The following is a 72,089-nucleotide window of genomic DNA, read 5'->3' on the forward strand; positions in this document are numbered from 1 at the left end:
ACCGACATTGAGGTTAGCCACTGTGTGCCCACCCGAAGCTGTGATAAAACAAATATCATTCAGCTGTGCTCATGAGCTAAGCATGATAATGTGCTTAGGAAAGCAAAAAAGGCTCGTCCTACGAACGACGACGTTGGTCCTGATACTTCACAGCCCAACTATGTGAATGAACATGTTTGCCCAACACTTAAGAAGCTTCTAGCCATGACTAAAAAAAAAGTACAAAAAGGGGTGGAAGTCAGTCTGGACTAGCAACGACGTTTGCAAGGCAGGCCCACAGCACGCCGACTGTACAGATACTAGCTGAGAATGACATCGACAAAATCTCAAGCCAGTCAGACGTCACAGCTGCATCCAGGAACCTCGAATAGATAATGTATTAGCATGCCTATCAACAGCAAAAGAGAAAGTAAAATGGACTAGCACGAACTTATACTGCCATCTAAACTCGATTTATAGCAGCCTTTTTGCGACTCAGTCATTCACATCAATGCACATTTGGCTGGCTCTAAGGAGGAGAACATTTCTCAGCTCTTGCACCAGTTTCCTTGTGTTTGATATAGTAATACTAATGTCTGAAACTTGGTATCCACACTAGTGTAAAATGTTAGAAATTGACGGGTATAACAATTTTTTCTTAAATTGTTCCAGTAGGTGAGGTGGCCGTATTGCTATATTGTTGCAGTGAAATTCAGATTTCAACATTATTTAATGACTATGAAATTCTGATGCTGCAAAATAAAAGTGAAATAATATCCGTTGTTTACCACCCACCGCATAGAAATCTTGTGCACTTTGAGTTTTATGAAAATTTTCTTAACTTTGTTTCACAAAATGACCTCAAGTTGATCAATGGCAGTGATTTCAACATTAATATTTTAGAAGATAGTATTCCTGTGCATGATTTCAAAGTGCAGCTACTTTATTTTGGTTTCTCAAATGTGATTGTTTCACCAATTCGCATTACATGTTCTTCATCTTCGACACACTATATTCTAATAACCAGCATTGACACGATCATCTGCAGTGCTGGCACAATTGTGTCTGACGTCGGCGATCATTGTCCAGTTTTTATGATACATCATCGCAGTAATTCAGTAGAAACCGCTGAACCAAATAAGCCTTTAGCTATACAACACATCACAGAGAACTGTTCAAACAAGCAATCATATTCCAAGACTGGTCTTCAGTTAAGTGCAAAGGTAATGCAAATGAAGTATACTGCGACCTTATTAAGCTCTTTTCCGTTATCTATGCTAAACAATTTCCATTAAAGAATATTTAGCACTAAAAAGGCGAGGAAGCCATGGATAACAAAAGGTAATCTAAAAATGATTAAATTGAAAATCGACTTTATCACTCTTTTTTATGTACACGAATAGAAGCGACACTTAGAGAGTTTCAAAAGTTTCGTAATACCTTAAATGCTAAGCTGAGATGTGCAAAATTTGCGTAATATAAACGGATAATTGCAAATATAACTCAGCAGTGCCTTGAAGCTGCATGGAAAGTAATAAGCGGTGTCCTAGGGCATCAAGAATTAACTCTGTTTCAAATACTTTAACGATCGACGGCTGAGAACGCAAAAAACTTACTGATTACTTAAATCATTATTTTGTTAACGTTGCTGTCCCTGCCCCCCCCCCCCCCCCCCAGGAGACAATCACTCTGAAGAAACAGTACACCTGAGTAGCATTGAGGATAGTATATTCCTTCAGCCAACCGATGACTGAAGTTTTTAATATAGTGATGGCCTTAACCAGCCCCAAAGCTTGACACAAATGACCTTCAAATTAAGCCAATAAACTATGTCTTAGGTATTACTAAACCTATACTTTTTCGTATATTCAACTTAGTGATAGAATCTGGAATCTTTTCGAATGCAATGAAGACTGCTAAGGTGTTCATAATTTTTAAAGGAGGAAACTGCAAGCTCCCACAAATTACTGACAGGTATCCGTCCTGCCAGTTTGCAGCAAAGCAGTAGAAAAAATTATATTTGTTAGAGTAACTAAGTTTTTTGAAATACATAATGTTATAACTAATGCACAATTTGGGTTTGTGAAAGGAAAGTCCACGGAAACGGCTCTGTTAACATTAAAGGAACAAATTCTGCAAAATATAGACAAACTCATGTTCACAGTAGCTCTTTTTGTGGACTTAGTAAAGCATTTGACTGCCTCAACCACCAAATTCTAATTAAAAAGCTTCAATCATATGCGATTCGTGGGAGATGTTCAGACTTTAACTGTGACATTTCTGAAAAAGCTGTACAGCTTTCCTTTGTAGCCATATGGCTGCGCTTGGGTGGATGTCTGAGTAATTACGCCCTTACTATAAATCTACTCCATCTTGGGGGATTCCCCTAAACATTGGACCAACACTTTTCCCACATCGAGTTATTGATCAATTCGCTCACGTCCTACCGTAAGCTTGTCGTCCCGGTTAGCTCAGTTGGTAGAGCGACTGCTCTGGTGAAACGGTGGTCCCGGGTTCAAACCCCAGAGAAGAACGAATTTTTCTTTAACTGCGAAGTTTCTGAGAAAGCTGTACAATTTCCTTTGCAGCCGTATGGCTGCGCTTGGGTGGATGTGAATGAGTAATTACTCCTTTATTACAAATCTATTCCACCTTGGGGGATTCCCCTAAACATTTGACCAACACTTTTCCCACATCGAGTTATTGATCAATTCGCTCTCGTCCTACCGTAAGCTTGTCGTCCCGGTTAGCTCAGTTGGTAGAGCGACTGCTCTGGTGAAACGGTGGTCCCGGGTTCAAACCCCAGAGAAGAACGAATTTTTCTTTAACTGCAAAGTTTCTGAGAAAGCTGTACAATTTCCTTTGCAGCCGTATGGCTGCGCTTGGGTGGATATGAATGAGTAATTACTCCTTTATTACAAATCTATTCCACCTTGGGGGATTCCCCTAAACATTTGACCAACACTTTTCCCACATCGAGTTATTGATCAATTCGCTCTCGTCCTACCGTAAGCTTGTCGTCCCGGTTAGCTCAGTTGGTAGAGTGACTTCTCTGGTGAACCGGTGGTCCCGGGTTCAAAACCCAGAAAAGAACGAATTTTTCTTTAACTGCGAAGTTTCTGAGAAAGCTGTACAATTTCCTTTGCAGCCGTATGGCTGCGCTTGGGTGGATGTGAATGAGTAATTACTCCTTTATTACAAATCTATTCCAACTTGGGGGATTCCCCTAAACATTTGACCAACACTTTTCCCACATCGAGTTATTGATCAATTCGCTCTCGTCCTACCGTAAGCTTGTCGTCCCGGTTAGCTCAGTTGGTAGAGCGACTGCTCTGGTGAAACGGTGGTCCCGGGTTCAAAACCCAGAGAAGAACGAATTTTTCTTTAACTGCGAAGTTTCTGAGAAAGCTGTACAATTTCCTTTGCAGCCGTATGGCTGCGCTTGGGTGGATGTGAATGAGTAATTACTCCTTTATTACAAATCTATTCCACCTTGGGGGACTCCCCTAAACATTTTACCTACTAGAACCCTACCTTGAAAATAGAACTCAGTTCGTACACCTAAACAATTCATCACTTCTCCTAGTTAAACACTGTGTCCCGCAGGGTAGCGCACTAGGTTCGCTCTTATTTAATGTATTCATCAATGATATTGAAAGTGTAGATAGTACAGTGCAATTTATGGTATATGCTGATAGCACTTTGTTAATTTCTGGTTTAAACATTAATGTTTAGTAATGCAAAGTAACGAGGTTCTGAAAAAGTTGTCAATATGGTCTAAAGTAAATTGAATCAAAATTAATGTTGCCAGAACAAAATCAATTATATTTTACGCTAAGAATAAGGGGGTTCCAACTAACCTCGCAGTTCAGTTTGATTCCTGGGAAACAGAAATCGTTCACGAGCATAAGATCCTTGGTGTATATTTTTCCTTGAATTTAAGCTGGGACACTCATATTAATTACCTATGCAAGAAACTATCTTCGATAAGCGGAGTTTTTTCGTGCTATCGCAGCATTCTTCCCTGGGAGACAAAACTTAAGATCTATCAAGCATTGTTTAGCTCCCATTTTTTTATTGTACCTTAGTTTGGTGTACAACCACAAAAGTAAATTTGAAGACTTCTCACGATTGAGAAACAAATGATTTGCGATATTGGAAATATGGAACCCATGACCACTAGAAGAAATGCTTTTAGGATGTTGGAAACAGTTTCCGTAAAACAAATTTATGAATTCCGTTTGCTGAAAATATTCTATTTTTCCTCTCCTGCAGTTACTAACCATATAGCCTCATTGGCTGGTTTACAGCACCGAACCACTAACACAGCCACTAGAAATCTGGATGTGAGGGAAATTCCTCGTTTCCCTACATCTTACAAGTGCAGTTCTTTGGCTCACAATCGTCCACATGGCTTAACAATTTCATACACATAGCAGACTTGCACCGGAGAGAGATCAGGTCTGTTTTTGAAACTGTAGGAAGCTGCATGTTGTCTTATGTGTGTTCACTGTTAATAATCTAATTACTTGATTTTTATTCAGTGATTTACGTTTATAATGCTCAATGTTAATCAGCTCTTTTTGGAGCTCAGATAAGCATTATGTTGTCACATGTGTTTACTGTTTTAGGATGTAATTACTAGATTTTTGATCCAGTTGTTTTCTTTTGTACTGTCTACAGTTTATTTCATGTTTTGAATTGTTTTTCAACTCATCATTTGATGAAGATTTGTTTTATATCTATTGGTGCCGTAGCTATGCCTTCTATTCGACTGTTACTGTCTTGTAGTGGTGTTTTGGGCCTCAGTCAAGCTGCTTGAGCAGCTTTTAGCCCAGGAGATCATCCAGCTTCTTTTCTGGAAAAAATAAAATTGACTGATTGATTGATAAGCGCAGCTGATAGCTAGCATCGCTTCAGGCTGGAGGCGATAAAGTCCCTTCATGAGCTTTTGATCTAGAGACTCAAGGCGGCGAAGCTCCGAAAACGAAACTACGCGGCAGCACCCTCTATCAGCCTACCGATGGGGGCCTGCCAATCGTCAAAACTCCTCCAGTTGCGCACATGTCACAAGGGCGCCAATAAGCAATGTAACATGCAGTTCAAACGTGGGGGCGAATATTTAGGCGATCGGTTAGTCGAACACGTCCTAGCGCGACATGGCACCACTTTGGGAGCCCGTCTAAACTGACCGATACCAGCCCCTGGGTGTCCGAATAAACGAGCTCCCGATGCCAGTTTTACAAGGATGCTTGGCAGCAGTCTGGTTATCCAAATCAACGGGGTTGAGGAGTAGGAACAAACATCTATTTAGTTTCGTCGGATTAACATGTTTTACTGTACAATGTTCCAGCTGCTGCTACGAATTTCACGGATGATATACATATCCCTCTCTCATGGCGGTGCAAGGTTACCACCGACAACGGTGATTTTCCTTTTTTACTGAAATTCAAATGTTTATCGCAAATAAAATTTACTTTCCGTAAGATTTCAGGCAAGATTCAGAAAATTGTAAGATGGGTCAAAATTCGTATATTTTACGGAAAAATCGGAAAAGTTGGCAGGAGTGGGCTTAGGCACAGGTGACCTGTGCAACTGAACCAAACGGTCAGTTTGTAGTCACTTGAAACCCTTATTGCTTTCTTCATGAACATGCCACAAGCAGTGACCAGTTTGAAGACAATTTATTGACATTCGTGGGCACGACCAAACAGGCTTAAAACTCGACTGCGGCAGCCGTGTTTCGGTGGAGGTAAAACGCTAAAGGCACCCGGGTGCTGTGTGATGTTAGAACATGTTAAAGATACCCAGGTGGTCGAAGTTGTTCCGAAGTCCTCCACTACGGCACCTCTTTTTCTTTACCTGGTTGGAGTTGGAGTCAACTGGGAACCAACTGGAATCAACTGGGAATTGTTCCTTGAACCAGTTGGACCATTTAGAATTTTCACCTGGCCGTTGAAGGCATTCTTTCACATGGAGTCGTCAATTCGAGTGAACACATCTTCAATGTGCATTTTAAGCTCATCAAGTCCTCAGTATCCCTGTGCACAAGAAGAAATTGCAGGGTGTCAGGTCAAGCAAGAGTGGAGGCCAGGGCATATTTGGAAATCCGCCACCCATCCATCGTTGCAGAAAATTTCAATCCGGCCTGTCGCGAACCTTTGCCGAATAATGTGCCGATGCACCGTCATGTTGGAAAATGCAGATTTCTTCTCTGCACGTGGTTCGCATTGAGTTCAGGTAGGAATTCATTTTCCAACATATGCAAGTAAGTGTCTGTAGCGACTGTAGCTTCAAAGAAAAGTGGTCCAGTGACCCTCTCCGGATTCCCCACCACACTGCCACACTTGGGGATTGCAAGGGTGTTTCACCTAGGTTTCTCTCAAGACCATATGTGCGTGTTTTGCCTGTTCACCGCGCCGTGTAGGTGGAACACGTCCTCACCAGTGAGGCCAGAGTGAGCAGGAATTCGCTAATGTCCCGCTCCGCAGAACTGCAGCTGCCGTATGAGGTGGTGGTCGGTCAGTGTGTGCAGTGCCCGAACTTAATACGGCCAGATTCCTTTTCTCCTCAGGGTGCGGCTCACGGTAGAGGTTGCTGTTCCGAACATTAGCCCAGCGTGCCTAGACGAGAGCCTTGGGTTCGACTTGAATGCGCCCTCAATGCTATCTCAAGTTCGTAGGCACTTTCCGCCTCAACTGTGAATCTAGTTTCTAAATCTGTCAGCCCATTGTCCACTAATGGAGCGAACATAACTGTTCTGTAGTAGCTCTCTGCATTAAGCGCAGGCGTGTTGCATCTGTACATCTGTCCTTTAGTAAGACGTGGGGATGGAAGCTCCATTCCAGATCATTCGCCAAAATCATGGCATTTTTGTAGAGCTGCAAAAATGTTTCGGCACAGTTCATTCTTTGCTTGCCAAGTACAGTCATGGTGTCTGTCCACGCATTCTTAGCAGTCTGGTCGTCAATGCACCCTTTTTGGATTAAGCAACAAAGTGGAAGTGCATGTGTCAGCATATCTGCAAATGATTGCCACAAGTAATTCGCGATCATTGATAGCTACACGGAGTGTTTTGGCTTTCTCAGAGCTGTGCATTTCTGTCCAGTTGGCAATGTTATCCAGAGCTTCCATGAGGGCGGCGGTTGCCTTAGCTGGCAGTTTCAGCTCCTAACAAAAAGATATAGAAGTGAGGGGGTGCTTTGCTCACGCCGCTGACATTGCTGGTCGCGCAGCAGCCTATTCCATGGGCCGAATAAGCCCCATTGAATTTGGGGGGGGGGGGGGGGGAGAAGTTCGTTTGTGGCTTTGGGTGGGTCAATGTCCCCCCCCCCCCCCCAAATCTGCCACTGCAGTGAAAGCGTGCAAAGCATCCGACCATCCGAGATGAACACCTATGACAGCAAGCGAAACAGCCCAGCTAACTCAACTCCCGCTGCTCCTGGACTGGAGGCATGGAGAAGGGTTTTTGCATGCTGAGCAAAATGCTAAAGTCTGCAAGTTCTCGAAATGAATCCTCAGACTTTGTGCCAACGAGAGCTGACTGATGTACTTAGGAAGTGAGAGGCAATAAATGCCTCTGTACTTCATTTTTCAGTTACATTTAAAATTATTTTATTTGCATTTTTGTTTTTAACTGTATTTGTTTTAAAACAAAACAGTGAGGTCTGATTGTTGTTTGCTTAGCAAATTTTTTTAGTTTCTGAGCATTCTAAGTGATAGTTTTGGTATTTCACATTTATTTAATTTGAATGAAGGCTTGGTATTCTGCCACTCTTCGGCACTAATCAACTCTAATTCAATCCATGAAAGAAAATGTGCTGTACTTGCACAACTTTAAAAGGTGCCAGTATGTATGTGCATCAATGACAACTGTTCCATTAGCAGCTGTTACCACAGAATCTCTCACATAGCTGAGGACAGCTAGTTTCAAGATTCAAGATGTAGAAAGACAAACTACAGTTGTCTTAGGCACAACCGTAATAACAAAAAAACTCCAAGGCTCCAAGACATATAAAGCTAAGGCTTGAAGCCATATAAATGCACTCTTTATCACATAAAAAATATCACTACTGCTCTGACACAGATTTATTTTGAAGGCATAAGTGCACATCAGGCAGAACTTGATCCTTTGGCCAATTATGTTCTTTACAGAAGCCAGATGCAAAGAGTAGCAACACCTAATTGATGCACACAGTGTAGTACAAAACCTTCATTAGAAGCACTCACAGATGCTGTCAATAACAGAAAACCCACAATGTGCCTAGAACAACGAAACCTGCAGTGTGGCTAGCGTGCCAGATACTAACAGCTGTCTTGTTGACTCCACATCCAATAGCTTCACGCACTTCTTGTATACCACAAGGCCAAGCAAAAAGTACAGAAAAAGCTTAACTACAAAGTTAAACCTCATTTTACAAGATGACCACTAATCAGTGTTACACAGCTTCACTGGTACAGATTCTTTAACCTGAGCACGATTAGTATATGGCACATCTAAGCGACTAATGTTTATTGCATGGCAAAGCAGAATGCCCTAAAATGCGACACTGAATAACAGGAGAGCATGTAGGCAGAATTCAACAGCAGCATCAAATGCAGCTTTGCCTCTTGGGATCAAACACAAAGTCCAATAGTGGGTGTGAAATGAAGTAAGCAACAGCCACAAGTAACATCAGAAGCAATGCTTGTGGTAATCCTCTAAGCATTGTTAAAAGGAACTGCCGAGCACTGCCAAGTAGATATGCTTACTGAGGTTAACACTTTCATTCTGAGCTGACATTCCACAGTTGCTGAAAAGTGCAGTGCTTTGCTGCCATAACACGGCCACCTGAAACTGAAGCCAGTCTGAGTTCAAAAAGTGTAGTTGGTAACAGACTTAATGAACTACACTACATCTGGCATACAAGGTGTGTTCTAAAGGTAATGACACTGGCAACAGTGTGCGGACCGATAACGCTGCTGTAGCCCCTTCACATGGCAAGTTAGGCTGGATCGTGCCCAGGAGTCGGCACTAGTTTGTACAGTGGAACCTCGATTATACGACGTTCAGGGGACCGCGCGAAACCGTCGTATAATCCGGGTGTCGTATAATCGAAAATCAAAGAATGCGGCCAGTGGCGCTTGGCCTTGCGCCGAAAACTGTTGACCGGCTTCAAGCCCGCGGCAAGTACGCCAATCAGATTAAAAAAAGGCAAAACCCAGCATTTATTTGAAACAGATTTGCAAAAAAATCTTTATTACCGTTTAAAAAAAAATCGGTAATTTTTTTTTTTTTGCACCTTTGCCCAACCTCGGCGCATCAACTTTCTTTCAAGGGCTGCCACGTCCGGCAGTAGGTCGCCAACATCGTCGCGCGCGCAAGCAAAGCGCCGGATGTTGTCGACGCTCTGCAACACGTCCGCATAACTAGGAATGGGAGCGCAAACCTCTGCATCGTTGTCCACTTCCTCTTCGTCGGAAGTTTTATCGTGGGGCACAAGCATCCATTACTTCCATTACAAAAAGCGCCGTGGACGCCGCTGTCCTCGCTTGGGCGAGCGCGGCCTCGCCAGCTTATCTGTTTTTTCATCAGCGTCGGCTCCTGCGGACGCATCTGGGACGCATCTGTTGCTGCGACCGACGCGCGTCTTATCTTTTCTCTTTATCTTTCCTCTGATCTTTTAACTCTCCTCTCGGCAGCGGTGGTGGCTTGGCTCACGCCAGTAGGCGGGCCCGTGCGCTTTCCTTTTCATCCTTCTCTCAGTCGCAACAACAACACGCAGGCCGCGCCTCCTTGGGACTCCGACTGCACAGGCTCGACGAAAAAGAGAGCAAGTGCACTTGGCGGCCTCGGCAACGCTCTCTTCCGCGCAAAAACGGGGGTGCTTAGATTCGCATGCAGTCTTTTTTTTTTTTTTTCAGAAATTTTTTTCCGAAAATAGGGGGGTGCTTAGAATCGCGAAAATACGGCACATCCCGGCCTGCGTTTGCTGACGACCTTTTTTGACGGACGGTACGAGCCAGCCGTCGTACGAAGCGGGGTCCTTCTAAAATTGCGTCGTATAACCGAGGTTTTTAATGCATTGTCTCTATGGGGGTTTTGCCGGGACCGCACAAATTCGTCGTAAAATGCGGGTCGTCGCATGACCGGGGGACGTATAATCGAGGTTCCACTGTACTTGCTGCAGCTGCTACATGTGTTGAGAGTGCCTGATGTGAAGTCGTGTCTGTCAAGTGAGTTATGAATATGGACCAGCAAAAGTATGAGCAACACTGCTGCATCGAATTTTGCGTGAAGCTTGGCGAAACTGCTTCTATGGCCTATGATAAGTTGAAAAAGGCTTATGGCAAACACTCCATATCGAGGGCACAAGTGTTCAGATGGTACAAGTGTTTTTTAGCATGCCGAGAGGAAGTGGCATGATGAGGCTCGTGCAGGACGACCTTCAGCCTCAAGAATCAATGATAATGTGGAAAGAGTGTTTAAGGCCTTATTATCGACTGACTGTGAGAATGATGAGTCATCAGTTCAATAAATTGAATGTTTTTACTATCTATCAAATCTTAACACAAGATTTGGACAGGAGAAAAGCTGGATATGCAAAGATGGTTCCAAAGAATGTCACGACTGAGCAGAAGAACAATAGAAAAGATGTGTGCCTTGATCGTCTGGAGTGCCTCGAAAGGGAGCCAGTTGACAAAAAAAGGTGATAAAAGGGATAAAAGGTGACAAATCGTGGATTTTTGTGTCCAACCCTGAGACAAAACACCAAAGTTAGGACTGGCATACTAAAAACTCGCCCCATCCACGGAAAGCGAGAATGAGCAAAGCGAAAATTAAATCAATGCTCATTTTTGTTTTTGATAGTTGGGGGATAGTCCACAAAGAATTTGGGCTTTTAAGAAAAGCTCTCAAACTTTTTATTGTGAAGTCTATAAAAGAGTCGAGAAACAGGTGGCACGTGTGAGACCAGGCACTGCATGAACATCGATGCTTCACCACGACATGCACCCTCACACATGGCAATGTCCATATCAGTGATTTTTTGTCAATAAATAGTATTTCTGTGGTTCCTCAGCCTCCTATTGACTGGATCTCAGTCCCTGTGACTTTTTATTCCCCTGGCTCAAAACCCACTTGATAGGGTGTCACTTTGGTACTTTGGATAGTATCCGGAAGAGCGTAATAGATGAGCTGAAACGTATTCCAGCAGGAGCCTTCCAGAACTGCTACGAAGACTGGAAATGTCTTCATCCCTGAGTAAATCCAGTAGGGAACTATTTTGAAGGGGACAACCTTGATATGTAAAAAGAATAAAACTCATGGTTACAAAAAAAATCACTCATTACTTTCCTAGCACACCTCGTAAATTTGCATGTTTCATTGGCACTGCAGGCCAGATATCACCTTGCCAGCTACAAACCTGTGCCCTACCAGGAGACATAAAGGAAAAAATTTCAGCAGGGCAGCAACGAGAGGCATCTCCAATAGTATGTCTGTGCTTGGCCACACATGCAGAACAGGTGGCCATTGTTACGATAGCTAGAACATGCTTGCCATGTTGTCTTCTCCTTGCCAGTTCAGGTGAGACTAATGGTAACAGGTGAAGACAAACCAAGACTAAAATGGTACAAGGTTAGCATATGGGAGGCAACGTGTACTGTAACAAGCATCAATGTAGGTGCATGACAGCTCTGCAATTATAGAACGATCAGCGATGCTTTCAGGCATTCCATAGGTTGCAGCCTGCAACAAAAACGAACCATCAGTGGTATATAAACGCATGTGGCCAAAAATTAAAAAAAATGCACATGGACTTACTTAAAAAAAATGTTAGGTCCAGCATCCAGCAGAGAACATCATGAGAAGTTATCCCTCCAGCAGGTCTGAGGCTCAGCAAGCTATGAGAAGAAAAAAAGAAAAATGATTGGTGTAATGTGAAGAGTCCGGAAGCAGGCAGAGTCGGTAAGAGAACAAAAGCGGGTTGATGACATCGTAGTCGAAATCAAGAGGAAGAAATGGGCTTGGGCAGGGCAACGTAATGCGAAGGCAAGATAACCACTGGTCCTTAAGGCGACGGAGTGGATTCCAAGAGAAGGCAAGCGTGGCAAGGGGCAGCAGAAAGTTAGGTGGGAGGATGAGAATAAAAAGTCTGCGGGAATACACTGGCCACAGCTGGTAAAGGACAGGGTTAATTAAAGAATGGGAGAAGCCTTTGCCCTGCAGTGGGCATAGTCAGGCTGGTGATGAAGATGGTAACCATTAATTAGAAAACACAGTGAGGTAGGCAAAACGCAGTGACTACAGTGAGGCGGCCGTCACTTTAAAATCTAGGCTACAGTGAGGGGGCCCGTCACTTTAAAATCTAGGCTAAAGTGAGCGGGAAATAACAAATTGTTGTAAACATGACGTTTAAGTTAGCTTGCAGTTACACGTAATTATATATTTTTATAGGTTAGGTTAGGTTAGGTCACTACAGTCGTTGGGTTAGGTCTCGCGTCACTACAGTCGTTGGGTCCCGTCACTGTAGTGCAGATTTTAAAGTGAAGGGCCCCCTCACTGTAGCGTAGATTTTAAAGTGACGGGCCCCCTCACTGTAGTCACTGCCTAGGCAAAAATACATCTCTAGAAGCAACTGAAAGGCCTAATATGATGCCACTGGTGATGAGCACAGCTGTTCATCAAGTGGCTATGTGTGTCCTTTAAGCATTTTCTGATGCAGGTGGGCGAACTTCTCAATGCAGCACGAAAACAGGAACAAGCCTTCTTATTTAGTTTCGATTTGATTTGATTCGATTCATGGGGTTTAACATCCCAAAGCGACTCAGGCTATGAGGGACGCTGTAGTGAAGGGCTCCGGAAATTTGGACCACCTGGGGTTCTTTAACATGCACTGACATCGCACAGCACACGGGCCTCTATAATTTCGCCTCCATCAAAATTCGACCACCATGGCCGGAATCTTTTGGGTCAGCAGCAGAGTGCCATAACCACTGAGTCACCACGGCGGCTCTTATTCAGTTTCAATGTACTGAACGAGCAGAGTGCATCTTATGTAAATTCAATTCTTGTGTGCCTCACCATTAAAATGCGCAGCCAGATAAATTAAGAGCCCTATTATAATCAAGCCCACTTAAAATGAACAATGAACCTGGCGGTCATGTGGATTGCATTCATTGTATCCGAAGTTCGTAGTAGACCGGCTTCTTCTAAATTTATAGCCACAAATATGAAGCCCAACGAAACTGGTCTTGATCTCTTACAACTGTTCATTATGCGTGTGGGAACACTGCGCTTTTCAAGCCCTCAAGAGCGATCATACTTTATGTTCCTCGCCAAGGCCGCAACAGTTAGGCTGCATTAAGAACAGGGTACAACTAATCTGCGGAAGGCAGTGATGGGGTAGACGCCGCCTTTTGCTCACACCTATACGGCTGTCCTTGAATGGCCAACTCTTTACTACAGCCTAGTCAATGTGGGTGCTAGGTGTCAATCTGGAAAGCTCTGGTTCTGCAGCACCCTGGGTTCGATATGCCCGACAGAATGCCGCCAGTTCACTGCACCTGTTCCGTCGAATTGCCCAGAAAACAGGTGGTGCATGTTTTAATATGGCTCGAACGTTCGTCCACTCTGTGTTGTAACCTCGGCTCGTTTATCAAGCTCAGTTCCAATGCCTTACCCTAAGAGATTGGGACCGACTGGAAACAGTCGACAGAGAGGCCATACGAGTTATCACTGGCCTTCCTCGCTTGCCCCTATTCACACACTACAAGTGGAAACTCAGCTGAACACGATTGACGAGCTCGTCGCATAGTGCCGTAATGCGCGCAGCCTGATGTTATCAGCAATCCCTGCGGCATCTGCCCTTGCAAATTATTTTGACCCTACTTATACGCTTCTTTACACAACGCCTTTGGAACCTTCTCCTTGGCAGCATCCCCAGGTCCCTGACAACCGACCCCTACGTGTCACGCACACCCATCGTTCATTGAAACAGAGCCTCCTCTACAAGCAGACTCCACAAGTGCCCTTCAAGCTTACGTGGACGCAAGCTCAAAAGATGACATATTGCACACTAGTCTCCTCTGTGCAGCTCTACTTAATGCACGCCACACATGTTCCTACATCACAGAGGCGCCGCTTCCCACTGTGATAGCGGGGCTCGTTGCCATTCGTGACGCCTTGTCTCCTCCTCTATACCAACTCACCACAAGCAGTAGAGGCTCTACGGCGCATAGCCTGTCCCCTGGGCATTGTTGTTGATGTGTGCACTATCGCACAATCGTATCCATGCCCAGTTCGAGCTGTGTGGACTCGACGCAATACACACCGTCTTAGGGAAGCGGACGGTGCATCCCACCCACTGCAAGTGCCTTAATTACCCACTTCCGCTACTGAAACTATCCGCAGAAGATGCTGTCCTGCCTAACAAGGAATTTCTCCGCTGCTCCACATGTGCTTTAATACGACCACATGGATCCAACCTTTCCGGTGAGTTAACTCGCCGTGAGGAGGTGGCGCTGAGGAAAATCCGGGTGGATGCTGCACTGACGCCTGCCATCAGAGTATGCCGGACATCGCAGACCCCACTTCTGAACTGCCCCTTCTGCCCCACTTCTGCTACAGACACAATTTTACATCATTTTTTGTTCACTTGCCCCGCACTTCGGGAGGCACGCAAGCGACACCTCGGCATTCAAGGTTTCCACCCCAGCCGACCACCAGACACTCGAATATGGACTCATGGGCCACAGTACCGGGCCTAGCTGGCATTTGTAGCCATCACCGGTTTGCATATGTATATCAAGCTCACTTATGCCACAGGGCATATTTACGCTATTAAAAAAAAGAAAAATATAACCACTCATGGCAAAAGCATTTATGGCAGCTAGTGGCAGATTGGCATTCTCATCATCATCATCACATTCTCTGAGTTTGGGCAGCACTCGCACTTCGCGCACAATAGCTTCGTCAGTGTATGACTATGCGATGCCTGTGTCATGAACTGCACGAACGAAGCCATCTCAGGCTAAATAATGTCTGGTAATCTGTGCATTAAAAAAAATTCCTACAAATCAATGTGCTTCTAATCACACAGATGTTAAACAATGTTCTCGGTCATTAATTGTCCCATAAAGCACGCTTTACCTAAGTAATTCCTGATGTACTCTGCAGTCAGTCTCTTACTCATTTTCACAGCAACGAACAAAGACGTCCAAATTGGAACATCGCCATCTGGTGCATGAATTGCTATCAGCATGAGCTAGATGATGCACCAAAAATAGGATGTCTGGACCACATGAAAGACACCCATGTCCGATGGCTGGATCTTGCACTTGGCATTCGTTGTCACCATAGCTAAAGAAGGCAACATAGGGCACATTGGAACCTAATCACACAAGAGTTGGAGCTGTATCCTTTTCGCTATGTCATGGTCGAGCTCAACAAGCCAATCAGCGAGAAAATCGCGCCATTAAACATTATGCTTGGTTGCACGCTCGTCGCATGAAAACAAAATGTCAGGCGTAATCGAGGGCTTTGTGCTCAGTCTTTAGTGTATGAAAACGTAGCTCCCAAAGCATTGCAGTGCACGAGGCTTGTCAATGATAAAGAGCCATTGCCGGTCGCTGCCATTCCTCCTCGCACACACTAGGATGTTAATCCAAAAGCTTACCGTGGTTTCCACCAGTGTAGGTGTCACCTTCCGAGGCATGCGCTTTCGATGGCAGCATTTGGGAAAACTTTAGTTTTCTGTGCAATATCGCCTATTTTTACTGCGTTTTTGGGTCCCCCTATACTTTTTGGAGGAGCGTGTCATGGATGCCTGGGGATTTTCTTTGATCTGTGTGCTTACCAGAAGCTTAAGTTTTCCTACTGTGGTGCCTCGCTTATGGCACCCCCTCATTCGTTCAGAGTTACACCGCCACGGTCACTCACTGTATCCGAGACACAGTGCCACAGCTCTAATGCATATAATGACAGTAGCACCACCCTTGTCTGCAATAAGCAAACGTTTGTTATAACTGCGGCCGTTATAAGTGGGCTCGACTGTACGTCAGATCTGATCCATGTTCATGCCACAAAATCCTTGTAGAGAAAGGATACGAAGCATCATCCTGCAATCATACCACGATTTTCAGCTAGCACTTTGAAAAATTTCTAAAAATAGGGAGGTCAAATAGAAAGGAAATATGTTCAGGAACAAACTGTCAGCTGCAGTGGACATCAGTCCACCAAATTCACACCAAACTCCAAATTCTCACTAAACTTTCAACTAGGTAATTCACTTAAACCTTAACCTTATTATCACAGCCTGGAGGTTACCACCAATGGAGATTTGTAGCCACACACAAAATGATGGGTATTTTTTAAACAAAAAAGTCGTTCTCCAATGCCCTTCAGCACAACACAATCTGGGCTCGTATCCCAGCTTGCATGTCTTTTACTAACGTCCCTTTCAGCCAATCAGGAGTCACCAAAAGGGATGTTTGTGAAAGGGCAGCAAGTTGGTATATGGGCCCTTGTGCCATTTTCCACACAAAGCCGAAATGAAGTGCATGAGATACACAGGAAGTTCACTCCAAAGGCAACATCTGCTGATGATAGGTTTCAATGCCTGCAGCCTACAATTTGAACCACCAGTGCTACTGCTCCATGGTGTACCCTTTCTCTGGCTTCGGTGCTTGGTGCAAAAAAAGGATAGCCGTCACCAACGATGTGGCCATCATTTTTGAAAGTGACACAATAAAGAAAGTCTGTGTGTAGCAGTACAAAAGTACAGGCAGTTAGAATTTGCTGCTGTAGACCTTGCAACATGTCACAGGAGGGCATTGCATTGTGCTGCAAATAAGTAAATACTGCTGCTGCTCACCTTTCCACTGCTGGGCAAGCAGGGGGCCTGCATGATGTCTCTTGTGCATGCATGCACATCGGAGACAAACTGGTCTGCCACATTCTCAGCCACATGCAGCAGTGTGGAGCACAGGTGGAAGCCCGAGGGGTGCTGCAGTGGGTTCAGGTTGCAACCACAGAGCGACAGCTTGTCCATGAGCTGGAAGATCTCACACTCACTCGGACCGACGGCCACCACAGCCATGTCTGGGGAGCCCAGCACTTTGATGCCAGGCAGTGTGCGCAGCCTGCACGATCAAACCAAGCAGCTTGGCATGAACAACCATGCACAAGTCGAGGGCCAGAGAAAGCAGCATTACAGAGAGCACTGCAAAAGAAAGCTCTGACCCTTGTTAGCTGTACGGGAGAAGCGCGACAACAGCGGGAAATAGACAAGACAAGCGCTGCAGGAAAAGCGCTGCTATCTCCCGCCTAAAGTTCAGCTTTACCCTTGTTCTCCTTTCCCTTTTGTAAAACTTACTCCCTAATGATCTTGCGCATGGTAGCTATGATCTTGTGGGTGGCCTCAACACAGCCTTCCCAGCCGTAGCACAGCAAAGAAACCCACGTGCAGCCAGCCTCCGACCCTACTCCACTGCCTGGAGGCAGAAAAGGAAATTATTTACCCTAGCATGGCAGTTGGATCACGCACAGCTGCCACAAATGGTCTTAAGATGGAACCACAAGAAAGTTAGCACAAACGACACCAAAAGGAAAAGCCAATTAAGTTCAACTCAAGTTCAAAACATGGCTAAAAATGTGAACACTTGCAGCATCTTCAAGGCGGAACAAGTAGTTCTTCATGCAACAAATGCTGGAAGCAAAAAGTGCAATAAATAATCAAAAAATATCCACCACTACCTCTAACGTCCCAGCCAGGAGCAAAGAGTATGAAGGACTGTCGTAAGTATCAACCTACGCACGTAATTTTGCAGCTTATAGTAATGCTCATGACCATGTGGCTGTATTTATAAGTCATTATTATAGCACCTGCACTATCTTGGTGCTGTCTCGAAAAGGAAAAACAAAGCACTCCCAAATTCTTTTCTTACCCCAAGCGGCAAAACAGTGAAATTGAGGGCTGCAACTCTCCACCGTGGTTCAAGCATTCAGCTCTTGGTAAATCAACTTGCACCTCACCATACTGCCTGCCTTGAAAATGTAGGTGCTACGCAGCACAGAAAAAATGCATAGACATTGCCAAGCTACACAGCTCACAAGCTGCACTCTTTTCTGGAAATTCACAGAGCCATATTTACTTCAATCTAGGTTGGCCTCGATTTTAAGCTGACGCCCAAAAGTTGAAGGCCAAATTAAAAAAAAACTTTTCTCGAGTGTAAGCCACCCGAAAAAACAATTGAGAACAACAAAATTAGGGTGAGTGATTAAAAGGAATGAAAAATAATAGCGCCCAGCTCACACCGCTTAGAGAATTGAGAACAAAGAATAGGTTGGGGCAACCGAAAAGGAAATAAATATAATAAGCCCCTGCCTGCACCACATACGTACAACAGGCTTAACCCAATTCGAAAATAAAAGAATAGGCCCAGAGGCAAATTGTAACTTCACCAACCATAGGTGGAAAAGTAAAAAGAAAAGGGAAAAGCTACTATAGCGACCCACAGCCGAGGGAGCGGGCCCGGAGAGACGCCCCTGATCTCCCCTGGGAAGTAGCGGAAGGGATGGACAAATGGATGGGATGAATGGTTGTAGGGAATGGGTTGGGACAAAGGCTGGGAATGAGGACAGCGAGATTTTTGTTCAGATCCTTCAATTATCTCGACTCCATTGCTGGCCTGCCTGGCCAGGGCAGGGAGAGCATCGAGATTGCCCAATGGTGCGGCCCCACTCACGGGATGCCCAACCGCCCACCAAACGCAGCGGGCTCCGACCGTCGGAGACAGGGGAACCTAACACAGGGTCAGCAGCTACCTGGGGCCCCTCCACGACCCTAGGGGGCTTTTCCGACCAGCCGGCTACTTACCGTCGAGTGCTTTTCGCGGTTTTTCAGACACCGGAAGTATGTGTGATGTGATCCAGCCAGTAGAGGCTTAGGTCGTCAGCCTAACGGCCCCCCGGCCCGAACATGCTTCCGCTCATTCGTCGTTATCGCTGACCTTATCACGTACCCACGCCACCACACGAAAAGGAAAGGAGGTCAAAACTGCAGCAAATGCTCGTGTATGCTGTTATCGGCGTAGGCTACGGATAGTAATGACTACACTGCAGTCTTCTGTTGGCGTTACATGGGGACATCACCTGCGTATTACTTTTTTTCCTTTTTATGCGTTGTCACTGTATTTTATTAATACAACGACAACATGCTCCGATCCAAGCCAACCTAAGAGTTGCACATCATTTAAAAAAACAATTTGCTTAGATTCGAATGGATACAGAAGTAATGACAAAACTCTGAAAAAGGCTAATCAAATAGGTGCAACAACAAGAGGGAAAGAGTAGGCCACTAGAACTTCCCTGGTCTGATCAAACCCATCGAGTAAGCAGTATATGAAAGGCAATTTTGTGCAGTGGCTGCTATTCTGTCTAAATGAAAAAAAGTACAGCATCCATTGCAACTGCATTACACACCAGCCAACTCCTTAAAACCTTCAGACTGATCAGGCTCAATACCAAGAGATTGAGTTTTCCACAGGTAATGTTCTTTCAATGTTTAAATACGGTGGAGAAAAGCTTAACCATTGGCTGCGCAGACTGAGCAAAGCATTAGAAAATTACCTACCTCACAGTACTTCCCAAATCACTTATTTATTTCTTGTGCCCACGATCAGCAAGAGCTTGATTGTGATACGCACAAGTCTTTCGTTCAAGGAAACCCTGACCACATCTAAATGACACAAAAAGGTCAACACTGTTGCCACAACCAGGGTTAGCTAAAGTATAAAGTAACGACCGTGTACATACTAGAGGGTTAGTATGACACACTGTTATTACCGAAAAAGGACTGTGATGCTAAAGTCGTTTTGTTGGTGCATTAAAGCAAATTGCTTCTGATATGTCAAGAGCCATGTCAGACCAAGCAGCCATTTATAAAGGGAAGTCCGAACCAACTGTTCCTTCCTCTAAGAATAATCTTCTGAACTTTATGAATGAACACAACCAAAAAATAATGCAAATAATACCCTTGCCACATGGCACATTTAATGTCATTCCCGTCAAGTGACATTCGTTCAAAACGACATTAGTTTGCTGCCACATGAGAAAATAAAACATCATTTGATGAAACCGACATTAGGTGTTGAATGAGTTTACAGAACACATTCGGTACCTAATGTCTTCGTGCAGGCACATGCGAATGTCTTATGTGTCTTCTTGTGTCTTTCGTCTGGCTCTTGTGCTGAATTGATCCCATCATGATATGGAGACAGATCCTCAGAAAAAATTACGAGGGCACTGAAGTCTGCTTGAGTGAAGAAATGCAAAAGCGTTGCGTTTGCCAGTGCTGCTGCATGTGTCTACTACACCACTTCAGCAATTTCTGGTTATGACATACTACGACACTTTGTCGCAAGCTAGCCTCCAGCTTGACTAAAACATGTAAGCTATATGCAAAGAAGAAATGCTATGACACCACCCAGAATGCTGTACGACGAACGGTTGCTCAAAATATTGGTGACTGTATTCAGGAATACTGTCACCACATTTAGGTCAACCAGTGGTGCCATCGCTGCGATTTCATCTGCACCTGCGATATCTGTTGCTCAAACCAGCGTCGTCGCTTCGGCGGATGCGATTTTGCACTGCACATCTCTTTTCATCATTCCTCCTCCCTCCTGTCTGCACATGGCAGCGACTGTGACTCAGCTCGGGTGTGACGACATCACTTTGCTCACCACTCTCAAAACATTGCAAGTCATCTTGTCACATGACCATAGTGCGACGTCACTATCTCGACACGTGACTTCCAATTTTGCAAGTCATTTTGCCACGTGACATTGGTGTGATGTCGCCACTCAGCGTGACATCACCACATGACACGTGGCTTCCAATTTTTCAAGTCGTCTTGTACGTGACTTTGGTGTGACATCACCACTCGGCGTGATGTCATCCCTTGACACGTGGCTTCCAGTTTTGAAAGTTATCTTGTCATGTGACTTCGTGTGACATCACCACTCTGACATGTGAGTTCCAATTTTTACAAGTCATCTTGTCACATGACTGGCTTTTCCCATTTTTTTTCCTAAATATCATTGTCTACTTACGACACGACATCATTATTCTTCATCACGACAGATCACACCACTCATTAATTTATTACTCAATTACATCACGCTCATGCACAATCATTCATCTTATGTGACGTCGTCGTGCGGACACAATTTGCGGACAGGCTTTGCAGACATTACCTTGACACTGAGCTAAATAATGCTCTCGCATTAATAATTTGGAAGTCTAAAGGATGTAAAAAGAACCCAGAGGCATCAGCGTGGACAGGGATGTTGTACTTTAACCCCAGCTGCAGCAAGGAGGAAAGAAAAGTCAGCATCCCTAAGCGCATTACATGTCAGTCACTTGCTCACGAGCCCAGGTTCCAGCTACCTGAGTGAGTCCAGATTGACATGGCTGCTTGCACATGAGGCACAACTGGACACACCTGTGCACAATCTGTGTCTTAGCCTTTCAATGCCCAATGCTCCCAACTGATGCAGTTGCACCCTATACGTTTCAACAAACATGCCTGGCTCTTTATAGCTTTTCTGCAGCTTCCTGTGAAAACAAAAAAGCTGTGCTGCAAGCAGGTTAAGCCCAACCTGGCTAACTGAATCATTCATTCTGATTTATGACCAGTTAAAACAAACGGAATCATGCTGCTACCAGTAAAGAATTGACTAAAAATCTAGCTGTGCGAGTCATCTATCTTCACCTGGGTACATCGTCAAAGTCATTCTTTGTTGATCTGGTTAACAAAACAATTAGCCCTGCAGATGGGTCTCTCGAGAGACTAAGCTGCGCTGGCATGGCTGCGTTAAATTTTTGCTCTGTCAAGAAAAAAATGCAAGCAAGAATAATATGCTACTGCTGTAAAATACTATAAATTTATGCTTAGTGACACTGACATAGCATACAGTAATACATGGGACAAAAAATTTTACCTTATTCAAGCATGTCATATACACACAAACTTAAACATTACATGCTCAAAGTGTTGTTGTGGTGAGTTGGGTTTAGTGGCGCATAAGCATCTAAGGGTATCATGCACCAAGCTCAGGGTGTAGGGAAATTAATTTCTGTAGAAATTTACTACAAAACGAGCAAAATCGGTGGTGTAAAGAGCCTAAAATATTACTTGCTACAACACTGTAATGCTGGAATAAAAATTTTGGAGATGTTAGTATTAAAACCTTTAAAGAAGGTCAAGTAACCTAAGTGGCAATCCTTGGCTGGGCAAGGATCCTGAGGCTCCCAACCAATCAAGTAAAAACCTCAGCATTCTTCTCGAGAATGAGAAGATGGCTGAGGTGTATAAAAAGTGAAGCAAAGCTCTGGGTCAGAATTTATAGTCTGTCGAGAAAACCTGCGTCTCTTAAAAAGCTAAAAACACACAATATGTCAACAATTGCATTGTCACTTAAAACCAGTGCAGGGTGAAAAGGAATGCGTTCATTGTAAAATTGGGTGAAGTACTTTTTTCTTATTTTTTCAATTTTCACACATGAGAATAAAATGTGATTAATTGTAAGGTCGTCTCCGCATTTTTTGCACACTGGTTTTTCTTGTTTTGCAAGCAGGAAGCTGTGTGTAATGTGTGTGTGTCCAATGCACAGACGGCATAAAATTACTTTGATAAAACGTTCCTGGTGCCCGCAGGTCTTCCATTCACCAAGGAAAGGTTTTACTAAATGTAGCTTGTTGTTATCTTCATTGTCCCATGAGGCCTGCCATTTTCCTCTAAGTTTATTTTTACAAGTTTCATGCAGTCTTTATAAGGTATATCTACTTGTTTTATTTGTACATTACGAGCACGTGCGGCACATGCGTCAGCGCTCTCATTCCCTGATTCCCACGTGACTAGGGACCCAGCAAAACTTTATTATAAGTCTTTGTGTGTCTGCTTTAATCATGTTATGTATTATGTCTCCTATTATGGGCTGAACTGCATTTCTGGAGTTTAGTGCTGTAATTACGCTGAGCGAGTCGGTGTAGATGACACTATTTTGTATATTTTTCGTGACTATTTCTTTAACTGCGACAGCAATGGCGTAACTTTCTGCTGTGAAAACTGATGCGCACTCAGGTAGCCTAACTATTTTTTCTTCTTTCCCCTGTATTACTGCACTCCCAACATAGTGTGCGGTTCTAGAGCCATCTGTGTAAAAATCTATGTAATTCTCGTACTTTTCTTTCAATGCCAAAAACTCCTGCAATATATATTCTTGTGGACTTTGCTTTTGTGGATGTGCGTCAACGTAAGGTCACATACTGAGGGAAAGCTGTACCAAAGTGGCAGTGGGCAGGGTCTCAGGGCAATATTGGGCAGTCTGTTCAGTATACCTAATTCTTCTCATTTTTCTTCAAAACGGAGGAGTAGCGGTCTGATTGCTTGGGGTTTGTTGTTAAACAGTTGTCTGGATTGGCATTTTGTAACTATGGGGTAGCATAGATGATTTGGTTGTGAACGGGTTTTTAGTACATATGCGGACGTCAGCATGGCTCGTCTATTTGTAAGGGAGGGTTCATTTACTTCGACAGAGAGACTGTTTATGGGGGATGTCCTGTAAGCACCAGTTGAGAGGCGTAAACCAAGGCTATGCACAGGGTTCAGTCGTTTTAAGTATGATGGTCTCGCAGACCCATATACGATGCACCCGTAATCTAGGCGGGATCGTACTAGAGCACAACAAATGTGCGAAAGGCATGCCCTGTCGGACCCCAATCGTTTACGTGAAAGCACCTTTAGGACATTTAAGGATCGGGAAGCTTTCTTTTTCAGGTTGTTAATGTGTGGAAAGAATGTGAGCTTTTATCAAAAATTATACCTAGGAATTTGTGCTGTTCATTTACCGGTAATTTTGTTTCCCTTAGGTGGAGGGTGGGATTGTGCTGTAGGCCTCGTTTGAGAGAGAACATGACGGCCAGTTTTTTGAGGAGAGAACTGGAATCCGTTCCTGTCTGCCAATGCTGCTAGTTTATTTATTGTCAATTGTACTTGTCTCTCGCATGTTGATATGTTGGTTGATGTGCAGGCGATCTGGAGATCGTCAACATAAAATGAGTACATAACTGATTTTGGGATTATTTGGGCTAACGAATTCATTTTTACGACAAAGAGTGTAGTGCTTAAAATGCACCCCTGTGGTACTCCATTCTCCTGAACAAACTTCTTTGAGATGGTTAAGCCAAGGCGTACGTGAAAGGAACGATTGGATAGGAAGTCCTTTATGCAGTTCAACATCCTTCCTCGGATGCCAAGCTCTGCTAAATCGCGGAGGATACCGAAATTCCAAGTGGTGTCAAATGCCTTTTCGAGGTCGAAGAAGACAGCGAGACAGTGTTGTTTGTGTATGAAAGCCTCTCGAACAGTATCTTCGAGGCGAACTAAGTGGTCTGTTGAGGAGCATGCCTTTTTAAAACCACACTGATGGATATCAAGGAGTTCCCGAGATTCAAGCACGAAGGTTAACCGGATATTTAATACACTTTCAAAAGACTTGGCGAGGCAGCTGGTAAGAGCTATTGGTCGATAACTGCCAGGGGATGTTGGCTGCTTACCAGGTTTCAGGAATGGCACTATAATTGCTTTTTTCCAAGCTTCCGGAATTTTTCCTAGTGTCCAAATTTTGTTGAAAAATTTCAAAAGTGCTTCTATAGAAGGTGGTGAAAAATGTGGTAGCATTTCGTAGTGTATTTCATCGGGGCCTGGGGCAGTCTGTTTGCCGGCAGATAAAACTGTTTATTTCCTGGATTGTGATTAATCTATTGAAAGGCTCAGTTGTGCAACCAGTTGTTGGAAGTCTATTTTTCTCAGCTGTGTTTTTGTATCTTAAAAATGATTCTGTGTAGTGCGTGGAACTGGAAACACGTGAGAGATATTCACCCAGGATGTCTGCTTGCTCTTCTATACTTGTTTGTGTATCAGGGGTTGTAAGAAAAGGAATTGTAAAAGGGGAGAAGTCGCCATTTAATTTACGAACTTGCTCCCACATTTTTTTGCTTGTGATTGAACTGCTTATGGATGATATGTAATTTTTCCAAGAAGCTTTATCGGCATTGCGATGGACACGCCGTGCATTAGCTCTCGCCTTTTTGAAGTTTATAAGGCTCTCGTGTGTGGGGTATCTTCTAAAAATTCCCAGGCTTTATTTTGCACCTTCTTCGCTTCTCTACATTCCTTGCCATACCACACCTTGTGGTTGTGTCGAACCACCCCAGAGGACTGAGGGACAGCCAGGCGTGCCGCAGAAATTATGCAGGATGTAATCAATTTATTTAGTTCATCTACATTAAGGTGATCCGCAAATAATTTTTCTAGAGAGGACTTTTCCTGAAACAGCTCCCAATCCGCTATGTGAAGTTTCCAGTGACGTGGTTTGCTTGGTATGATTGATGGTGATGACGACAAGCTGATTACTACTGGCAGATGATCACTTCCGTAGGGGTTGTCAAGGACATCCCATTTCAAATCCATAAAAACAGACGGTGAACTAAAAGACAAGTCTATACAGCTCATTTTTCCCGAGCTTGGAGAACAGTATGTGTTTTTGCCTGTATTGAGCAGGTTGAGATTATTTGATAGAATAAAATCTTCTAAAATACGACCCCTAGTATCTGCTTGTGTGCTTCCCCAAAAACCAGAGTGAGCATTAAAATCACCGACTACCAGATATGGCTCTGGTAGCTGTTCTAAAAGTGTTTCTAAGTCCTGCAGTGTTACTGATAGATGTGGCTGTAGATATACCGAGCATGTGGTGATTGTTTTAAAATGGAGGATGGTGACTGCAACAGCTTCATATTTGGTTTCAATCTTGACTTCATGGGTTGCAACACCACTCTACACAATAATGGCAACAACTCCTGAGAGTATTTGCTTGCTCTCGGTCGCATCGAAATACTTGATACTTCTTTAGGATAATCTGGTGTTTGGGACCTAAGTTTGTCTCCTGTAGGCATAAAGCCACAGGGGAAAGTGTGTTTAGAAGTTCTTTTATGTCAAAATGATTATTTAGTATTCCACAGCAGTTCCAATGTAAAAGGAACACCATGTTTGATTATTTTTGGGAGTATAGTAAAGAAGTTACGATAGAGGATTTGGGGGTGCCATTACTGGGCTCTTGTCTTTTTTTTTCGCTAAAGCAAGCTGCGCCGCCGCTGAAGCGGGGGGCGAGTGTTGCGTTGTGTCCATCGCCTCGCTAGAGGCTCTGGAGGCCCGCGGAGAACCCACGGGTGCGCGGTTTGCAGGCCTCTCCCGACTGGGGGAAGCCTTGCGGGCAGCCGACTGAGGGGCCGGCGGGCCCTTTTTGAAAGGTGGCAGGGCAGCCTTGGCTGCGCCTGCCGGGGACGGGGAAGGCCCTGCCTCAGGCTTTGCCTGGACGTTGGCCGGAGACCGGTGTGGTGTACCGCCCCTGCGCACCACATCAGCAAAATTTGTTCCTGCAGTGAAGAAGAATGTGTTGATGTTGTGTGACAGTCGAGTACGAGCTTCTTTGAATGAAATATTTTCTTTTGTTTTGAGGGTAATTATTTCTTTTTCAGTTTTCCATCTTGGGCAGGACCTTGAGTAGGCAGGATGATCTCCTTCACAGTTTGCACAGCACAGAGCTGCGGCTTCACAGTTTTCAGAAACATGTTCATGTGATGTGCATTTTGCGCAGGTTTGTCGACCACGGCAACTCAGCGACCCATGGCCATATCGCTGGCAGTTGAAACATCTTGTCGGGTTTGGGACATAGTGTGGGACTTTGATCTTCAGGTAACCTACTTCAATGTACTCGGGGAGTGTGCTCAAGTTGACAGTGAGGACGAGATGTTTGGTTGGTATTTCTTTGTTGTCTTTCCTGATTTTGATACGAAAGACATTTGTGACATTTGGTCTTTGAGACCCTCGAGCATTTCATCTTCGGTGAGGTCGCGAAAGTCAAATTCGGATATCACTCCACGGACAGTGGTTAAGGATCGGTGTGCAGTTATTGTAACAGGGATGTCTCCTATTGAAACTATGCTGGACAGTTTGGAGTGCTGATTGCTGTCTTTAATTTCTAGAAGCAGGTCACCGCTGGGCATTTTTGTCAACTTGTAGCCCGTGCTCAAAGCATCGGTCAGACTTTTGGACACCATGAGTGGCGACAATATTCTGGCAGTTTTTTGTTTCGCTGTGGGTGACGTGGTATTTGGGGAAAGTTTGTTTCGTTTTTCGGAAGCACTGGGCTGTGAGGGTCTTTGGTCCACACTCTTTTTGGAGTGTGATCATTACTTGAAGTAAGGGAAGCCATAAAATGTGTGTGTTTCGGCCACGATGCCAGCCACCCACCATGGAGTCCAATGAGGGGACGGGACAGGAATTTGCTATGAAGTCCTGCCCACACCAGCTGTACACCTCAACTATAACCAAATACGACGCAACTCAGGGTAGTTGGCCACACAAGGTTAACCCTAGCCACCAGGAAAAGCGGAAAAACTAAGAAGTGAACAGAAGACAGGAGAGTTGTAAGAAAGAGATAGGAAAGTGAAAGATAGAGGGGAGGATAGGAAAAGGCCACTGTCGATTTCCCCCGGTCGGGTCAGGCCGGAGGTGCCGTCTACAGGAAGCTGGGGCCAAAGTGGTGTGTTGCCTCTGCCAAGGGGCCTTAAAGGTCCAAACGCTCGGCATTGGCTCAACCACCAGGATCCCCTTTTCCCCGGACACGGCGATGCCATGCACGGCTAAGCGCGGATGCTCGGGTCCGTGGTGACGCGCTGCTCACCATCATCCCCCTGCGGGGATGTCCCTGCGGATGGTCGGGAAACCCCGTGGTGTCGCCACTCACACATGCTCAAAGCATCAGTTTCACAGCTCTAACAGTGAAAATAAAGTAATCACTACATGTACAAACTCACTTGTACACCTAAATATCAACTCTTAGATTCCCCTAGCACTTTTCTGACATTACAGCAGGGGGTGACAGAATACCAAAGGCAAAAGAAAATGCAGGTGTAGAATATAGAATGCATGATTAATATACATAAAGAAAAATGAGTGCCTTTTCAGGTAAGCAGCAAAAGATATCTGAACAAACTGAGACCGAAACTGCAGCAGACGAATCAAGGTATCGAGCAGAAAGCAGAGCTCATGAACCCAGCATAAAGCATCTCCTCATTAAATACCATGCAACACATGACATACGTTGAAAAGAGTTTGGCACTAGTACCTTCTCAATATGTAACAATAAAACTGCACAAAATGACAGAAAATGAAATAAGTCAATGCCTCTGCTCATAGTTCTTAAGCATGGAGAACGGTTGACATACTGCAGCCGAATTTCATAAAAACATGTAGTCATATCTCATTAATATTGGCACTTTGGTTTGTGAGCGAAACTGTCCATATAGAGAGTCATCTGTAATAACAAATCATGAAAAAGAACAAAAAGTATTCAAAAAACAAAACTTGATGACTGTGGACTGCTTCTGTACATAGTGGTGGGCAACAAGGTGTAAATCGGGAAATCGTGGTGATGGTGCCTCTTGGTGTGACGAAGTATATCCTACTGCGACTATTCGCATCTCAAGAACTCTGGATTCACTCTGCTGATGGCGAATTTTTTTTTTAGCAGCCATTAAAGAAAAGTGGCAAATGGTAAGGTGCATCAGCCAAGCACCCTGCCACCCACCCACCCACTGACGGACACGCACACACACACACACTGACTACCTCTTTTTGGAAGAGCCATTCCGACTGCAATGACATGGCCATTTTGAGGTGTTCAGCAACATGGTCGGCTTTTTTTTAATGAAATTACTAATTTTTCTGAGCAGTACTTACATTCAACTTGCATAAAGTACAAGTTACATTATAAAGGATACATTAAAGGATGCATAAAGGATACATTATGCCCAATTTGTCATTTTTATGATTTGAACCATGCAATCCCTAAGGCAGTTCTGTCTTTGCAGAACGGTCTTCCACAAGGTATGGTGCTGTTACCAAAAGCACAGGAACAAGACTACTTCTCAGCGAAGCACTGACTGCCCTGCAAAACTGCGTATCAAAATAAAAAAATTGAATCGGAATACGATGAAGAATGACTGGTTCCTCTGCAGGGAAGTCCCGCTGCCTATTGTGATTAGGTTGATTTCAAGAAACAATCATAGTACAGAGTCAGCTGATTCAGTGATAATGCTTCGCACAAGCCCCGAAACAAAGGCCACATGTCATTCTTATTTTGAAGCTGGCATGACGCCCCTCAGGCCATATACCACCACGAGAGCCTCCTCGCTGCGCAGTCAGATGGGCCACAACTTCTTGCAAGGGGGATGAACCCAACTGAAAGGGCCGGGTGCAACTTCCATGCACACTGGCAGACCGCCAAGTATGGACCATGCGGGAGTCCACTGGCCAAACGGCAGGAAAAGATGCCACAACATGCAGCCCAAGGCATGGAGTAGCGGCAGTAGCTCTCTGCCGGCATGCTGCGATCGCTTTACTGCCGACAGAATTGTGGAAACTAACTCTACCTTAATATGCACTGAGATTATGATATTTAGAGTGTACTGGTGGCAGGATTACACTTCTTATATTAGGCAGTGGCAAGCTCCAAAGCACCATGCGCTGCGGCTCCAATGAAATGCACACTACGTCTAGCAATGCCCAGCAAGTGGTGTGCTACTAGCACACTGGTGGATGGCACTTTGCTGCAAGAAGCCTGCCGCTAGAGTAAGTGCAACGTATTCTTCTCTTTAGGTTACAGAAAAGCTCATCTCTTGCCATTTTTTATACAAAGCACCATCAATATATCAAACATTTCGTAAGGCCCCTCAAGTACGATATATCCGGGTTCGACAGTTGTTGTAGTTGTAGTCACAATAGTGGTAGCAGTAGTAGTAGTAGCAGCAGTAGTAGCAGCAGTAGTAGTAGTAGTAGTAGTAGTAGTAGTAGTAGTAGTAGTAGTAGTAGTAGTAGTAGTAGTAGTAGTAGTAGTTTGGTTTAGTTCATGGGGTTTAACACCCCAAAGCAACTTAGGCTATAAGGGGTGCCGTAGTAAAGAGGTCCAAATAATTTCAACCATCTGGGGTTCCTTTACCTGCACTGACATTGCATAGTACATGGGTGTTTAACATTTTGCCTCCATTGAAATGCGACTGCCGTGGCCGAGATGGTACCTGCGTCTCTCGGGTCTGCAGCCAAGCACCATTACCACTGAGTTACCCAGGCAGCTAAGTAGTAGTAGTAGTACTAGTAGAAATCTGCAAGCTAAGTCAAGACAAAGAAGAAGGAAGAAATAAGAGGAGGAGAAGAAATCGAAAGACATCATGGTTCTCGCCAAATGTTTCAAATAATCTGCAGCCTAGTTTGGCCAGGATTTTTCACATACATGTGTGCCATGAGTCATGAGCACTGTGGTAGCAGCCATGCCTCCAAGGCAAAGCTCTGATCTAACATCATTTCTCCTACAACCAAGAGAGATGCCTTTCGCAATGATAGTTGACAACATTGTCTCGCAACTGATCACATTCTCCTGCCATCAATACTGAGTATCTCAAAAGTGTGACTCCTGACTGTGATGCACATCTGGCTAAACTTTCAATCATGCCTAGCATATGCCAGAGTGATAAAAAATAGTTGCCACAGAAAGGAAACAGCAAATATGTTCACTTCAAAATGCCGAATGTTCATTGGTTGTAACAGAACAAGTGCCATGTGAATTCTCACACCAAAAATCATAGTATCTATGTTGCTGCATTTGTGCCTCCTGAGCGACCATTCTGCATGTTCTGACTGTGCAGGAACAGATGTCTGCACCAGCAGTAATGCAGATGAGTGCTAGGCGACACTCGTGGCCATACCCATTGTGCATCATGCTCAGAGCCTGGAGTCAGCTCAAGAACTCATCTTTGTTGACTCGACAGCTTCGTGCGACACTGCAAGAAGCACAGTTACAGTGCTGCTGGCAGCCCCAAAAACTGGTGCAGTGCCAATGGCTGTGCTCATACACAGTTCACAGAACAAGGAGGGCTACGTTTAGAAACAGAGAGGTAAGAGTTTCTGAACTAATTCAGGAACAGGAAACTAGCAACAGTATTTAACGGTTATGTTGCTTATTTTCAAGGAAAATCAAATCACGTAACCAGTATCTGACATACTGTTGTTGGTACTGAGGTGCTTGCGCACTATTGTTGGACGTGACGTGCTTGCTTCCAGATGTTTAGAAGCCATGCTCTTACATGAACTTACTTTGTTTTCAACAACTTTAGTTTCTTAACATCAGTTTTCCCTCTGAAGCTGGTATTCGAAAGGACAAGTCTCACAATATCAAAGCGCATACACACCATGCCCACCTTACTTGTGCATAGCTAAACTTCACATAGGGGCAACATTATTACTTGACACATGGTTAAGCTTTTACTACGCATGAGCACAAAAGCATGGTAATGTTCTAAATGTTAAACTTAATAGCTTGCATTTGCTGCATTACCTGATGAAAATAACTGGCCAAACGCCCTTAACAAAGCAAGTACACAGGCACTTCACTTGCCTGCAGCACCCGCGGATGTCAACTCTTGTTGCAGGCCCCTGCTGTATTCATGTCCAATTCTTCTCAGCCTAAGAAGGATGCCCTGTGTGACACCTGGCCCTCGGCACAACAGCTGTAGCGACATGTTCACATCCTGCAGGTGGAGTAGAGGTGGATCACGTCTTCACTTAACAAGGTGGGCAAAAATGACCGACGACACTTCATGGCAGCCTTCCAAAGGGTACCGCTAACTTGTTGTTCAATGAGAACCACATCAAAAATGGACCAAATGCTCTGTGTGAAAATCTGAATGACAGAAGGACTACTTCTAAGCTGTCATACAGTTTGGGTACTACTGATGACACTGACAGGAAAACCTATAGAAGATTAAGGTCTTCTGTCTGTGTTAGCATGGTTCTCAAACAATATGAATGCTTGCCAACTTTTCCAGGTTTCCATTTTTTCTGCACTACATCTGAGCCTAATGAGCTGAAGAATAAATTTTGGGGGAGAAATTTATGCAATCTTTAATGACGCTTAAATACTAAATGAAGAGTGATGTGGACACTGGGTTACATCCAGTCTGAGCCAGAATGCACTGTTTACACTGAAGGAAAAAACTATTAGATCTCAGCGTACCAGCTTAGCGCATTAATCAGCAAAAGCTGATTGGCGTTTGCACCTGAAAGGTCTGGAGAGGCAGGCCCAAATTTACGTTTCACAGGAACCTGCCTGGTTGGGTGTCTTACAGGCTTGTTTTTACAGACTATTACAGACTTACAGACTATTTGCACGAAGAAAATGGTCTAGTTCCCAGTGTTGTCTTAATTGCAGTCTAAACACTCCGTTCGTTTTCGGGAAAGGAAAGGCATATAACTGGCTCCTAGGGTGAGCCGACACTTCAAAGGACTATAGATACCAAAATTCTGCTTGCGTGTTTTCTTTATTCAAACAATGTGTTAAGATATTTTTATACCTAGAGCACCCTGCTGTATTTGCCTATGACCACTGAATAATATATAATTGAATCTTTTCTTGATTCTGTTTCAGTTTCATCAACCGAATGATGGCTTTGACATGTAGATGAAGTCAAGGTCATGCGAGGCACGATAAATGGCCATACAACAGCTGATATGTCGTTTGTTTTATTCTAGCTCTTGAAGCAGGTTTGTTTCATTGCCATGGTGAGTCAAAACTATGTATCAGCATTTATAAGGCAGTTTTCTGTACCTCATGTGACCTACAGTTCAAGTACACGTCACATCCATCATTCGGTTGATAAAAATGAAACTGGAACAGGTTGAGAAAAGAAATTCAATTATAAATTATTCAGCGGCTGTAGGCAAACACCACGCAGTAATCTGTGTATTCGAATGTCTACACATCGTTTGAAGGTAGAAAACATGCAATAAATTTAGGTGTCTATCATTCTTTATACACGCTTTGAGACACATGGGCAGTGGTGTCCACGTAATGCTTTACACCCTACACGGCTGCATGTTGTAGGCATTGAATTGCTTCTACTAAGTGGCTTTACAAAGGTATTACACTTTTTGCTGTAAAAGACTGGCTAAACTAGGCTACAGCTGGGTGAAAGCACTCGGCAGAAGCCGCTGCTGTCCCTCCATGTTCTCCCCTCCTCCTCTTCTCTCCACTGGCTTTGCTACTGTTTTTCTTCGCTTCTTGGCTAGGCTTACCTCTTGGGTTGTGGATTTGTATGACACATACAACGGCCTTCAATTACATGATCACTTGGGGCGGGCTTCCATAAATTACGCGACGTAAAAAAATGAAATGGTCATTAACTAGCAACTGGATACTGTGTTCCTTGAAATCACCTAGCTGTAAGGACATGCTAGTGACATCATGATCATGGCGTTAATGACATGTCATTCATACCTTCCAATGTTTACCATTTGCTGCGAACATAAGCTGACCGTTCAACAACAGAGGATTAGTAAATCTAGCCATTATCTTTTTCCCACAAGGTCTTTATTTTTACCCAACAATTTCAATCTTTACATCAAACCGGTGTTTTCCAATCCTCTTACTACAGGTAGTGTTCCTTACTCTTCAAGCACCCTTATCAAAACGAAGGACCAAGATATCCAATGCGGCGACACAGCATTACTAAAAAACATTAAAGTTAGAAAGTTAAAGGGCCAGACATCTCTAATTATACCTTGAAACATTAGGCCTAAGGCCCCTACTTTCCTGTGATTGCAGGAAAATTCGTGGATTTCAATATTTCTCAAAGAAAATTATATGTTCCCACCCATATTATCTTTTTTTTTTTATAATATTGTGCTTAGGCTGGCAGCAGGAACATAGAATGACGTAAATGTGATTATTTTAATCGTCAGAATTCTCGGAATCGTCAGAATGTCGGGAGGAACAAAGCTATGTTGGTGCCATGGCACGCTTGCTTCCTCATCTGCTCAAGCAAGATAGCACATCAAGCGCTGAGGTTGCGGCAGCAGCATGCCCACACGTTTTGATGGGATGTGTCATCATACTAGTGCTCGTCGAAAGCAATGCTACCATATGTACAGACATATAAAGAGAGTATTCATATTTCATTGATAACTTGGTTCAGAAAGCACCTCACGGTATATTTGGAAGCAAAATACATGAATATAGAGCAATTTTTATCGTTGGTTTCCAGACACCCACCCTGAGCTCACCCACTAGGCTAGTGAGACAAGTTCTCAACCATCTTGGGACAACGATGTGAAGCGCACGGCCGCTGCAAGGCCTCATGCATAATACACGAGAGGCTTCCAGTGGAATATTGCAAATTCTTTGTTCTCACTTCGCTGCATTTAAAATTCTCTACTGCAGATAATTAGGAGCATTAATTATGCTCTTTAAATTGTCTCTGTCTATACTCAATGGCAGGTTTTCTTGGGAATGAAGGGAAGGCTATATGGACGAAGCATATGCAACTGTGTCATTCACAAAATAGTTTGGCAGCAGAACAGTGAGTCTGGCCACCTGACGTGTTGCTCTGCCCACGGTAACTTCATTCTTTCCCTGGTGTGGCCGGTGCCATCTACTGAAGATGCTTGTACCTAGCCATGCCTAGCAGATTTCTTGTGCTCAAGAAAACTGTTTTGAAGCGAAAAGCTTCACTAGGCTTGTCAACAACGCGCTTCGCGTGAGCCACCCCTGGGCACCGCCGCGGTGCACCCTTCCTCCTCCTCGCCACCCCCTCCATTCTCCTCCTTGCCACTGGTTTACCCTTCGCCGCTGCTAGCGGTTCTTATCGCGGTCTTATCGCGTTATCGCAAGGCGTTGCGATAACGCCTGAGTGGCGGCGGCGGACATAAGAGGCCGCGCGCCGCGGCGCGCGCTCTGTCGTTACTTCTCCTCCTCGCCATCGGTTAACCGCTTGGGATGGTTGGGACGGCGGTCTCCGTCCCAAGAGAAGGTTCTTTCACAAGGCGTTGCGAAAACGCACGTGTGAGCGGCGGCGGCGGCCGTAGAAGAGGCGCAGACATTCGCCATGGAAGGTAGAAAAGAAGACCCAGAAGTGGTAGCAAGGGAGTTGGCTTAAAATCTACACCGCTACCGTGGTGCTCCCAGTGCATTGTGCACGAACTGCGACAGCCATGACGTCAAACAAAGCATAACTGCAGCTTTTCGCTTGTATATCCAGGCTTAACCAGAGCTAAGCCACTGCCAATTTTTTTCCTTGACTTTCAATGTTGAAAGTTGACAGTTCTGTTGGAAGTACGCTTTAAATAACGAATACACTCGAACCTACTTATAATGAGCCTGACGATCAATCTGGTGGTGTTCGTTGCATTGGACATTCGTAGTAGATAAACTTCCCATATTACAGCCAAGAAAGCCAAGTTCAACAAAAGTGGCATTTAGTTTTCTAAAAAGTGAGTATTATGCATCTACTTCTTTAGAGCTGACCCTACCGCAGTGCTTTCCAAGCTCTGCAGAGCCGTCATGTTCTCCTCGCTGAGACATTTGCTGCTGAAAATACGCTTTATGAATGTGTTATAGCGTATAACTAATTGCAGATGAAGCGCTTATGGTAGCTGGTGGCAGTTCGGCCTCCTTAATCAAAATCCTGTTGGTTGAGGAGTGCTCATAGTTCGTGTACAATAGCTTCACTAGAGCTCGTCTCTGCGACGTTGGCATCTGCACCACCCAAGTCATCCCATGAGACATCCGACGAGTTGTACCTCAAAGAAACAAATTCACGTGCTTCTGATCCCCAGAGCTTTGACAGCATCATATGTTGTTCCTGGACCTATAGGTAGAGTGTATGTGGGCAGACAGTATCAGCTGCATTGCTTGTTGTCTGCACACAGTTGCTGTTGCTGTCTGCACACAGCAGAAAAGGTTGACAGTTGACTGGGCAGGAGTCACATACCACGTGACCTGCTATTCCAGCGACTTTTCAAATTGCTCCCGATGATTGATCCCCGACAGTGTGCACAGTAGCTTCGCTTTTGATGCTGCCCCCGTCTCGTGCCCATTGCGCTTCTCCTATTTTAGACGCTTTTCCAAACTGGCACAGATGAAACGATTTACTTGTAGACCATCGGAGCAAGCTTGGCTGGCGGTTATGTACAGTTTCAATGCCACCTTTTTTTATGCTTTTTTGGGCTGCCATGTTTTCTTCGTGACGGTGTCATGGGGGGATGACAAGCGCAAGTTTTTCGACTCCAGGGGCAAGTTTATGGCACCTCCACGTTCACTATAACCAACTGGTGCTGCCACAGTTGTTCGTTCAACCTGGAATGCGGTGCCATTGCACTAATACATATTCTGACGGTAGCACCACCCTTGTTCATAACAACCGAGCATTTGTTATACCTGCAGCCGTTATAAGTGGGCTCGACTGTATGGAAAATACTACACTTTAATCCTTTAAAACGCACAGGCTGTGTGCATGTATCACATTTGTATGAATAGCAAAATTGCAATCTGAATGGCTCTAGAAACTGAAGGACTTCTCTTTCAAGCCATTTTGAATGCTGGCTTTGTACAAAACAAGGGTGTACATTTGTAACAATCACTTTGTAATAAGACATCAAATTTGGTACCCATCTGTACCTTAATACTTTTCATGTAGAAGAGAACTTGCACTAGACTTGAAAATTGGTTAAAGGAAAGTGTCAACAACATTTCAATACATAAGAGTGGAGATAAAACTAAAACATGACTCTAGAACTAAACCTCTAAAAAGGGTTTCTTCTGTTTTTTGCAAACCTCTGAGACATGTGCTATATACTCAACAAGCCATCTACTCAACAATAGACAATTATAACATTATCAATCAGGTGATAGAGAAGTGTGCAGAATATAACCAACCCCTACATATAGCCTTCATTTGACTCAGTCGACACCTCAGCTGTCATGCAGGCATTTTGGAATCAAGGTGTAGATCAGCCTTATGTGAAAGTACTAAAAATTAACTATACAGCTGGCATAGCAACCATAGTCCTCAATAGAGAGAGTTACCAATCAGGAAAGGTGACAGACAAGGAGACATCATCTCCTATGCTATTCACCGCCTGTTTACAGGAGGTATTCAGAGGCCTAGATTAGGAACAGTTTGAGATAAGGATTAATGAAGAATACCTTCATAATTTGCGATTTCCTGACGATATTGTCTTATGTCACTCAGAGGCTGAACTGCAAAGCATTATCGATCACTTAGACAGCAAGGCAGAACAGTGGCTCTAAAACTTAATATGCAGAGAGCTAAGTGACATTTGACAGACGCAGAAGGGTACAGCAGTTTACGATTGTTAGCGAGACGCTGGGAGTGGTAAAAAAATACATCTACTTAAGGCAGATAGTCACCGCCGATTTGGATCACGACAATGAAATAACTAGAAGAATAAGAACGGAGTGGAGCGCATTTGGCAGGTACTGTCAGATCGTGAATGGCAGTTCACCAATATTCCTCAACAGAAAAGTACATCGGGTGTTTCAGCGAACGCTTCCAAAAATGCCTGAAAACGGGAGTTTGATGCCGTGAACAAGACTATGTCATATCAGTTTTTGAAACGAAGAAAAACTCAATTGCTAGAGCTCTGCAGTGCGAAGAAATCCGATGCTTTTTCCTGCACACGACCGAAACCGAGCGCACGAGGAGCACTGGAAGCATGGCGTAAGCGAAGCGCCCACTGGCAACGTGTCATAATGAATGCAGGGCCCAATTCGAAACGTGTGTGCTATCTTTCCTCGCTAAAGAACCTCAGCCAGCACTATCGACTGCTTCATCAATTGGATGGTTTGGTTTATGGGGTTTAACGTCCCAAAGCGACTGAGGCTATGAGAGACGCCGTAGTGAAGGGCTCCGGAAATTTCGACCACCTGGGGTTCTTTAACGTGCACCGACATCGCACAGTACACGGGCCTCTAGAATTTCTCCTCCAAAGAAATTCCAGCCGCCGCGGCCGGGATCGAACCCGCGTCTTTCGGGTCAGCAGCCGAGCACCATAGCCACTGAGCCACCGCGGCGGCCGCTTTATCAATTGGAGTAAGGAAAATTATAGTCATAGTGAGTTACGGGAACATCGATTTTGAGAGCCCCGATAAGCACACCTGGCGCTCTGCCTGTCTGGTTAACTCCAGAAAGTTTTTTTAATCTTTTTTATTTTTGTCACTGGCTTTGTGAAAGGGATAAAGGTACTCTTCTCTGACTGCAGATTACTGTTTAACATTAAATAGTGGCGGTATATCACCATGCATTGTATTATTTCAGTGAAGTGTCGATTTCTTTTATGTGGTATTCGCTTGACTATTACAATAAATGAGAATGACTTCATAGATGAAAAGATTCTAACAGAAAACGCTGCAGTTTTAGCACTAAGATGCTCCTGTTAGCACTAAGGTGCTTCGTACCGGCTGGCTCATTACGGCTGCTGTGTGCTGGATCAGACACGTCCCGTGCTGTAAGAAATGCTACTACTTAATTAGGAAACCTTGTCCACAGATGTTTAGCACTTTCTAGTTGTATAACAAACAAGAACGAATGAAATTTGTACCTTTTATGGGTTTAGTTAGTTGCAGCCCCACTTGTACACTCCAGGAAAGAATATAAGGATGAAAAGAAGCCATTTTGACATCACGTGCTCAAAATGCTTGCCGTCCACTGTGATGCACAGTAGAATGCGGCCTTTGATGAAATTCACAGCAGAAATGAGCATCTCTCAGGGAATCTTTCGAACTGATATCTTTGCACGCTCATTCAGGTCTTCAAGGTTCGCTGGCTCCGTATTGAAAACTTCATTCTTAACCTATCCCTAGAGGAATGTATCCAGAGGTGACAAATCAGACAATCTTGGAGACCATACTGTTGTTCCCCACTGCCCAACCCATTGGTTGGGAATGGTGCTCTCCAGGAATTGCACCGCAGAACGACAAAAATGTGCCGGGGCTCCATCATGCTGAAACCACATTTTTTCCAACCCGGCCAGAGGTAGCTTTGAGACAAATTCAGAGACGGCGCCTTTTAGGATGCAGTCTGTGTACTTCTCGCAGTGAGGCTTCCATCGATGAAGTATAAGGATCGACAATACGAAATTCATAAATGCCACACCAAACATTTGCTGACCATCTTAGTTGGTACTTGTGCTAGCATAGCCAATGTGGGTTCTTGTCACACAAATAACGTGCACTGCACACGGTGACATTGGAGTCCCTGCAAACAATTCAGGGGGCACTGTTGACCTAAAGTGAGGTGAGGCAAAAGCTTTAAGCACAGTGCTGCTGCTTGTGTCATTGATGTATGGTTAAGATGTTAAGCTTGACCTTTAAGGGTGGAACGCGACAGCGTCTTGCAACGCTGCCAGAGAGTCCACAGAACGCCATCGCCCATTCGACTCTACGCCTTGCTCGACGGTAAATTGGTTTTTGAGGAAAGGAACCGTATCTGTCTCGCATATCTCGATGGACACCTGAACCTCACCGTAAGGGAAGAGAGGAAGACGGGGGTGAACGAAGACACCGTATTCACTAGATGCGCCGTTGATTCCAAACCATCGAGCTGGCATGGCGGAGCAGTTAGCATGCTCGTCTCGCACTCCAGAGACTCTCGTTCGATTCCCCAACTCGACAAATTTCCTACTCGGTTTTATTTATATTTCTGGTCTGAGTAGAAAGGTTAATTAGACCAATTGGTTAATTAACTAAATTCAGTCTCACTTACTTGGAGCATCACTATACCATCCCTTTAATTGGTTGCATGGTTACTAGCCAAAGTACAATTGGTCCAGTTTGAAATTCGCGCACTGTGACGTCATCACCATTTCGACCAATAGAAAAGCCCGACATTGCTGTTGACAACTACTGCTTACAACGATGAGGCATTAAAGGCTTCCACCTTAAAATTGGGTCTCGTCTGCCCAAAGCACTTCGTGCAGGCATTCCGAGCCTTAATCACATTTAATTAGGCACCAGTTGCAAAAATCGAAACATTTCTGAAAGACCTTCGGTGTCAGTTCCTGGTAAAGACACACGGTAAGGGTGGTAGCTGTGTCTTGATAGTGACCTCCAAACTGATGGTGGGCTGACTGTACAAGTCAGCGATGTCCCTAACACCCGCTTCTAGCCTGACAGAAACATACGCGAGGACATCAATGTCAAAATCGTCGGTTGCGCTCCCTGGTCTCTTTCTTTTCTGAACATGAACTGATCCAGTAGACTTAAATCGATTAAATACCGATACGAACGTGGGATGAGTCGGCACATGACGACCAGGATGTTGGGCAGCATACAGTCTGGATGCCAGCTCTGCGTCCCGTTTGCACGCTCACATAAGCGATCACAATGTCCCCCTTCTCGGTAGTAGGGTATTGAGGTTGTGCTGGCACGGCCTTTCCCACAATTCACACAATGCGGCATGACGTTTTAATAATAGGCGGCATTCCCACACACTCAAATGATCTGAAACACTGGCACTGCAATGGCCTTGTCAAAAGCGCGCCTCGAAGACAAGCACCTGAAATGCAAACGACTACACCTTATTGGAAAACTGAAGCTAACACACGCTACCATAACTGCAAGAACAACTGCCCGATACCACACAGCCACTGCCGAGCAAGCTCTCCTTGCCACGCTGACAAAGCTTTTCTTTTTCGGATGTGGTTCCTGATGGGAAGCAATTATAAGAAAACAGACGATCAACCTCAGTAAATGAATTCATGATGATGCACAAAAATGAGCCCACGAGAAGTGACGCACTCACACACACAAAATCTCGCCAGCAGATGTGCCCATCATGGCTCTCAAAATCGACGTTCCTGTAGCTGACGATGACTATAATTTTCCTTACTCCGAGCGACGAAGCAGTCGATAACGCCGGCCACGGTCTAAGCTGAGCGCCGAGGTTCTCTAGCGAGGAAGGTTAGCACTGTTGTGACTATACCCCCCTTTGTGTTCCCGCCACAGCCGTCTTCACTTAAGCCATTCACAGAGGCAGTGTGGGGTTCTGCTAAAGTGTTGTTCCTCCAAGCATGCACTCCCATGTGACCTCCTGAAAAGAAAGGTGGCACAGGACACGAAGGACAGATACACCGAGTCTAGACGACTTCTTTATTCCAAGTACCACTGCGGCGTCACTGCCACCACCTGTTTTAACCTTAAGCAGCACCCAACGAAGCAGTAATGACCCTGCAACCATGTATGTACCACCACCAGGGAGACATCACTCAACAACACGCACGAAGATGGGCGGCTGTCGATCATCTGCACTTCGCTCTTTTGTTGATGGCGCGGGTGGCGCTGCTGCAGGTGTTCACCTTCGGGCGTTTCCTTGAGCCAAGACATGGGATCCCCTGGACGCCTTCCTGAATGGTCATCAGCTGACAGCTGCGTTTGGTTAACTGTGCGCCCAATTGTGGGTGAGGAGGTGACCTGAGGAAAGGGCACTTTCGGGAAATTTTATCCAAGTGACTCAGCCGACGAAGACGATGGAGAGGGGAGCGCCGTTAATGAGCCCCCGATTTCGACAAGATGGCAAATCCAGCCAATGAGCGTCGTTGGCTTCACTCAAAGACGGTGCTAAGATGAAGTCCCTACGATTGGACGATAAAGGCGGCGAGACAAAAGGAGAGACTATTTAAAGCGCTCGACACGTTCATCAAGCAGCGATTCCTTGAGACTCTCCTCAGCTTTTACTTTGTCTCTGTTTGTAACTAATGTTGTAAATATGTGTATACAGTTTTTTCCTTTGCTTCTCCTACTCCCCATCTTTGGCCCACGCTCCTTCCGCCATCGGAAAACAGCGGTAGTGTTCCTGGACCCAATGCCTGGTGAAACACACTACTAGCATGGCAAAACATATCAGCACACGCATTTCAAAATGGGCACTGCATTCATTACGACATGTCACCAGCGGACGCTTCGCTTGCACCACACTTCCGGCGCTCCTCGTGCACTCAGTTTCGGTTGCATGCGGGAAAAAGCTTATGATTTCTTCACGCTGCAGGGCTCTAGAAATTGAGTTTTTCTTTGTTTCAAAAACATCGTCTTGTTCACGGCATCAAACTCCCAATGGAGACTAACCACCCAGCTACGATAAATAAAAAGTTAATTCGTGGCTTTTTGTAAATTACCTGGATAATTAGAAAGGTTTTGCAGCATATTGCGCCAACGAGCCAGAGAGTGTGATCCTACACCTATTTTTTTTCCTCTATCGAACCCAATATTTTCAGGAATTTTTTAAAGTGTTTGCTAAAACACCTGGTATAAAAGCTGTATCTTACCGGTGCACACCTATGGGGCAGAAACTTGGGACACTAAAGATAAGGGTTCAACTTAAGTTAAAAACACAGCAAGCTATTGAAAGGAAAATGATAGGTGTAATGTTAATAGACAGGAAGACAGCAGAGTGGGTCACAGAACAAGCACGGGCTAATAACATCCTAGTCAAAACCAAGAAGCAATGAGCTTGGACGGGACATGTAATGCGAAGTCAAAGTAGGTGATGGTGGTTAAGCATAACGGACTGGATTCCAAGAGAAGGCAAGCGTGGCCGGGGGCGGCACAAAGGTAGGTGGGTGAATGGTATTAAGTTTGCAAGATAAGGTGGCCATGGGAGAGGCACTTATCCTGCAGGTGGGCACAGTCAGATTTATGAAGATAATTGTGACGAAGTCATCGACAAAACAAAGGTTGTCTCCCTAAATGCAACATGGACTTAGGTTAGGCTTATTGTGTGAAACACAACTCGAGTTATCTCAACATTCTGTTTCCGATAGACTGCATTTCTCTGGCTTCTTGGATGGCTTCAGATTTAGTAGCTCAATGCTTAATACATTGCACAAACTCTGAATAGCAAATATTCCTACCAAAATCCTATTATGGACTGAAGCATATCTAGTGGGAAGGAGTGTGCAGTTTACAACAGTACAAGTTCAACAAGTGTGCGTGTGTGTAGGTTTGGGTGTCCATTTTAGGGGTCCAATGTATTTACAAACGATCTTGCTAGCGATGTTTCAAGTGCTACCAAACGGTAAGTTGACGTGTGCACCATTTACCATGAAATTTCTTCTTCAGAATGGCTACGGCATAATGGTTAGAATGAGGACAAAGAAAGAGACAGACAGACAGACGTGGACGAAGCTGCCAATTAAGAAGCTTCACCCACGTCTGTCTGTCTGTTCCTTTGTCCTCGATACACAAAACCTCTTGGAACCACCATGAAGTATGCATCAACTAGCTGAGTTAACCACCCTTTTAACGGGCACTTTCTTACAAACATATTTAGTTATCCTACACGACCCTTAAGACAGCACTCCTTTCACAGAAAAATGGAACACAACTTTAAATGACTCAAATACAATCTAGTCCCCTTCACAAACAAGAAACAATCATTCCAAATAGACTGTTTTTTGGTGGCACGGGAATATCTGCTGCCTCAATTTACAAGTATTTGGAAGTGCTTTTCTTGAGTTACTTATAATAGAATGCAGAAGACAATTATTTACCCAAGAAAGCCAGCTGCAATTTAAACTTGCCCTCATGTAACCTTAAAGAAGCGCTCATTATAGCTAGAGATTCTATGCATGTCTTTCTCTCGGTCTCTCTTTCCTTTTCCTGCCCTGGCTCACTCTTCTTTCTACTACTTTCTTCTTTTGCTCATAAAAGGCACAGTTTGTTTTAAGAGTTTTGTACATGACATCACCAGTTTATTATATTGCACTGTGCGTTTTTCTGTTGTGCGATTTTCCCACAGACAACAATGCACCAGTGTGGCTGCTGTAGGCATTGTGTGCATGTGTGTGTAAAGCCTTACAAAACCACAAAAAGTAGTTCAAAATACTCATTCAGAGATCAAATCCTAATGACTGATCTGGAACTGAATAATGGGCCGGTAGTAAAATGACTTCAGAAGGAACAGCAGAATTTAATTTAAGTGTAGCTGTTCTTTTTCAGAAAAACTGAAATATCCTGCGAAAAAATACCTCCTCGTGCATGAATGCGGCAAAAAAAGAGAAGAAACTATTCTGCATCATTACGTTAATTAAATGTGGTTAATACACTCCAATTGTTCACATTACTGTCATATGCCCTGTATTTAGAGTAAGGAAGACCTTGAAGAAGTGAAAGCAACACTTACCTGACTGCCTCACCAGGGCTATGTGCAGAGTTGACTCGCTCATGAAGACTGAGGAGGAATGGGCGGCACTGTACCGTGCAGGCATTGCTACGAGAGGCCAGAAACCAACAACTATAGTGAGGCATCAATTCGAATTCTAAAGGACATTGTCCTGCGCAGAACAAAGGCATACAATACAGTGGCCTTGGTGGAGCTCATAATGATGACATAGGAGAAGTATTTCGAGAAAAGAATTCTCTGGCATGTGCACCACAGAGAAGCGGCGCATTTAAATGGCATCGACTGCCCCCTATATAAGGTCTCCAACATGCCTACCAATACTATTGTGCAAAAAGGCAACGAAGTTTATGGTGTCCCGAACTAAGCTGGGACTGGGATGCATGAAGGTCATGCTGACATTGGCGTGTGCACCTGCTGGGCAGGGAGCCAAGGAGCCTTCTGCGAACAGCACGCGCTTGTGCAGAAGGCCTTTGGAGGGCCCTTTCCTAACAGCCCACAGTTAGCACGTGCTGTCAGCTGGCACTGGGTGCCGTTGTTTTATTTATGCCCGTGACGGGAAATCTGGAAGGTGAGGTACATTGCAGACACTTCTGTGTCATTTTCTCCCAGTTCGGAAGAGCCAGACACCCACCAAGGCCCCAGCTACTGTGATCAGGCAATGAATACATCCAAAGAGATAGCTCTCGAGTCATGTTTAATGCCAGAGGTACAGGAGAACCTTTCGTTCTAATTAATTCCATCAAATGCGAACAAAAAAAAATGATCTTGCAGGCAAAGCCGCACAACCATGTTGCAACATACCTTGTTTTGCATGCCTTCAGCATTCTTTGGGGTCTGACAACTACACTTCTGGCCACTTAGTGTTCCAGCAGTCATAACTGGTGACATTAAAATCAGATTTATTAAACTTTTTGCAGCACCTCGAAGAACAATACAGGGCTCTGGAGCAGCATCTAAAATGTATCCACAGACTTATTGAAGAAAACCCATCATACGCCACTTTACTTAATTCTGTTAAAGCACAGCTCAAAAGTTCTAACACAAGCAGTGCTGCACATGCACCTAAGCCAACAGTAAAGGCCTCAACAACACCAGACAGGCGGCGAGGCCAGAAAATAAAGATAAAACCGATGAGCCTGGCAAGGTGCTGTCCAGGTCTACCAAGGGTCTCAGGACACGCTCCCGCTGGGTGGTCATCACAATCAGGGGTACCAAGGAAGCTAAAACGCAAGCACGTACCGAGCTGCAATGTTCTTAACAAAGTGCTTAGCGCCAAGTGCCACTAGGATGGATGCACATCACCAGCTAGCCACCCCCTGTCAAGTAGCTTGTGGTAGGCAACCTCAGTGAACCAAGATGGGCTCCATAATTCTTCGTGGGTGTTGGCAGAATCCACAATTTCCTAGCTTGACCAGCACCAAATAGGGACGTCACAATTCGCCACTGTGTGCAAAAGAGAATAATTTTTCCTGTCTGAACATTTTACAGGTGCTTTAGTTGTAACAAAAAAAATTGTAAATTGTGGGGTTTAACATCCTGAAACAACATGTCAGCTACAAGGTTCGCCTTAGTGAAGGACTCCCGATTAATTTAGACTACCTAAAAAAGACTGAAGAGACATACACTTAACGCAATGTGACCGTGCTTCCTCAAGAACTTTTGCATAGGCTGTCAGAAGCAAAAGGCTGAGGGCTATCCCGAACTATTTCCTGCGTAGTGTCTCATGGTGTCAGAAGCTTCACAACTGAAGAAAAATATGTCTTGGACCAGGGATCAAACCTGCGACCACTGCCAGCCTGGGGCATTCGCTCTACCATTTAGGTAAAGAGAGCAAATTGATCAACAACTCAGAGCGAGACAAACACCATTCTTGCTTCGGGTTGTTGATTAATTCGGCCTCAGGATGGCATCTGCTAGCCATCCTGGTTAGCTTAAATGGTAGAGTGACTGCCCCAGGCAGGCAGCTGCAAAGCTTCTGAGAAAGCTGTCTATCTTTGCTCTGCAACCGTTTAACTGTGATCAGGTAGAAACAAATGAGTTATTACTGCCCAGCTGAAATGCACTTCGCCTTGGGTGTTTCCCTTAAATACTTTGCACTACTTGTGAATGTGCATTCCAAGAACATCTTCCATTCCCCAACATTCTCCTTGCCCCAAACCAGTTAGCATTCCGAAAGTCGAAACAAGAGGCTCCACGCTGGCAATGTTAACAGGAATTTTCTATTCAGTCTTTGAGAATATATGAATACATGCACCCTACTGTAACGATACTTTTGATAGAGCACTGTGCATGCTGACATGGGCCACAATTAATCACGATCTCACTTTACAGTTTTTCCAATCAGTGTCACCCAGGATGAACATTTATGTTTATTTTTTGGTTGTGGGAGGGTTTTTGGCGCAGTGCTGCCTTCCCCTTTTCAATTTGCTATTTTTGTTTTTGCCACGGCCGTGGAGTCTGGTTGCACAGTTTCAATTAACAGGTACACAGTCATCCACTTCTAGCTGAACATGGCGCCAGGAAGCCAGTGCTTTCCCCAGTGCCTCTCTAGGGCACGCAGGTGCACTGGAAACCATAGGCGTGGCTTTCGCCACATTGTCTGCTACAGCATGCCAGCACCGCAGGATTGAGCTCACCTTGCAGGGCAATTCACTTTCGCATTGAGCGCGCAAATCACCATGGGGATTCTGTTTTCGACACAGCAACTTAGAAGACCAGCACCTGTGCGTGGTTCAGAGCTGCATCCATGGTGGCAAAGGCTTTTCCTTGTCATTTATTGTTGCAATCAACACTCAATCGAAGGCCCCTGCGGGAAAAAACTTCGTTCTAGTGTGAGTTGAAATGATTTACTCGGAGGCTGCCCCCATTACTTAGCTGCAATAATCTATAATTTCAATTTGAATCACTTCTCGCCCACCAGCCAGAATAAGCCGTCGAGTCACGGATGCTTTCATCTGCTCAAAGTGCCGCTCAGCAATGTCAGCGCTAAATATATGGTGCGCTACTCTGGAAAAAAGATTAATACAAAGCCAGTATGAACACCTGCACTGCACCGTACGAATCGTCAAAAAGAAAGAGTGGACGAAAAATGTGGGCATGTTTACTCGACATGTAGCAAAAAAACTGACAAAATTGAAAGAATGAATAGATAAACAAGGAAATCACAAAAAAAAAAGCTATGAAATAGGGTTCCATTGGACTAGGGAATGCAATGGCAGGTGTGCAGGAAAAGTCAACGTAGAAAGAAAAATAAGGGAAATAATAAAGAGTGACGGAAATACTGACAAATTTACACAGTTCAAACTGACATTGGCACAGTTAGCACAAGCAATGCTTCCTAGGTCTCAGACTTGAGAACTAATAGCGTGCGGCATCACTGCCAGCTTCAATCACTGCTCTCATTCTGTCTGAAAGAGAACTATACAAAGAATTACACAGGTCAACATTGGCCCTCAGTTCTTCCTATCGCTCTTCAATTTCAGCCCACAGGTTGTCGGCTGACAGCCCATGAAGGCTGCGAGATGACAATGACACCTTCACTTTGCCCCACAAACGTTCTATTATGTTCAAGTCTGGTGACCGAGGTGGCCAGTCAAGAACTGCGACATCACGCCCTTCCAAGTAAGAGAAAACCTTCCTTGAAGTGTGAACTTGGGACCAGACATGCTGCAGGATAAAGTCCGCTTCTGGAAAAGGTCCCCCTACCAAGAATGGCAGAGCCACGCGATCGAGAATGGAGCAGTAGCTCTCCGCCATGAACCTGCCATCTATTATGACCAGCGGTCCAAGGTCGTCCTTCGTGACCGCTCCCCAAACCACCGCTGAACTTTGCCCGCTCACGGCAACTCTTTGGATGAACTGAGGCATATAGCAGTAAGAAATGGAAAGCATGTGGATTTTTTTCAGAAGGGTAGGTGCTTAGGCTTGTTGGTTTATGACTGAGGGAAAAAACAAAGCCCAAAAAAGAAAAAGGCGAAGAAAGACAGACACACATAGCACTAACTTCCAGCCGCCAAAAAAAACACTAAGCATTGGGTTTCCCAATACTCATTGCAACGACTCATTTCCTTCTTGACAACAGAGCCGGTGTGGCGTGCTGATGCAAAGGTATAATCAATATTCTCTGCACCGATCACAGCTTGCATAATTTGAGGGCAATATATTAAGCGCATGCTTTGTATTTTTGTAGAATAGGCGCATGCTAAAATTCTCCTTTGAATGTTATCCTCAATCACGAATGCTATAGACGGTTTATGTATGAAAGCTTGCACAAATTTGCAAAAATTTAAGTGCACCTCTCGTTCATAATGAGCGAGTAGCCTCGTGTACAGGGTGAGTTTTGATTACCCAGTGCTTTATAAATAATGCTATGATAGTCCCGTGCATCCTGTCTTCCCTGAGTGTGGGGTTCAGCAGACACATTATAATCAGATAGAGGCCATGATTTCGCTACTAATTAGCCAAATTTCGTCATTTACTCTTTTTACTTCCTTCACACCGCATGTTACACTTGCAGTCCAAAACACCCTATTCTGAGATTAATGCAATTTAGGTAACTTTTCACAGTCCATGTTTTAAAATATTCACCAATGAATTTCATGGCTGCTCGCGCCTAATTCCAAAACTGGCTGCACCGCGTGGGCGGGACCTCGACGCACGGTGAGAAAAAGCAGGACAATGGAACATACCTCAACGGCTGTTGTACTCTGGAGAGCTTTTTAAACCGGAGTAGTCTCAGATGAATGCAGTCTTCAGGGCTGTAAGTGCAACATGCAGCAATAAGTGAATAATTAATATAAAAAAAATTACACAAATTAGTCGCATAAACAAGGTCTCTATCTCTGCATCTTGCATCTGTCTAGCGCCAGCACACTGTAAATCAAGGCAACGTCTACGTTACCGTCAGTGTCATTTATAACGCTCGAAAGATAAAATAGAATCACGTTGTATTTGATGCAAGATAACAATAAAAGAAATTCAGACACTTTCTTAATGCAGATTTGCATCCTCAAGTAAGCTTCCTCTGACCATGCATGCTTACATGAGTGGCAGTTTCTTTTTTTTTTCAAGTCCCGCTCGTAACGAACTACACTGAGAAAAGCAGTGCCCATTGCCTACAGCACCTGCTTTACAAATTCTCCCGCAACACGATGGGTGTTTCACAAATCCACCAACAGTGGCAGGTATTGTTAATGCCTGCAAGAAAAGCCTAGTAAGCGATGGAACGATGTGCTTACTTTTATGACCACTATGTGCGTGTGCGTAATCTTGCCAGCTCTAAGCATTCATAAGAGCGGACGCACCAGTGGTTGATGCTAACTCAATACTGTTCAGAAAACTGCCAGCTGCACGCTTGCAATGTCAATCGCGGCAACAGTTTTATGTTCATCGAGAAATTAAACCACCGGTCACAAAAGCGGTGAGAAGTAACGGTCTACATTTGCACATAATTGCCAATTTTATAAACGCCTCCCAGCAGCTGCACCGGTTTGCTCCCGTATGTCGGCAGTTGCTGCAGTGTGATCATTCGTGGTCGCCTGGTATTTTCTGAACAAAAATAAATAGAACCACGCATCGCCCTTAGGGCACATTTGCCATCGATAGCAGGCTAGGTGAGTTCACACTGGCGAGTCGCGGAGGTCGCGCGACAGGCTTAAATCGATTTGTTACGCTCCCTCCCCGCTTTACATGTGTTTCGGAAACCATACCTAACTGACCAAAATCGGTCGCGCGACGTTTGCGACTCGCCAGTATGAACTTGCCTTAAAGCTGCCTTCGCCGGCTTTCGAGCCAAGCGCTCCTTGCAAATTGATCTCGGCAGACCCGTAGCAATTACTGCCTTTAAATAGATTATTCCGCGCACTTAAGACGTCCGCACAGTACCTTAATTCCACGTAATGTGTAAAAAAAAAAAAAGGAGAACCGTAGAATCAGCTGATTTTGTTCTGGCTGTTTTGTTTACGATGGCTGATCATGTGGGTGGATGGATAAGGCTACAGATAAGGCTGAATCCTTTGAATCGGGCGGCAGCTCTCGCCACCTAGCCGACGCTTTTGCAGCGCCAGCGTACTCTCGCGGCAGCAAAAGTATTTTGGTTCAAGTTGTTGAGTTTGAAACATATTTTTTTAGCAACATAAAACATTGTTCATTTTATTAACGGCGTGTTTACAGCAAAACGTTAGGATACGGTCCCTTATCGTGCAAAGAAATGCTTCCGAGGTGGAGCTCTGTTACTAGCCACAGCAAATATACTGGCAGTATATTCTAGGCACTATAGTCCGCTGTCAGCGTCTCGCGGTGTCGTCATTTTGATAACAAAATAATGACGTTTTACGAGTTTAGAATGTGCAGCAGTGTAGGGGAGTGCAAGCTGAAGATAGGTTATTTCAGTAACGACTGAAATAACCTACCTTCAGCCTGCACACCCTTACACTTCTGAACATTCTAAACTCGTAAAATGAGGCATTATTAATTTATGTTTCAAAAATGAACTGGAAAAGTCATGCCCCCACCTCATCAGCCAGAGCTTTCACGAACAACTCGCAAGGTTCAGTGAAGCAGGCTACCCAGCTGATATCTGTGTTTTTGTCCCTGAAGGCACACTGAAGAAGAAGCGCCAGGAAGATCAACTGCCGTCTGTGCCTTCAGAAAGAAAGAAAGGAAGGATTGCCATCATTCCCTACATTCATTGCCTGTCCCACAATCTCAAGAAAATTGGGACAAAGCGAATGTTTTTCAGCCCCTAAAAAAATAGGTGCGCTATCCAAAAAAACTTTGCCCGTCGATAAACGTCCCCAAAAGCTGCAATGCACCATTAATCACAGGAAAAAATTTGTGAAATGTACTGAAGGCATTGTTTATGACATCCCACTCTTGTGGCAAGCGGTATGTTGGTCAATCTGGTGGTTGCTTGAATGAGAGGTTTCGTGAACACAAAAACAACTTGAAAACTTTTACTGGCAGTAATCTGGTTTTGCCCTGTAAGGAGTGGGGTTGTGTGCCATTTTTGGATAAGTGCTCGATCGTGGCCAGACACCGGATTCAGTGAACATATGAAATTTTTAAGTAGCGTGTATCGCTGCTTTGGAAAATAAATGTGTCAGCAAACCATCTATCTCCCTGTCCAAAAAAAAACTGCCCTTCTTAAACAATCGCTGAGGTGTACGTGTCCGTAGTTCCTCGTTCACCTGATTTTCATTTTTTTCCAGGCGCGTGCACCTGTTTGCCCTCACGGTTTACGTTCGTCTTGGTCGCTTGGGCTCTGTCAGTCAGAAGTTAGCGCCTGTGTTGTGTGCGTCTTTTTCTGTCCCTTGTCCCATTTTGCACTACCTCTCATACCATGGATCACCGTTACCGACTCGCCGAAGTTTCTACCCTTGTGAATGATATACAGTTATTAGTTGCTGGCTGTCTTGTGTATTTTTCGTCTGCTTACGTGTACTTCAGTGAGGAAAAAATATTGAGTGCTGAAAATTGACATTAATTTTTCTGTTCACCCAGTAACCATGGCCTTTTTTATGCCCGCTGTGGAGTGCGACTGCCTCCTCCATGGCGACTGCAAACATCTGTGTTGGAGTCATCATGGGAGACGGCCTGGTGCCTACCATGTATATGGCAGACAGCTGTCAACTGTTCCTACCATGTGGCACTTTTTGTTGTCTTGAGGTATTTGTCATGTGTTTTGATTCAACGTGTCACTTTTTTTTAATCCTAAGAAGCAGGTATGTGTTACTGAGGCAATAAAATGTTTGATTCTTGGATTGAAGCCATTTCTTGCTCTTTTTTTTGCGCTCAGAACAGATCTTGTATTAAGAACCAACTACATTGGCTCTTTTTTTTTCTTTAGTCTGAATTTTACTTGTAGTTCTACTATGAATGAATTTAATTAGCACAGTTTGCCTGCCCAAAGCTTTCATCTTGCAGTAAGCATTGCAAGACTCAGATTTGCACAATTTACTTATATTTACGCAGCAGCCAAAGTTAAAGGTGCTTTACGAAGAGCTCATCTTGATGTCTCACGAGCAATAAGAGCTCAGTTTAAGAGAAGGTACAGATCTCTTGCATGCTTGGGAGAAAAAATGTGTATTGAGGGTGTATGAGAAAACTTGTTGCTGTGCTCTCTTGTACTTCTTGCCTCGCATTTGGCCAGTTGTCTACAGATTAAAGGAGTGTTTGCATTTAGCAGAAGTCTAGCTACCAGGCAGTCAATACATGAAATGATGCAGCAGTTTCTTTTGCACTCTTGATGTGCAAAATTTCCTTTCAAAAGAAACTGCTGCATTATCCATGAATTAATTACCTGGTACCTAGACTTCTGCTGAAGAAAATATACTTTTAGTCTGTAGACAACAAGCCAAATGTCAGACAAGAGGGGCAAGAGACAGCAAAGCAACAAGTTTTCGCACACCCTCAATGCACATTGTCTCCCAAGCATGGAAGTTGTTTGTACTCTCTTCAGTTCTTATTGCTTGTGAGGCATCAAGGACGGACTCTTTGTAAAGTGCCTTTCGTTGAACAGCATTGCATTAGCCCCGATACAAAACACCTAAAATACATCTATATACAGCTAGGTAAGACTTCTATTAGCCAACTACTAGCATCGGATACCACAGCTACAGAAGAGCTAAAACACTTCTTTACAGCTAAACAAGGTATCGGCTAGAAGTCTACAAGATGTCAACAAAAACCTCTTGTAGCCGACAGATAGCGTTGCATTAGCCTAGGCTACAGGAGGTCTTCAAGACTTCGGACGGCTATATAAAACCTTGGCTATGCTTCTATAAGACGTCAAAACATCTTGGTGTAGATGACTTAACAAGCACTTTTTGTGTTTCGTGGGTGGGCTAGTCAATAGATTGATCTTGAAAACCAAGTTCCTGCAGCGTGAAAAAAATACAATTAGCTTACACTGTCAACCGTATAAGTCGGTTAACTTTACGACCTGCTCATTCCAGGTTCCGTTAACCGTGTTTTACGCATTGGGGTCTAGTAATAGCGACCTTCTAAGGATGATCAGGCAACACAAGTCGGCGTGCCGCTACGTGCTACAGCGACTATTCGCGCCTACAATATCTTCACAATGACCCCTAACACCGTTAATTCTCGCGGTTATGGCCACTGTTCGAGCATCAGTGGAGCTTCGCTGGCATTAACTGCCGCATATCTCGCATCGGAGGTGCCACGCGCTTTCATGACTGTGGCTACATCACCTTGAGAATGCTTCAGATAAAAGCATTACGAGGCAAACTGGATTTCATTCAGCAACTCTTGTGAGTGCTTCTGATCCATAGGAATGTTATGCAGAAAACCAAGCTTTATGTAGTATAGCCAATTTTAATACTCTACCTATGAAAATCTTGTGCTGAAAAAACTTTATTTCTGTAGGATTTTAATCTTGGAAAAGGACATGTGTTCTGGTTCAACACTTTTAGACAACCTGTTGTTTGCAATACTAGATGAACCTGGGTGGTTGATTTTGATCAACACCTATTAAGATTAGATCCACCTTAAAAGCCTCTGCAGAGTGAAATTCAGGAACGATATTCTGCTGCAGCGAATGCATTTATTCTCAAAGTGAAATGCTATAGCGGTCAAATCTCGTTATGACTGCTACAAATTTTCACGGTTTCCATGCTCAGTACTAATGGACGAAAATTTGGAACTCCATGCAAGTTCCATGCTGTAAATCGTTTGCACGCAGCTGTATGTAGCAGTTTTGCACTGCAAGAAATAGAGGTAAGAAGCAAGCTCACAGTTCAAGCAAAGTTTTATTCCCTGAATATATGGTACATTCCAGCACCAGCACCAGTACTTGTAGTGACGATTTCTGTTCACATTTGCAGACTTTGCTTTTGAAGCATCACAAATGCAGGAAAATCAGTAATCTGAAACTGCAATGTTCAGACCAGCAGAACATATTTTATTAATGTGCAACCCACCATCATTAACACTGCAAAGTACAACCAGTATACTACCAGTTAAAATTAGGCTGTATGACTAAGAACCTAATCGAATATTCCAAGCTCCAACTACCTAGCCCCCAGCAATTTACCGACAGCCCACCAACAGCACATCTGAAGCAAGTATACAGGCATCAGTTCCCCACTTCCTCTGGCAGAATAAAATCAGCCCTGCTCTAGCGGCTACGACTACTGACCTAGGACTTGACAAATTCTCAAATGAAACCGCACAGAATTTTAATAGTTCCTTTAATTTTCATCATGAAGGTGAGGAAGGCATGGAGAAAAAGCTGAGAAGCAGCCTGACTAGCTCCGGCTTCCCAGAAATACTTTTGGCGATTGTACAGCATACCAAAGTGCACTTAACTCAAGATCAAAAGATGACATGTACAGCAAATTAGACAAAGAGCATTAAGCAGATAAAAAGGATAGCATTATTAACAGCAATTCAATGCATTTTCATTGGAAAGAAATATTTAAAAGAACACTAACACATCCATTAAAAAAAATAAACCCTGATACCTACAGAAAGCAGTTCCAGTTGAAACAGTATGTGTCATATTGATGAAAAATTGAGTAAGCTTAAATTGCACAACAATTTTTAGAAGCGGTGAAAAAACACATACATTTAAATCTACTACAATGATTGTGGCCCTTTCACAAAGAGCAGATGTTGTGGCCTGATGATGCACAAAAAATGATAAAAATGCCTACACAGTTGTTACGAGTGAAAAATACACTCATACTTTAAGAACTTTCCTTGACAAAGGTTTTTTGTTCAGTAGCTTCCTTTTTGCATGTGCCTCAGTTAAAGCTCCATAAATTCGATGGTTGGAATTCGAAAAGACCCATCGAATCCACAAGCACCAAGCTGGCATCCATGTTTTTCGAGAAACCTGAGGACTGACGTTACCTAGAATGAAATTATATTCCTGTTGATTATCACCAGGCTGACCACTGTCACACTGGGGTGAGAAATGTGCATTATTTCTACAAATAAACGAATCTGTGTTCTTTACCTGAGGAGAAAAGATGGCAACCGCCCTGGCGACAGACATCTTCTCAAAGTTACTCGGCCAAAGGGGCTTTTTCGTCAAGCACCTGATGAGCTTGAAAGCACCTTGCTTTTCTTGTATGTCATGTAGGTTCCTGTGACAAAATTCAATGTTACACTATGTTTTTGTAAAGGCAAGAAAAGCTACACTTTTACCTCAGGTAGTCTGGAACGATCAGCACTCCATTATTCCTGAAAATCCTTCTTGTGTCGAGGAACTGATTCCTTACGTTCTTGATTACATGGCAATAATGAAATGAAAGGAAGAGTGGCCGATCTGGATCAAGAGGGTGGCTGGACGGAATCAGTCACTACTGTTAGCAAGCCAGTGAAACTGTTAACCGTACATATTTGCTTTTAGCATATTTTGCTGTTATGATAGGAGATCTATCCATAATAAAAGGCTTTGCAACCTATACCAAAAGTCTGGCTTAGCAACTACTCACGTGACAACAGCAAGTATATGGCCGCCGGACAAGCTGGCAAAAAACTTGCAGTTAGTGCTGTGGTTATCAGCAACTAACCTCACCACCTGAAAGCCGGCTCCTTCGATTGATGTCATCACTTGCAGAGAAAGGAGCTCGAGCTGCTCTCCTGTCAGACCCTTAGTGAACTAATACCCTACAGGGAGCCTGAAATTTTTGTAAAAAAACTCAGTGTCAGGTGAATGACAAGATATTCTCTTGCGGGATTGAAAACAATTTGCACAGGTCCACGTGTCGCTCATGTGCACTAGCCAAATATCCTATATACCTGTAGTGGGTAGAAAGTCCTACAAAGACAAAACAGAGCAGATGAGTTGCGAGTTTCTCTTCTAAGCCAAAGTCCACTTCAGCTCCTCCAAGGTCCACGAATCCAAGCACGGCATCTGACTGTTTCTGATAAACAGGGACATCTCGTCCATCACTAGGGATCCACAGCGAGCCTGCAAGAATTACACAAGACCATGGCTCTGATATTTTCACCTCTAGGAAAAAAATTACCTCTTTGGAGAGTAGTTTCACTTCTGCGTGAAGGCGCTGATTGATGAGAGAGGACACTACTTCTTCAGTACATGCACCAATGTACCGCTTGAGAGTAGACCGACTTGGCAGAGACAAGACACAAGTCTCCCGAAGAAGGCGGTACCCTGCTGGTGACTTTGCATGCCAAAGAACGCATTTGCGTATTGTCTCCTCTCGCCATCGCCCTTTTTTTTCTGCTCATGAAAGCCAGCTGCTCTTGAAGAAAGAGTGCTTTTTCATTGTTCTCCTCCACCTTTTCCTGCAAGTATGACATTGAATAACACGTCGCAGGCTGCATGCATGAATGGGAACTTTTGTAAAAGAATGTTCAAATAGAGATCAGTTCGTACCTGGAGGACTGCGACGTTTGTTTTCTTCATCAAAACTTCCATCTTTTTTGTCTGCTGTTTCAAGACAGTGAGCTCTCCTTGCAATTTTTCCTGCTTTTTCCGGAGCCTTTGACATTTCCGGGTGAGGTTTTTCACTTGCCTCAGAAGATTTGTCATCCGTGAAAAAGAAAGCCTCCTCTGAACTGTACATGGCCTGGTCACCTTTGATGAACTTGTGAGGCTGTGGGAGGACTTGCTACACTCGGGCTTCTCATATGTTTCAGGAAAGCAAAAAGCAGATTTAGATGAAGGCAGATATGGAAGCACAGATGGAAATTCACTCACAGGTACCTTCACCGGTGGTACCTGTGAATGACCTTGGGAAAGTAGCAACAGTGCTTCTGTCAATATTCCAGCATCTTCATGGGCTGTATCACTATCAGACACACCTATGATTGTCAGTTGGTCGGTCCTTTCAGATGGAGAGCAATCAGGGTTGGGGATGTCTAGCCTGGAACATTAAGAACCTCTTTTGTATTTATATGTTGAGTGGTTTTCGAGTTAAGTGACGAAGCCTATATTATATAGACACAATATTCAGGTGAGCCCAAATGGAGAATATTGATGCAAAACATTTGCTTAGTTCTCTTGGCCTTCATATGAGGCTTGCTTCCCGACAGCCCCTGCACAGCTTTCCTTTTCACAGCTTTTCGCTCCTTCTTGGGTGGTTCCTGCAGGTAGACTGGGTAACTTGGGAATATTGAAGGTATGGCATCTGGTTTCAACTTTCATATCCTCAATTCTTCCCTGAAGTCTTCAGGTTTGAAATGCAAGCTGCAGACCTTGCTGCGGTCGCTCGGCACCCATGGCTGCTTCCCTGGGCCTGCGAATATATGTGTGTGTATAGTTTTGCATCACAAAGTTCTGGTGGCAGGCAATGTAAGCAGAAAATTTACTAATAATGGGGAGACCACTGCATGACACTTAAGGAATGCTTGTAGGCTCAGTATCTAATCACTACTCCAATTTACTACCGGCTGTATGCGTTAACGACAGCTGCACTTGTGCCTGTCGCCTTTGATGAGAACGACCACGCTGTTCTGCCGGGTTAGTGATAGTTTTGTCAAAGCACAGTGTTCGCACAAAACAGAGTAAAATGCACTAAAACAAGCTTCTCATCAAAATAAAACTTGTACCCCTGCCACGGCCATGTGCACGGCTTGGTCAGGCTAGAGCATGACAAAAGGCAAATGCAGTTGCTCAGCACTGTAAGCGACGTCCACGAGCCTCGCTTGTGTTTCTAGCCGTCAGCAAACATACTACACCAACAAAATACTCTAGCTTTCTAGCTGCATATCGTAGACAGGTAGACACGTGACGTGAAAACTGACTAGTCATTTAGCGGATTCTCACGGTGTATGGAATTCAACTTTCTCAGCAGCTTACCTTCTGCCTGTCGAGAGATCTTCTTCAACCCCTCGTGTCGAATTACAGTACCGGGAAACTCGTGGAACGATATCCCAGTCGTGATCCTTGCCCGCCGCCCACTTGACTTGCAGAAAGGAATGCAACAGTGCACCATAGCGGGAAACGGTGTTAATGCTGTCGTGCCCTAATGCTGTTGTTGACTGGATTCGCTAAGTGACACACGATCACCTCTGAATGCCACAAAAGCAAACACCTTCGGCACGCAACAACAAACGGAGGTCGTAGAGGTCGTAGCGGAGAGCAAAGCTGGCAAAGCGATGGGGGTAAGTTGCAGCGCCACAGCTTGTGGCGGCAGTTTGGCGAACTAAAAAAAACGAGACAAGCAAAAGCAAATCTGGCGACAGGGGGAGAGCCAGCATGAACAGGTCAGAAGTTGATAGAGGGGATCGTGATTTTAACGCACGCTATCAGGTGGTGGGATCACGGGGGGGGACACACTCTCTTTTTTTTACTATATCTTTACTTTTTAAGACTAGGCTTCAAGGTTGTCACCGGCCGTTCCCTCCTCATTTTTTTTTGCTCCGTGGTTCCAAAAGACTGTAAAGTGAGCAGGATGAGACTAATATACAAAGGCAAGGGAAACAGGGACAACATTAAATCCTACCGATCAATTACGGTCACATCAGTTATTTACAGGCTAGCAATGCAGATGGTGAAAAGGTGAATGGAAGAATGGGCAGAGTGTGAGGATATCTTGGGAGAGTTGCAGAACGGTTTCCGAAAGGACAGACGGTTGGAGGACAATCTATTTGTCATAACGCAGTGTATAGAGATAGCTGAGGCAAGTCGGAGGCCTCTATGGATGGCATTTTTAGACATTAAGGGGGCATATGACAATGTGAATCAGGAAAAACTTTGGGACCAATTGAAGAGATATGGTGCCGATAGAAATCTGGTTGAATATCTACAACGTGTATATTCAGACAATGAGGTCGTAGTAACCCTGGAGGGAGTAACTACAAAACCAGCTAAAATTAAGAGAGGGCTAAGGCCAGGCTGCCCACTATCACCCCTACTTTTCATAGTATACGTGAGCCAAATGGAAAAGAGGTTGGAAGAGAGTAGGGTAGGAGTTGACGTGAGTTATATGCAGGATGGCCAGAAGGTAAACCAAGTGTTGGCTGGACTAATGTATGCGGATAATATTGTTCTACTAGCAGACAAGCGAGATAGGCTGCGGGAACTAGCTAAAATCTGTGGTGAGGAGGGCAACAAGCTAGGACTCCAGTTCAGTAGAGAGAAGTCAGGGATAATGGTGTATAATGAGGAGAGGGGAGACCCACTAGAAATACAGGACACTATGATAGACCATGTGAGAACTTATAAGTATCTAGGTGTATGGCTAAGTGAAGGGAAAAAATATTTGGAAGAGCATGAGAGGATTCTGAAGGATAAAGGAAAAAGGAATTCAGACATTATGAAGCATAGAGCACTATGGAACTATAATAGGTATGAGGTGGTTAGAGGGGTATGGAAGGGAATCATGGTACCGGGCCTCACATTTGGAAATGCAGTCCTGTGCATGTAATCAGAAGTACAGTCAATTAAGTCTAGAGGTCAGACAAAGAAGTGTAGGAAGGCTAGCCTTGGGAGCCCATGGGAACACTCCGAATGAGGGAGTCCAGGGAGATATGGGTTGGGCGTCGTTCCCACTGAACACACAACGTTTACCAGACTTTTTGAAACATCTAAAAAAGCTAGGACCTCTAGGGCTTATCGAGATGTCTTATAGGCATCTTTGTCTTCGCGTTTTACAGAGGTTTAAGAGAAGACGTTGAGAAGATAACTGCTTAAGACTTTTAGCATCTAAGTTGCAGCAAAACGTTTATAAGATCTAGATTTTTAGTCGTCTGGAAGTACTCTTGCGTCATCTATCGTTTTATTAATTTCGACTGCATGCTGCCGTGCCTTTGTTGAACACGATTGTATTCCCCACAACATGCATATGGATGCGCATGTGGATAATTAACGCGGGTCAGCTAGAATCGTTCATCAAGAGCCAAAATATCTCGATTATAAGTTGACTACAGGCGAAACTATGTGCGTTGCGCCGCCGCCCGGCTGTGGGCGCAACCACGTGCCGTGCACAGGCGCGTGGCCTCCGCGATCGCAGCGAGCGCGCGCCGCCGCCGGAGCAGATCGCGGCGGCCACATGCCCGAGAAAAAAAAGTAACGAGCTAGCTCAAATGCCTGAGAAAAATTGCTAAGACAAATATTTGTGACTGATTTCTACTCCCTTTTTATGTTTAATTAAAAATTGTCGTGATGAATCTTTTTGATGACGTAGTTCAGCCAATGACCATCGTTCGCGCCTTTTTTACCAAGTAACGGCATTTTTGTCTGATGCAACCAGTTGCCGCCTGTGTCTTGGCCAATCCCCCGCAGTGGGTACGCGCCGTTATCTGGAGGACAGACAACAACAACAACCGTGCGGCGAGGAGCATAAGCTGCGTCGACCCGTTCGCGTAATCGCCGACTCTGCAGAGACGACGCCGTTTGCGTCGGACCACCGCTTGAAAGTAAGCTTCAAATAACGGGATTTTTGTCTCACGCACGCACCGTGCGGCGAGGAGCGCAGGATTGGTTGCGTCGGCCCGTTCGCCGTAATCGCCGACGCTGCAGGGACGTCGCCGTGTGCGTCGGACCAGGTTTCACTGCTTGAAAGCAAGCTTGCGCGCCACGTTATTTTTCACTACCGGGAGCCTGTTAAAATGAAGCGTCGGAGGAAGCCTTATGAAAGCCCAAGCAACCACAGATATCCGTTGGACGTACGAGCTAGATCCGAACGTCCTTTGCCGAGATCGGACGTCCATCGGACGTACGAACGCAGTCCGATTTCGGATATCCGTACCGTATTCGTACATCCGCCGGACGTACGGACAGTGTCCACTTTTGTATATCCCCATGAGAGACGAGGTGTACGTCCGAAGGATGTAAGGCCGAGTATTTTCCCAGGCCATGAGAATGGTCGTTTTTTATTTCACAGAAAATTCGCGTCTTTCGGGTATGTATACTGTTTTATTTGCATCAGTTGGAGGGTTTGACGCGAAGACGTTTGTAAATTGGCACGATACCACTCCTACCTGCAGTGCAAGAGCCGCCAACGAGCTAAATTTATCTAGGAGAAGCAGGTGTTGCATTATTTTGCAAGAACTCAATGACTAGATTTATATTTATAAAACTCCAAGTTAGAGGAGTTACGCGACATGTCCACTGTTTTTCTAGCTAAACTTGCCATTGAAACCATTCGTAAGCATCAAAACTCCCGTGCATTCTGCTATCACCATCATCGTAGATGTCAGTTCGCGGTCAGACCAATCCAATCCATCAGTACGGCTCCGTAGCGCTGTTGTTGATATGCCGCGTAGTGTTGTCGCGCAGATCTTTATAGCTCTGTTATTATAAAATGTGGCTTTGTTCGGTCTGTGGACGAAAGTTGTATGTAACTTAAGCAATTCGAAAGATACAGGAAGCGCCTGAAGCTCTTCTGGAACTCCGGAATCCCGTACTGCGTCGACCTTGGTGTAAAGAAGGCTTAGTGCACATGTGATTGCCTACGAAGGTATGTATCCAGTACACTTCTTGGAACTTTGTTTCTAGGACAATGCAGCATGCTCATATAACATTCGTTCACAGGACAGTGGGAGCAGTAAGCGCGAGGAGATGGCTTCCCCAAGTGTGTGCTGTTCTCACACTTTCGGGAGCCTACATCACACAGCTGCGGGAGCCCTCAACTCGCGCGGCTAATTCCCACTCCTCTTCAAAGTTGCGGGACGGAGTGTTTTCGCATCTTGTTAATTTTTAAGGCATCGCTATGTTCACTGTGCCTGTATAAAGAGTGACAACGCGCGAAAGGCAGACCATAGGAAGCACGTGAGGTCGCAGTGGTTCACAACGGAAGCTTTGCGGCTTTCTGTGCACAGTCGCGTACAGTGCTGCGCAGGTTAGTGCCCTAAGGCCCATGAAAATAAATAAACAACAGATACATTGTCAAATATGGTGTGGAAAAGTGAGAGCTGTTATTGCCCTGGCGAAAATCTTTTCCAGCCCAACTGGTTTATGGAACAATGTCCAGTGGGTTTCAGTTGGAACCATCTGGGTTCCAGTTGGTTCCGATTGGAACCAGCTGGAAATTGTTCCATAAACCACTTGGGCTGGGAAAGATTTTCACCAGGGTGCCTTATACTTATTGAGGTGTTTGTTAGTGCATTGTATGTTATACTTGCAGCGTTAAACACTTCTATTAATTGGTTCCAATGTTTTTACTTGGGCTACTGCATTGTGCAATTTGTTTCACATGACTGATGTTTGCCGCGTTCTTTTTTATTTCAGAAATCCTGTGGGTGGGAAGATTACGGATGTGTGTCCCAAGCTTGCCACATGTGAAGAGTCACATTTAAGAAATTTTCCGAATGTAACCCATTGCTCTGCTGATGTATCATCAACCACAATAAAATATGCGTGCTATGCATCAAATTGTTTTTGGTTTTATTGCATTGCGCGGAGTGAAAAAAAGCACGCATGCACCATATACGCGAATATTCGAGAAAGATCCGCCAATGGACGTACTCAACTGGACGTCCGTCGGCGGGCTAACCGTATACCTTTGGCCACCTTTCGGACGGCCGACGGACGTCTACCGGCTGTTTGCGGATGTTCAGCGGACGTACAGAACATCCGAAATAGACCTCTGTCGGCCGTCCGAAGGATATCGGTGGTTGCTTGGGAGTGTCTCGCTGGCAGAGAAGCCGCCGCGTTAACGAAGAAGTGGTAGGCCTAATTTCTGGTGATCATAGCGCGAAGCCGCAAGTTGTTAAAAATTCTCTAACAGGTATTGAAGAGAACGAAGGCGCGTGTGCGAGCAAATTCAAAGATTCTGAACCAACAAGTAGTGGTTTGGGACGTTTGACCGTCGAGACAGACAGTGAAAGCTCTGAAAGTGAGCCAGGCGAAGAAACTCATGAGGGATATTCCGATTTCATCGGGGAAAGTGCCAGAGGCTGGGGAAAACAGTTCAAATTCCTGCTCTTTCTCCGCCACAGCAAAGCCTGCTAGGCTGGCGCCCAGAGCTGCTAGCAGCACGGACCTTGTTCTCCCGAATGCACAGAGCACTCGTTCGACCTGTGAGAGCAGGCCAGAGTCGAGGGACGCATGCAGTGGTAGCTTAGAAATTCAGGACCAGTCCTGCTGTAATGCCCGGATCGACACTCCCGCGAGAGACTCCTCAGATGCAGAAGTCTGCCAGCAATCACCACTTGAGGAGCACGTCAGCAGCTACGCAAATTTGTATTGCTCAGAATATATATGAAATTTTTTTTGCAAGAGTGGGCCAGTGACCATAAAATAAAGCACAGTGCTTTTCACTGTTGCTCAAAAAACTTCGACAGCATTCTTGCTTTTCGAGTTTACCAAGCGATGCCAGAACTTTGCTATCAACACCTCGATCTTCCAGTCTCATGTGTGTTCCACCAGGTTCATACTTCAACTTCGGGATTGCGGAAAGCTTGCAATGCCTGCTTTCTCATGTGGTTGATGTGTCTAAGGTACCAGCTTGGATTGGCATGATGTTTTACCTTGATTGCCTTCCATTCACTAAAAGCGCACACAGCCAGTTCTGGCCAATGTTAGCGAGGACTCCGGATATAGAAGGCAGTGGAGTATTTTTGATTGGTTGTTACCATGGTCATTCCAAACCCAGCTCGGTTGATGACTATCTGTCCCCTTTTCTCTGTGAGCTCCAGCAACTTCTTAAGGATGGGATCTGCGTCTCTGGGCAGCATATCTCACTCTATGTCAAGGCATTTGTTTGTGATGCTCCCGCAAAGTCCTTCCTTCTAAGGATTAAGTCCCATTCAGGTTACTTTGGATGCGGAAAATGTGTGCAGGAAGGTGAGTTTGTAGATGGCACTGTGGTTTTCTTAGACACAAATGCACCCCTGCGAACAGATGAATCCTTTGCCCAAAAAACTCAGCAGGATCATCACGTAAGGGACACTCCTCTCGCATCTCTGCCTTTAGGGCTCGTTTCTCAATTACCTTTAGATTACATGCATTTGCTGCGCATCGGTGTCACTAAAAAGCTGCTCCTGCTTTGGATCAAGGGCAGCAATTCCTACGGTTTGCCTTCCACAGCTGTAAAATTAATCTCGCAGCGGATGACTGACCTCAGGCAGTTCTGCTGTAGAGAGTTTGTTCGCATTCCACGCCCTCTGAGTGACTTAGGCTTTAGGAAAGCTACTGAACTTCGTTTGTTCCTTTTGTACCTGGGTCCAGTGGTGTTGAAGGGTGTGCTGGATAGAAAAAGGTATGAACACTTTCTTGTGCTCCATGTTGCCATTAGAATCCTTGCTAGTCCAAACGTGTGTGTCTTGTACAATAAGTATGCAAAGAGCTTTTTTGCTTGTTTGTTAGTTCTTTCAAGGATCTGTATGGTGAAGGGAAGGTCTCTTATATATAAATGTTGATGGCTTAGTACATCTGGCAGATGATGTGATCACCCACGGTCATCTTTACAGCTTCAGTGCTTTCTCTTCTGAAAGTTACATGTATCAACTCAAGCACCTTGTCCGTAGCTCCACAAGACCCCTTGAGCGGTTGTACAATCGCCTGTGTGAGCTGAAGGCTAGTGGCAAGCTTTATGCTTTTCAGCACTGCTCAGAGAAGTCAGTCACGTATCAGAAAATGCATGTGGGTGGACAGCTGCCAAACTCATGCAAAGGTCCACAATTCCAAGCTGCTGCTTTTCCAAAGTTTGTGCTAGAGTCGAAAATAGGTGATAATTGCTGTGTCCTCTCTGATGCAACAGTCATTCTTGTTTCAGATTTTTGTTCCAACAATGAAGGTTGCAATGTAGTTGTTGGGAGGCAGTTCATGGAATTTCGAGATTTTTTCATCACATCATGCAAGTCAAGTGACCTGCACATCTTCATTGCTTCTAGCTTGTCTTCTTGCAAGGTTTGGCCAGTATCCAGTGTCCGCACCAAATGCTTGCTTTTGCTGTATGTACCCTAGGGTCAGAGCATGAATATTTGGTTATCCCTTTGCTTCACATGGATTAGTTCTTTGCAATAGTTTCAAACAGTGTTCCTGCAAGAAACTTAATGCACTCACTGCACATCGGTCGCTGGCCTCCTCATCCATTATTTTCCGGCTAGTTCTGTTCTACTCAACTTCCATTTTTCTGCCTCAGCAGATCCTTTAAGGTGCTTCAGTGCGCAATGGAAACCTTAAGGACCCCTTGTGACAGTCCTTACTCTAACATGGCAGTGGTGTTCAACACAAATGCAACATTTTCAGTGTTGGCAAGGTAGCACTGATTATCGGCGTTACCACAGGTGTAATTGCAATTAGTTTTTCATTCTTTCCTGACAGATTGTTTTGCAGTCATTAGTTCATGTCATTTTTTTAGTATAAACAATCTTGGATAGACTCTGCCGCAAACTGCATTTCATTACATGTCTTCGTTCCTCCATTACTGAAACTCTAAATATGTCTATTTGGCTCACTTATTTATATATTTCTTGTTGGTTTCGTTTGGTGTGTGCATTTCATGAATTGTCAGAAGCTTTGATTTTTACAGATGTTTGCTGTTGTAAGATTTTTGAATGACGCATCAGTAGAAGTTGTGCTGTTAAATTGGGTTAATGGCCGGGACTGCTTATGGCCGTTCAGCTATAGAGCGTCACGGACGCTGAAAGCTGTCAAGCAGCGAGAGGGTCCAGACACAACGTACAAGGCATTTGAAGTTGTCGTCCTCAGCATAGAAGGTAAAGTGGCAGATATAAGCTGTTTTTAATTCCTGTTTGCTGCTAATGACAATCTGGTATTGCTGCTCATCCAGTAGGGAGGCTATCAGTTGTGAAAAATTAGAGATGCCAGGAATAGTGCAGTTGCTCAAGAGCTGGTGCGGATAAATTTAATCGTATTGTTATATAATTTACACCGGAATCCTCTGGCTACAGTTCAAGTATGAGATTAGCATGAGATACATAAACTGCTGTGTATTTCTTACAGTTAACGGAATCAATAATAGCCTAAAAACATTAAGATGCAAATTTTTGCACTATTTAGTTTTGCCCAAATTCTAAGACAGCATTTAGCATGTAAATAGTGAAACTGTACATACTATAATAGAGAAGGCATAGTTTTAAAGGTACCTTTATGCACTTTAAAGCTTAATATAATTGGCAATTTGTTTCTGCTCTATAATAAATCGGTGCCCTTTCATCACAGCATGTAGTATTTCTTGCCTGCTAAATGCATACTTTCCAGCATTGTTGGTCTCGCGTGGCTTTGTGAACTCTGCTCTTGCCTGTTATGCAATTCATTGTAGCTCATTTTCAGTGTGGCAAAGGACTCATTTTCAGGTTTTAATGGTTCATTTCTGCTAAAATTTTTAACAGTACAGAAAAGATTAGGGTGTTATCACGTGCATATGACGTAGGCCAGGCCAATGTTTTCTTTTCCTGTGCCTCCTTCGCAGAGAGTACACCTCAGGAGGTCTGATACAGCCATCGTGCTCTGGGACCTCCTTCTGTATATTCATTGATTTACAGTTTATATCATCAAATTATATCTCCGAATTTGGAGCAGAGAGGTTGTGTATTAAGTTACTCTAAGTAATGGTGCTTTTGTTTGTGTACATCTCTGTGCCAGTCAAAGCTGCGAAATGCAGGTAAAGATTTTATGAATGGTTTAATTACTATAGACCTGCTACATTTCCTTGACTGTAATTGGCCGCTGAAACTGAGTAATTTTAACCTGACTTTGTTTTAGACACATATGAGAGAGCCAGGCAAAAGCTGGCGAAAGCACAGGTCACAGATGACCTGGCAACGCCATCTGATCAAGGTAATCAAGCTCTATATAGGTTGTTCAATGTAGTTAGCATATGGGCATAGCATGTCAGCTACACCAGCACGCTGTCTACAGACTTGAGTCTTGTTTGAGCTTTATAGAGAGGAACTAAACATGTTTGTTCTGTGAAGGAAAAATGCCGAACAAATGGATGTGTCAGTTTAACTTCTGGTCGAAGTTGCCTTTCTGTGCAAGACTGCATCAAGTAAAGAGCCGATGGTTGGAGCCTGTCAAGGCAGTATACTCCATTTGGTTGTCAATTTGATTTCATCATTAGTTGGGTATTATTTATAACTATTATTGATAAAAGTGAGGCCAGCAGTGTGCTTCAGGCACCAAAAAAAAAGAAAAAATATGGAAGGAAATGCCATTAACAGTGCCCTTTCGATGCTTCAGTCCCCTCATCTATATTGCATGTTTAAGAGCGTGGACTTGGAGGCTAAACATGGATTTGCATAAATTTAGCTAAGTGATCACAGTAAATTTTAATGAGGCATATGCACTGTGCAATTGCAAAATGTTGCGTTTTTCACCTAAGTAAATCACTAAAGTTGTGTATTGGGAAACTGCTGACATTTCGATTCTTAGACAAAGGTCGTGGGAAGCGGAGGAAGCGGGTCCTTGCATGCAGTTTATCAGGCTCAGACTCTGAAGATGGAATAACTGATTTGCCATTGCCACCCTTTGGCCAACAAAGGTAAGCAGCAGTGCCCTGTTATAATTGTAACATTAAAGTACTGGGATCTATGAAACTAACACACTAGGAATTGTGAAGTTTTTTTTTTTGCGATGTGCTTGGTAACAATTTGGAGAGAAAAAATTGACTGTACTGCTGGCAACATTTTTTGGTAAGAAAATGCTGGTGGCCATGCTACAGTGCTGCTACAGTGCTCACTGTTTTTAGAAAGATTTTCTGCATTTGCAAGTATGGTATAAGACAAAGACCCTGTTCTCTAAATGAAGGATGCTAAATTTGCCTGAAGTGAAGTTGCCATTTTGCAATGTGCAAAATTGTGCACAGAAGTGCCTAAAGTGCAAAGAATGTGGAAAGTTTCCTAGTCTAATAACAAAACTGAATTTCAGTAGTACAAGTATTGTATTCACTTAGGACGAACTGATGAGCTAGTTGGTTGCAAGTTGATTTGGTCATAGTGTGCATAAACGTTCACTGACTGAGAAAATGACACCATGAAGCACTGTTCTTCGTAGTGGTATTTTCTCTCTGTTCACTTCTGTATGCCATGATCAGATTAGACATGTTCTGTATTCAGAATGGAAATACAAAAAAAAAACTGTTTGGGGTGACGTAATCAAAACTGTCTTTTGTTACACGAGTCCCCCTCTGGCCTTTGTCAAGGAACGCGGTTCACAAGTTGCCACTCAGTCTCCTCCAAGTCATCAAGGCCATTCAGGTTAGAATGGTATTTGCTTGCATGCTCCTAACAAATGGTTAAAGCTTTGTGTCGTAAATTTAATTGCTTGGATATAGTGCCATCAGGTAAATAAAAATAATTAAAGTGCTTGGCAGTACGCAACATGAAAGAACTAAGCTTAAACAGGACAATAGTTTGCTATTATAGGTTACATTTTAAGGAGGCTTAATATACAAGATTAACCAAAACTTCAGTTTTGTCAAGAAAGTGCAGTGCAGCTCTCTTCAAGGATTTGTGACAAGGAAATATCAGACTGTGCAAAAAACACGTCTAAAACATAATGCTCTCTTGCTTGGAGCAGGTTTACAAATGAAAGTTTAATGACCTGTGGAGCATCAGAATTGCAAAAGTACACAGAGTAAGGGTTACCACATGCTGCCTACTAATGGCAAACATCCACATCAGAACAGATTCATCAGTTTGCTTTGCATAGGAAACTTCTTGAGAAAGTTTGATTAAATACAGATTTTTGTATGTTTTAAAAATTAGTGCCAGTGCAGTCACCTGTGGAGTCACCTCCTGGCAGTGGCCAAGATGTTTTGGTGCCTTGCTCTGCACGAAGTATGTGCAACAATATAACAAATTTACTGTCAAATTTCATTGTGTGGTCTTTCATTACTTTGCTTTTTTCTGTTTGCAAGTCAAGGGTGACTCAGCAGGGGCATTTCGTAGACTAACCCACGGGATCTCGGGTTTCTTAGCTTCATTGAACAGCGATGGGTTTCAAGACATGCTTAGCAACTCCATGTGACCTAGCTTTGTACACTTTCTGCATAAGATGGAGGCGGAAAACAGCATGCAGATGCGTAGTCCATCAACAAGTGGGCAGCAAAAGTTAATAATGCCTGGCTGCATATTGAATAGTCTGCTGTTTGCAGTTACAGTACAGCATAGACCGCTTATAACGCAGGTCGTGGGAGTTGGGAAAATCCGCAAGATAAGCGATACCGCATTATATCAAACACATCATTTTTAGGCTCTTATTCACATGCAAATATGGCCAACCTACCTTTTATTGAGTCTTTTACAACTTAACGCCCAATAAAGCACCAGAATTGGACACTAAATTAAAAAAAACTATTTCTTCATCAATGAAAAAATGCCGTTATCTTCGTCTGGCGATGAGCCTTCGCTGCATTGTGCACTACCTCATCTTCAACAGCGATCAGACGCTGGAAAGCTTTCTCGCTCAAGCCCTTCTGTGCACAGTACATCCTCAGCTTGCTGATGTAATCCAGTGCATCTCTGTGAGAAACTTCAGGTGTGCTGTATCCTTCGTCGTCGTCAGCGTCCGATACATTGTCATCGCGATCGCGCACTGCTGCTACAATAGCTTCGTCCCTGTCTGCTTCTTCGCAGACGAAGTCATTGCAATCCTCGTTTACGAAGCCTTCGAATGTGTCATCCTGTCCAACAATGTTGTTTTTTACCAGGTCCGACCACACATCATCAACGTTGAGGACTTCGTCGACATCGTCGCCACGGTGGCTATCGTCACTCCTCACATCAGGATCGCTGCCCACGGCGTTGCGCACAAACCCCGCCTTTGCGAAACACTTGGCGATGGTTGACACTTTTATCTGCCACCAAGACGCCGTAATCATGTTGATGGCACTTCGCAGGTTTACCTTCATTGCTTCGTCTCACTGAAGGTTAGTCAGCACTCTCTCGCATATGCGCTTTTGTAATGCGCTTTCGCTGCGGCGATTACGCCTTGGTCCATCGGCTGGCTCTTCGCTGTCGTATTTGCGGCCAAGAACTTCAGGCTCACTGTACTGAGCTTTAAATTTACATGATGGGCACTGCAGTTGTCAAGAACTAGGACAACTTGTCGCTTTTGTGACACCATGTCTTCGTCAAATTTTTGAAGCCATGTTGCAAATAGCTCTCGAGTCATCCATGTCTTTCTGTTGGCTTTATAAATAACTGGCAGGCACTCTCTCTTTTTAAAGCAGCGCTGCCGCGCTGACCTGCCGATCACAAATGAGCGCCTCTTGTCCCTGCCATCCATATTGGCGCAGAAGAGAACGGTAAACAGCTCCTTGAATGTCCTTGAATGTCTCGCAGAATGCCTTATATTTCTAAATGTAGCTGTTTAAAGAAGAATAGTAAACGTTATAAAAGACATCTTGTAGACAGCTTGCACAACGTGTTATATACCAAAATTTGCGGTGCAGGAAAGCTACAAGGTGTTTCAAGATGTCCTTGCTAGAAACATATAAGACGTTCGTAAAATTTTCCCGACGGTGTTTTTAAGACGACGGCAGAGGTTTTTATTCTGTCAGCAAGATGTCTCGCTTATCTTGCGAAGACGTATCTGAGATCTCAAAAAGGCGTTACTGTGTTCATTGGGGTTCGAGGTCCTGGAGGCAATCAGCAAACTGAAATATGATCAGACTAACCCAGATGGAGGAAACAAGGTAGGCAAAAAAGGTGTACAAGTATCTGTACATGAAAAGTATTAACACAAAATGGACAAATAGAACCCGAAATCTAAGAACGAAGTATCTACGGGTGAGGGATAGGACACAGCCAAATACTAACGTGAAAGCGGAGGTAAACGAGACGGAAAGAAAGATGTGGAAAGAAAGAATGCAGGAAAAATCGGCGGTAGGCATATATAGGACACGAAAACAGGACATCAAAAAAGAGCGATTATTCGATAATGCGCAGGGCAGTTCACTGCTTTTTGAGGCTAGGAGGGACTCTGAGAACAAAAATGTATAGGTCCAAATTTGAAGAAGTGGATATTTTGTGCTCTGCTTGTAAAACGGAAACGGAGACCATAGAGCACTTGGTTCTGAGGTGCACAGAACTCCACCCAGCCCTCCCAGAGGGGGCAGCAACAGCTATAGAGATAGCGCTGGGATTTGCTGGGGAGGACGGGCGAGTGGATGGGAAAAGTGTGACATTGACGAAGGGGAGGTTGGAAGATTGGTGGCGGAAATCAAGGGGTACAAAGGGTAAAGCCATTATCATCCATCCATCCATCCGCTTCACGCCATGCTTCACACCTTCGCGTGTTTCGCGGTTTTTCACTCTTTGTCTTGCAGGCTGAGCATCGCCACGTCGTGAATGCTGTGTCGGCGTGTCGGTTTCTTGGGACAAAAGGGGCCTCAGGAGTGCGCGTGGAACTGTTGGTAAGTGCACCTTTTTCTACTAACCATCTGAAGCCTGTTTAACAGCATTGAGTAGCAGAATTCCGTGTTCTCGAGTTCAGTGCTTGCATGTTGAGTGCCATACTGCTACCACGAGAAGCTTACTCTCGCGAAAAGGCTGCGAGGGGGGCAAAAAAACTTTACAGCTCCTTGGATGTGCTAATATGGACGAAGAGGTAGAGTGTGCGTGTGATGTGAAGTCAAAACACTAGTTATACCCTCACTTGTAACCATTTATTTACACTGTCTGGTTTCAAGACGGCTACCTCACCAAATAATCGGCTTTTGGATGCCGTTCTTGCTCAGTGCACACTGACAGCAGTTTTTCGTGGTGCAGCCAGATAAAATGTGCAATCTGATAATTCATTCAGTGTTGCATTTCACACAGGTGGAATTTAACACCTCTTAGTTTTGTGTATTCTCACATTTCATTAGGTTTACTTTTGTTCTGAAACATCGAGACAACTTGCGGCATTTATGAAGGAAGCCAGTAGTCATTGAAACCAAGGGAGGCTAATTATATTTCAGGTAAACAATTATTACACTGCTAATTTCTCATTGATCAACACCACCAGTAAAAATAAAAACGTTCCTCTATGCTTTTCTTGGTTTCAGTGACTGCAGGCTTTCTGCATATGCATGTCTTAATGAGCCCCTCATTTCTATACCCTTGCCTTCTCATCTTGCTGTGTGGTCAT

The 72,089-nt window shown here is 44.3% G+C and overlaps 1 protein-coding gene and 2 pseudogenes across 17 annotated transcripts; 1 reads left to right on the forward strand and 2 right to left on the reverse strand.

The window, feature by feature from the left end:
* Nucleotides 1-8,038: 8,038 nt before the first annotated feature.
* On the reverse strand, nucleotides 8,039-50,079 carry LOC149357301 (sphingosine-1-phosphate lyase-like). Of its 16 annotated transcripts, none has more exons than XM_089584508.1 (10): nucleotides 49,994-50,079; nucleotides 48,799-48,867; nucleotides 46,747-46,916; nucleotides 44,912-45,063; nucleotides 44,111-44,197; nucleotides 31,537-31,669; nucleotides 17,033-17,100; nucleotides 16,833-16,964; nucleotides 11,783-11,862; nucleotides 8,039-11,707 (listed from the first exon to the last, which is right to left on the reverse strand). In XM_089584508.1, the coding sequence occupies exons 6-9, from the start codon at nucleotides 31,658-31,660 to the stop codon at nucleotides 11,821-11,823; spliced, it is 366 nt and encodes a 121-aa protein (XP_089440634.1). In that variant the 5' UTR covers nucleotides 31,661-31,669; nucleotides 44,111-44,197; nucleotides 44,912-45,063; nucleotides 46,747-46,916; nucleotides 48,799-48,867; nucleotides 49,994-50,079; the 3' UTR covers nucleotides 8,039-11,707; nucleotides 11,783-11,820. The 16 variants fall into 16 exon arrangements, with proteins under 16 accessions (XP_089440634.1, XP_089440632.1, XP_089440639.1 ...); XM_089584506.1 differs by lacking the exon at nucleotides 44,912-45,063 and adding an exon at nucleotides 45,453-45,553; XM_089584513.1 differs by lacking the exon at nucleotides 31,537-31,669 and adding an exon at nucleotides 45,453-45,553 and having other exon boundaries at nucleotides 44,912-44,988.
* LOC149357302 (uncharacterized) lies at nucleotides 29,181-31,026 on the forward strand (annotated as a pseudogene).
* A 4,054-nt stretch (nucleotides 50,080-54,133) lies between the features above and the next one.
* On the reverse strand, nucleotides 54,134-60,278 carry LOC149357303 (uncharacterized; annotated as a pseudogene). Its single transcript, XR_016289371.1, has 6 exons — nucleotides 60,266-60,278; nucleotides 58,159-58,248; nucleotides 57,903-58,008; nucleotides 56,478-56,967; nucleotides 55,280-56,386; nucleotides 54,134-55,218 (listed from the first exon to the last, which is right to left on the reverse strand). The product of XR_016289371.1 is annotated as an uncharacterized LOC149357303 (transcript).
* Between the last annotated feature and the right edge of the window lie 11,811 nt (nucleotides 60,279-72,089).

The sequence above is a fragment of the Amblyomma mixtum genome, chromosome 3 (genome assembly GCF_055824585.1).
Source record: "Amblyomma mixtum isolate Tamu chromosome 3, ASM5582458v1, whole genome shotgun sequence".
NCBI lineage: Eukaryota > Metazoa > Arthropoda > Arachnida > Ixodida > Ixodidae > Amblyomma > Amblyomma mixtum.

Excerpts from the sequence above, each read along its gene's own strand:
- LOC149357301 (XM_089584500.1), bottom strand. The coding sequence starts at position 46,883 with ATGACAAGGAAAAGCCTTTGCCACCATGGATGCAGCTCTGAACCACGC. Across the intron at positions 17,101-44,110 it reads AGCCCTGGTGAGGCAGTCAG|GCTGCGCACACTGCCTGGCA; the intron begins GTAAGTGTTGCT and ends TTGATCGTGCAG. Across the intron at positions 11,863-16,832 it reads GCTTGCCCAGCAGTGGAAAG|CTTGCTGAGCCTCAGACCTG; the intron begins GTGAGCAGCAGC and ends TTCTTCTCATAG.